This window comes from Chelonia mydas, chromosome 3 (genome assembly GCF_015237465.2).
Source record: "Chelonia mydas isolate rCheMyd1 chromosome 3, rCheMyd1.pri.v2, whole genome shotgun sequence".
Taxonomy (NCBI): Eukaryota; Metazoa; Chordata; order Testudines; family Cheloniidae; genus Chelonia; species Chelonia mydas.
In genome coordinates this window covers 201,487,115-201,545,421 of record NC_057851.1, presented here as the reverse complement: position 1 = coordinate 201,545,421, position 58,307 = coordinate 201,487,115, and the positions used below count along the sequence as shown (strand labels likewise).

General features: G+C 48.7%; 1 protein-coding gene across 1 annotated transcript; it reads left to right on the top strand.

The window, feature by feature from the left end:
* Positions 1–16,483: 16,483 nt before the first annotated feature.
* Positions 16,484–57,486, top strand: FBLN7 (fibulin 7). Its single transcript, XM_007058939.4, has 8 exons — positions 16,484–17,311; positions 28,398–28,557; positions 36,949–37,119; positions 41,820–41,945; positions 42,456–42,593; positions 44,645–44,782; positions 48,458–48,596; positions 49,988–57,486. The coding sequence occupies exons 1-8, from the start codon at positions 17,237–17,239 to the stop codon at positions 50,358–50,360; spliced, it is 1,320 nt and encodes a 439-aa protein (XP_007059001.1). The 5' UTR covers positions 16,484–17,236; the 3' UTR covers positions 50,361–57,486.
* The last annotated feature ends 821 nt before the right edge of the window (positions 57,487–58,307 follow it).

The window sequence follows — 58,307 nt, the reverse complement described above, 5'->3', positions numbered from 1 at the left end:
CATGCCGCCCGCCTGGACAAGGTGCCGACAGGAAACTGAAACCTCTGTGCGTCATCAGTATATCACAGGCCTGGGGGAGCTCCTGGGCAGGACACTCACTGGCTAGTGTGCTAGGGTCCTGTGTGCTCTTAAGCTCTCCTTGGTCTGGGTAGGGTCCAGCGTTGTCCTTTTCTTTGGCCTCTGTGGCACACTTCCTGGACACAGACTCTCCTTGTGTTCCCCCTCTCCCCCCGGCTTGTGTTCCCCCATGGGAGTGGGACCTCCTCATGGTCCAGCTGCCCTAGGCCCCCGGGGCCAGCGCTGACTCCCCAGTACAGCCCAGTAACCTCAGCACACCCTTTCCCAGGGCTCCACCCTTGTGGGCATTCTGGCTTAAAGTTTCCCCCTCCAGGTCCGGAGTCTTGAAAGCTGTACCACATTTACAAGCTGTCACTTTAAATGTGTAAGGGGATTCCTGGTCCTGCTTGCAGGCAAGGGAGCTGTGTAGAGAAATGTGCGAGCTGCGGCTTTTGCAGTTACTCTGCAGAAGCCATCCTAGACTGAGATGGGTGAGTTGTGCCTCTCTGCTTTACAGAGCAGCCTGCTTTGTCTTTCTGTGTTTTGGGTTATTGCGTGTTACCAATCTGAATTCAAAGCAATAGTGCCGTGTTGCATTGCAACTTTCCAGCAAGAGTATTTTGTGTTTTTATCTAACTTCTTTGCCATGAATATAACACCAGGGACTCGTGATAATTGAAGCACATAACACACTGGCTTGTGAAGGTTTCCAGCACAATCACTCTTTCTTTATTTTAGATAGCTGAAGAGAGAGACAGGTCCAGACAAATCAATGGAACACCTGTATGCATTTCCCTGCTAGGGTTTCCTCACTGCTCATGCGCATTCTCTGGGCTCAGGTCAGAGTCCTATCGGGTGTCCAGGGTCCCTCTCTAACACATGGCTTTTCCCCTCACACATGGCATCTCCTCTCCTTCCTTCGGCCAGCTTCCTTCTGCTCCTGGGCTCTTCTCCCTCTCTCTGAAATGGCCACCAAGAGACCCTGGCTTTTATAACCTCCAGTCCCTTTTGTCAGGTGACTCCATGAGCAGCCTCATAAAATAATCAAGGTCCCCCCACCAGGTGATCCATAGCTTAGTTACCAGCCCACCTGGGCAGACTGGTTCTTCTGGGCAGTAGCCAACTTTTTGTCCAAGGGGACTTCTCTGTGACTAGAGGGCCATCCAGGTTTAATGACCCTCCCCTGTTAGCCTGTCCCACCCCTTGTGACTTCCGTCCAACATGGAGGTAAAAAGACAGCACAGGAGACAGGTGAGGCCCATGTTTGCCTGTAGTTTGACAAAGATACAGATATACCGAGAGTTCATAATTGCAAACTGTCATTCTTAAGCTGTCCACGGACAGATTCCCCAGATCGTCACAGGCGATATATGAAACAGTGTATAAGAAACTGAAACCTATTTGGGTCACTATTGGTCAACGGTTCAGAAATCTGAGGCCTGTAGCTCTCCTGACCTGCTGTGTCAGCAGGGAAATAATGTACATCGAGCGTCACTGCTGGGAAGTGCAAAGTGGACCAGCTAGGAGAGGCCTTTTCTTCTGTGAGTAGAACATGTTTGTTTTCTGTAAACAGAGCCAGCGACTAGTCAGTCTTCTCGGCACACACTCGCTCTGCATCGGCCAGGAATGAAGTACCATTTACAAGGTCAGCATTAGCTTCTTCTGTTTGGTCGCTTCGTCACTGAGCCCAAAGCTGCAAAGGGAATAACAAAGCCTCTGGCTGGCTCTGAGATGCACTGAGCAAGCCAGGCCAGTCACTGACTGATTTATAGAAAACAGAAGCATAGTCCCCTCAATGCAAAGGGGAAAGTCCTTTCCCCAGCTTGTGTTTGCCAAGCAGTGTCCAGCAGTCAGGTTAGAGAGCTGCTCCTACAGTGGGCTGCTCTCAGTTGTGCTGGGAATGCTCTGCGGGTTGGGGTGAGCAGGGCTGTAAAGTCGGCTGTGCCATCTGCTGAGGAATCCTGGGCAGCTCGGAGTCCCCTTGGCTGGAGCAGCACAAGGGACAGTCAGTGACAGCCAAGGATCAGGCCAAGAGCGAGAGAGAACATAGCCTCTTCTGATTCTAGCTGTGTCCAGGGGCCGGTCTCTGAGCAGCCCCCTCCAGCATGGCCCATGGGGCAGGAGGCATAATCCTGTTCCTGAGCTGAGGACTCTGTTGTCTTGCTTTTCTGAGGAGAGATTTACTGAGTCTGCTTGTGCATTAAACCGGGTGTTGCCCACGCACCAGGGGCCGGGAAACAGATCGGGAGGGCAAATTCCTGAACTGTGACATGTTCCGAACTGCAAGTCAAAGTATTTGGCTCAGAAATGTCATTGCAAAAGGTATTTCCCCATTTATCTCACGTGGGCCCATGTCTGAGCAGACCCCAGTAACCCCAGGCAAATAGAAGACAGGGAAATATTAATTTTACTGGGCATGGCTGTGGGCAGTCAGCGGGAGCTCATGTCACTGCTCATAAGGAATCTGGACTCCAGGGTTTGCCTTCTGGTTAAATAAAATGCAAAAAAGCCCCAGGCGTGTAACGTGGAATGTGACCCTGTTCGTTCCCCATGCAGAGACATGCACTGGACCTCATCTATGCTAGCGCCAAGACCTTGGCTCCAAACCCCAGCCCCAGATGAAAACTCCAGCTCCTCATCATGAGCAGAACCCAGCTCCCAGATCTCAACACACCTGAAACACAGAATCATAGGACTGGAAGGGACCTCGAGAGGTCATCTGATCCAGTCCCCTGCACTCACAGCGGGACTAGGTATTATCTAGACCATCCCTGACAGGTGTTTGTCCAACCTGCTGTTAAAAATCCCCAATGATGGAGATTCCACCACCTCCCTGGGCAATTTATTCCAGTGCTTAACCACCCTGATAGTTAGGAAGTTTTCTCATGTCCAACCTAAACCACCCTTGCTGCAATTTAAACCTATTGCTTCTTGTGCTATGCTCAGAGGTTAAGGAGAATAATTTTTCTCCATCCTCCTTGTAACAACCTTTTATGTATTGTAAAACTGTTCTCATGTCCCCTCTCAGCCTTGTCTTCTCCAGACTAAACAAACCCACTTTTTTTGTTTTAAACTTGGCACCCAGAACTGGACACAATACTGCAGTTGAGGCCTAATCAGTGCGGAGTAGAGCGGAAGATTTCTCCTGTTTTGCTTACCGCACTCCCGCTAATACAGCCCAGAACTACGTTTGCTGCATTTCTTTCCCCCAGCAGTGTTACACTGTTAATACAGCATTCCTTGCTGAGACATGGCACTCAAGTGGCTGCAATGGACACTGGCTTCCGGGAGCTGAGTGGCACCGAGGGCTGTGCCCACAGGTGGGAGCATGCAGAGAGCAAACCTTTACTCTGGTCTGGGCAGTAAACGCTTGGCATGGACCGAGCTATGGAATCTCCCAGCTTGCGTCAAAGGGGCTGATAGCAACGGGTGCCACCAGGCTAATGACAAGTTAAAGATAAGGAGACAGAAGGGGTGCCCATTACCATCCATTTATTTTCTTTCAGATGCAAAGGAGCTGTGCACTCAGTTGTGAGAAACAGGCACCTCGACCTGAGCCTGGCAGGACAGGTTTGGCCCCAGTTTCCCCTCGTCAGTGGATTGTATCACAACTCTTGCACTTTGGTGTATCAGGCCCACGGTCAGGTCTGCTCGGGCCAGGTAGCTGAGGATCACTTTGAAAGAAGTGGTTCAATATACCAATAGGGTCCCAATGAACCAGCTCTCCTGTGTGTTGGTCCATCACCGTAGTTTGGTTAATAAGGCTGGGAAATGGAAGTTTCATGGCCTGGGCTATACAGGTCAGACTAGAATGATCCCAAGGTTCCCTTCTGGCCTTAGAATCCATGAATCTAAGCATTGGTGCCTAACTGTCTTGAGCAGGCTGGAGTCTCCTGGTCAGATCTAGACACATACTATGCTGCCATCCAGTTAGGGACCATGTTCCCTTGGAAATTGGGTTCTCCAGCCAGTCACTGGGTAGAAACAGAACATGGTTTGTGGGGGGTGGGAATTCTTCTGCAGCTTTACGGACTGACAAGCATAAGACTGTACCACGCTCCCCCCTACAATAGCCGTGACGCACACTTCACCAAAATGGGGATAGGTGCCAGATTTAAAGTGAGAAGTAGTTGATACCCCGTTACATTCATTGGGTCTCATACTTCCCTCATCACTTATGTGGAAGGGAAAAGATAATGGGAGCTGATGATAGACATACATTCCTCCTGTCCCTCACAGGGAGGGACACACATGGAACCTGCCAGCCTTTCTTCTGCTCCACTGTTCTCTGACGAGGTGTCTTCTCATTCAGCCTCAAGTTATGTTGTCAGGACTAGAGATCCCACTGGTGCAGAGCAAACCCTGTTTTGAAGTCAGCAAGCTCAGAACATTGTGGAAAGATTGTAGAGAGGAAATTTCTTGGTCGTCTTAGCCTGGCACAGAGAGTTAATGATTTAATGGGAAGAGCTATCACCTTCTGAGTTGGAGGGATGGAATTCCATAATGGCTTTCCCACGTGTTTGCCAGGGCTCCATGAGCCTGTTATGATGGCCGCATAAGAGCAGAGCACAGAAGTACCAGGCGCCAGGGAAAATGAGCAAGATGTCTAGTTCATAGATTCCAAGTCCAGAAGGGACCATTGTCATCATCTAGTCTGACCTCCTGTATCGCACAGGACAGAGACTGCCCCAAATAATTCCTGGAGCAGAGCTTTTAGAAGCACGTCCAATCTTGGTTTAAAAATTGTCAGTGATGGAGAATCCATCAGAACCCTTGGTAAGTTGTTCCAAAAGCTAGTTACTCTCACTGTTAAAAATTTACACCTCATTTCCACTCTGATTTTGTCTAGCTTCAACTTCCAGCCATTGGATGGTGTTAGACCTTTCTTTGCTACACTGAAGAACCCATTATTAAATATTCGTTATGTAATACTTATAGACTGTAATCAAGTCATCCCTTAACGTTCTCTTTGCTAGACTCAAGGAGCTCAATCTATGTACTTTATTACTCTAAGGCAGGTTTTCTAATCCTTTAATCATTCTCGTGGCTCTTCTCTGACCCTGCTGCAATTTATCAACATCCTCTTGTATTGTGAGCACCAGAACTGGACACAGTATTCCACCAGCGGTTGCACCAGTGCCAAACACAGAGGTAAAATAACCTCTCTGGTCCTACTCAGGATTCCCCTGTTCAGTTGTTGTTGTTGACAGATGTTAGAGGCACTTGGAACAGGAAACACAGTTTCATGTTATCCGGTCCTGCCCAAACTGGCTGCCTTACGGGTCACTTGTTCTGTATCACTTTCAAAAACATCACTGCCCTCCCCTCCAGAGTTGTCCAACTCAAGGGGTTTGATCTGGGAGCAACATGGCAAGGAGGAGTACTCAAGAGGAGTCGAGTGAGGGCGCTGCTCTCAATCCTCGAGGCATGTGCGAGCGTGACATCCTTTTTTCCCACGCTGGCAGAGGCCTGGGGATTATTAGAGGCGACAGCTATAAGAAACCAATATATTATTCAAGGGCCATCGGAAGCCGATGGTGAGCCCCGAGTGATTAGGCCCCACAGGGCTGATGGAGTCAGAGCCTTAGCAGGATTCTCGGCTCAGTCTCCAGGCACAGCCGCCGGTTCTCTAAGAATTCTGCCCTACGATATTTGCACTCTGCATTGCTGTCACTTTAGCAGTAAATCACGGGCTTGTTCTTAAAAGCTGCTGACTGCCAGATTCCCTGCCACGAGACATGCAAGGAAGTGTCTCTAACTTCCCATTCTGGAGATGGGCTAATCTGTGACAGTCCCATGTTGTTCTCTAACACCATGTACTCAAGGCTGTCCGTAATGGTGATCCGACAGCTCTGACACATATATTCCTCTTCTGCTTTGTGTCCCTTCCTTGTAATGTGGGAACGCGTCCTGTAGATATCGGGGAAGAGGGAAGCATGTTTATCAGATTTTGACACGTCTGAACAGGTCAGATTTTGTTCTCGGGGGTCCATGGGGACAGAGCTGCAGTTGGAGTAACTCAGCAATCGGTGACTCCATGGACTCCAGCACAGCGAAGTCCATTTGCACCCGCAGCGGGGAGATCAGCCTGTTCCCTTCCGAGGCACACAGCGTGTGCGGAAAGCAGAATCTGCCTCAGCCGTTTTGTACTTTTCTCCGTTCCTTCCTGGACTCTCCCTGTGCTGTTTCTGCTCTGTGCTGTTGCAAATGGGACTGAGCGGACGAAATCCCATAACTAAATAATAATTGGAAAAATATGATTTCCCAGAGATGAGGGGCCCAATTCCCCTTCTCCTGCTGCTGTGAGGAGTGCTGCCCACCTGGCAGCGGGGAAGGGGCTGTGCTGGATTTCTGGGCCTGGATTCCGGCAGTTAGCGAGACCGAACCTGCAGAGCGCCCCAATGGCAGATACGCAGATTGTGTTGCTGGGTTTGTGCCCTGAGAATGGTTCTTGCAGAAAGGACTAGATGTTTATACAGATACTGAGAATCTCCATGTCATTATAATGAACGGGAACAAAAATCCCAGAAGGGCTATTAAACCTTGGTAGGGCTTCAGCCAGGCTCTAATTATTAGAGCTCATGGAGACAATTAATGTGCGGGTAGAATATCAGCTTCCTCTGCAGCGCCTGGTGCTGGGCACGGTCTGAGACCGACATGGGAGCGGGTGGACCCCAGGTCTGATCCAGTCTGGCAGTTCTGATGGGAACAAAACACAGGCCTGGTAGTTTCCCTGGACACATCATTGCTGTGTTCTGAGAGAGAATGATAGAGGCTGAGCAGAGGATTCAGAAAGCAAGCACACTGGGGCTCTGGGAGCTTTGGGTGGGCTGCCCAGCGTGGGAAACGGGCAGGCACGGGGCAACATGCTGGGTCTATGTAAAGCCTCCGGAAGACGCTGCTCGCCCAAGGGCCAGCTCCCCAGCGGTAGACGGAGCCGTCAGGGCCAGCATTGGGATTCAGCGGGACGAGATTCCAGTTATGTCCACCCTCCCCAGGCCAGGGCTGACCGTGCGTCTTGCTTTCTGCATCTCCTGCCCTCTGCCCTCAGTGTGAGACTCCGTTTCTATGCGGGAAACCTGGGAAATGCCCGGCCGTGGCACGGGCCTGGGAGGTTGAGATCCAGATTTGCTGGTTCTCAGAACAGCAGCTGAGCGGCCCATGACAGAACACGGGGCTGGGGGGGGTTGCAATGGGGCTGTCCTTGGATGGGGTTAGTTACGTCCCGTGAGCACCACCTGCTGGATCAGATAATACAGTGCAGCAAGGTGGCTGGCTACCCTTCTTCCTCTCCTGTTTAGTGTGGGTGAAGTGTGGATGCTCCTGTCTCCTGCCGTTGATCTCACTGTGCTGCGGGGATACATATGGCTTTCCAAGAACCATCGGCGTGTTCCCGTGGTGTGGCATGCTCACTGCAATTCAGGTGGGCTCCACTCCGCTGCAGAAGGCCCCGGAGCCAGCCCTGGGCCGGGCAAGCAGCCGCAGCCCCGCTATGCGGCTTGTGCGGGCAGATGACGCTACCGAAACAGCTGCCCCCAGACCTACCCCTTCCCCTGCTGCCCCGTGAGGCCTGGAGCATGGAGAGGAGTCCCATGGGGTGCAGGCTGCCCAGGCCTGTATGGCCGCTCGGCATGCCAGCCCCCGGCATGATGCCACGCACACCTGGCTCTGGGAGTGCTAGAAACAGCTGCCTAAACAGATCCAATGAAGGAGAGAAGAGGGGCACCACGGAGCCGGGCAGACCCTAAGCTGTTGCCCGGCCTGCACACCAGGTCTGCTAGCAGGGTAACTGGGAACAGCCCCTTTGAGGCATGCGCAGCTGACGTGTGATCTTAGCAGCATGCCCTTTACACCAAGGTCTGGCAGCAACAGCCCCACCTGTGGCTCTAAGCACAGAAGAACGTGGGGGATGTGATCGGGTAGACAAACCCTGCCCTGGTCTGGCAGGTGTGGACATGCAGCCAGATGCTCTGTTAGTACCCCCCACCCCATCCCCGGTGCACCTGGACTGGCTGCTAGGCCTAGCTGCAGGACTCCAGAGTCCAGGACTGCAGAGTCCAGCAAAGGGCAACAAAAATGATTAGGGGGCTGGAGCACATGACTTACGAGGAGAGGCTGAGGGAAGTGGGCTGCTTTAGTATGCAGAAGAGAAGAATGAGGGGGGATTTGATAGCTGCTCTCAGCAACCTGAAAGAGGAAGAGCCAAAGAGGATGGCTCTAGATGGTTCTCAGTGGTAGCAGATGACAGAACAAGGAGCAATGGTCTCAAGTTGCAGTGGGGGAGGTTTAGGTTGAATATTAGGAAAACCTTTTTCACTAGGAGGATGGTGAAGCACGGGAATGCGTTACCTAGGGAGGTGTTGGAATCTCCTTCCTTTTGAAGTTTTTAAGGTCAGGCTTGACAAAGCCCTGGCTGGGATGATTTAGTTGGGGATTGGTCCTGCTTTGAGCAGGAGGTTGGACAAGGTGACCTCCTGAGGTCCCTTCCAACCCTGATATTCTATGATTCTATGACTTAAAAGGAAGGAAGCCCAGCATTTGAGGGAGCAAGGTGAGAAGGGCAGAGAGCCTCTCTGGAAACCTGACTGGAGGCAAGGGCCCTGGGGCACTGTGGTCTGCCTGAAGCCCCCCGGCAAGCTGAGCTGTGGGCTTCAAAAAGGCAAGCAGCCTGGGGTGAGCTGGGGGAATGTCATAGCGGAGGCTCTCCTGGAATGATGTTGCTGCCAGCTGAAGGTTTGGTTGTTTGTACATTTCTGATGGACTTTGGTAAATGACTCCGTGGTCCCAGTAGGGTCTGGACTCTGCACCGTGGTCTGGCTGCAAGGCCAGGACGCTCCTGTGGCTGGAGTAGGCCAAAGGATGGTAGGGGAAACTGAGGCAGGGTTGGTCCAGCACTACATCTGGTCACCAGGGGGTGTATTGCAGGAGCAACTTTGCTACAGGGGTAGGACAAAGCTTCCGGGCGACTCCTGCTTCCTGCCTGTTGGGGGAAAGGTGCCAAGGTGCCGTCACAGACGGAGGCAGCCCAGAGGGCACCGGGGGCTTTCTGCCGGAATGCTCACACAAAGAGAGAGGGAGCCACGCAGTTCGGGAGTAGCTGGGCTGGTCCCAAAGAGGGGTGCCCCTGACATGGCCAGTCGAGATGAGCCCATTTGAATTGCCGGGGGGGGGGGGGGTGCCCCTTGCAATGGTTGATTGGGATGGGCACTAATTGGTTGAAGTGGGCCCACTCCAGGCAGATGAATCAACGTTGGGGAACGAGGCCCTGAGCGAATGAGAGGCAGAGTAATTTTTAAAACTGCAAGCAGCTGGAAAAGGCCAGGTGGTGGTCATGCCTGGGCATGCTGCCAGGGGCAGTGGGCACAGGTACGGGTCTTTAAATCTGGAGCAGGACCAGGCTGGGGACATTTGTAGGCCAAATTTGTCCAGCCAAGGAAAAAAGGCGAGAGAGGGACGTTTTCGAGATAACACCCTTTCCCATGTTCTATAAAGCTCCTGGTCCGGTGTCCGAAGTGCATAAATGTAAGACGGGCTGCCTGGTGTTTCTCTCCTGCAAATCTCTCCCAGCTGGATGACACCTTCCAGAGAACCTAGCTGGGGTTAGCTCAGAGGATGCAGATGAAGCCGGCCCAAAGTGCTTTTCCCCTCCTGGAGGCAAGTTGCTCAAGATGACGCCCAGAGAGAAGATGAGAGTGGCTGTAAGGCAGTCACTGCACATAGCACTATCTGAGCCTGCTTCCCGTTGCGAGCAGAGAAGAGTTATGCATGGTCTATCGTCCGTGTTTTTGTTCACATTACCCTTAAGCACTGTCGCAGGGAGAAGCTTTTTGAAGATTGCAATTGTGTTATAGACAGGCCAGGCCCCCAGGATCATGACGGCGTGAACTGGACCTCAGTGGATATAAACCGCAAATTTCCAGCCGTGCATGTCTACCTATGTCCGGAAAGTTTATTAAATGCTGTTATTGCCTTAGATTGTTCTATGTGATGTCTGTGCTCAACTCAATTTAGCTCAGGGGGTGGCCTTGCGAAATGCTGTTCAAAGTGCTCAAGACCCTGACAGTGTGTTAAACAAAATTACCTAACCGAAGGCTAACTTGCTTAATGGTTTCTATTCCCGCCTGCCCCAGGCAAGAAATTACAAAACCCTATGGTGTAAAATAAAATAAAATAACATGGTATCTGTAAATAAAATATCTATCAGAAAGATGTTTGTGTCTATCTGTGTGTCTGTTACAAGGCCTTTGTGGGCCTTCGATGAAAGAGGAAGTTTGATGGGACCCCACTGTTGCTTACATGGGGCTGGATCACTTTTCAATAAAATAGCATGTGAAAAGCCTGTTGTGTGTTTAAGAAAAGAGCCGCGTCTTACCGCAAACAGCTGAAATGCTTGTAGTGGAATCCTTGTACCAGACACAAACGCCTTTTTGATAGATATTTTATTTACAGATACCAAGTTTTTATTCTATTTTACACCATAGGGTTGTCCCCTCATCACGCTCTAACTTAAGTCTTTTAGATTTTTTACAAACTGTCTTTTCCGTAAGCCGGGTTTAGTAACTGGATTGGAGCAGGTGGGCAACACACACCATTACCCGGTCAGCCTTCGGGCGGGTCACTTTGTTTGGCAAAGTTCGCGCAGCATTTCGCAAGGCCACCCCCTCAGCTAAATTGAGTTGAGCACAGACAGCGCATTGACTAATCTAAGGCAAGAACAGCATTTAATAAGCTTTCCAGACAAAGATCAACATAAAGGGCCAGAAATTCACGGTTTATAGCCACTGAGGTCCAGTTCACAGCCATGATGTCAGTGGCCTGGCGCATCTGTAACACACCCCTCACAATCTTCAAAAAGCTACTCCCTGTGACAGTGTTTACGGGTACTGTGACATGACACAGACTCAGACAGCTCTATTCCTAGTGAGCTCCTTATAGCTCCTTGAGGCAGTTGAACCAGGCCCTGAGGCCCCCTGCTAGAGGCCTCATGGCCCTGCCACACCAGCCCCAGAAAAGGGCAATGGAGAGGGTCCTCCAAGCTGCTTAGAGTGGCTCTGTGGGATGCAGCCAATCAGGGCCCAGCAGGCCCATATAAATGGAGCTGCAGTGCAGCGTTCAGTTCCTTGCGGGAGCTGGAGGAGTGTGGAGGGTGTGCCTGGCTGGCTGAGGAAGCTACAGGACCTTGGACAGAGCAGTGCTGGCAGAGACCAGTAGGAGCAAGAGGGAACTCCAGATTGGCTGCTGGGACTCAACCAGGACAAGGCCCTGAGGTAAGGGTGATGAACTTGCTGCTGCCACAGGGAAGTGGCCTAGGGATTCATAGCAGCAACACAGTTTAGTTAAAGGGACACAGCGGGTGGCTGCTATCTTTAGAGTCCCTGGGCTGGGATCCAGAGTAGAGGGTGGGCCCAGGTTTCCCCCCCCACCCCACCAGCCACTAGGAAAGTGGCCTGGACTTTTGTGCACCCCAGAAGGGGAACTGAACATTTAGTGGCCCAGCAGGAGAGCTGGGACCCAAAAGGCCCGGATAGGGTGACGGCATTGCCTCCAGGGAGGGAGCCCTGGAGTACGGCTCAATACCAGGGCTGAGACCATATTGAAGACTGCTGGACTAATTAAGGCCCTGAGCACAGGGAGGGCTACAGGGAAAGAAAGGCCAAATGAGGGCTACTTGGAGAGGCCCCCATGTCAGACTGTTTCCCCCGAAGGGGTTTTTATTTCACATACAGATAGTGTGTGACTTGACAGGAGGGCTGAGACACTGAAGACCCACCACAAATGGAGAGAGTGCAGGCACACGCACTCGGACAGGGGGTGCTCACGAGACGCGAGTGCAACCCCATTACACTATTCTCATCCTCGGCGTCCTCTCAAACAGCTTGTCTCGGGGAGGAGAAAAGCACTTCGGGCCTGTGTCATCTGCATCCTCTGCTCTAAGGCCGTCCAGGTTCTCCCGGTTCTCTAGAAGATGATGTACAGCTTTTGAGAGATTTTCCCTAAAGAATCACTGGTGAGCACCCGTTTTACATTTACACAGTCATGGTCAGTTCTTACACCCTAGCACTTCCAGCCCCTCGGAATTTTATGTCCTATTTACCTATGACTCAGCTCCATGGCTCAAATGTTTGAGGGAGACTCCCCAGCCTTGAATGAGGCGTCGTCCTTCATAGGTTCAGACAACAGGCGGGCATCATGTATGTCCGGTGGCCTCACAATCATTCAGGTCTCCTGGTCGGGTTCCAGAGTCCCCAGCAGCAGCTGGGTCAGAGAGACCCCCTCAGCCTCCCCATGCCCCCTTCATGACTGCCACTGTTGTAGAGCTTTCTCTGTGAGTGCCCGAGCATGGTTGGCGTCCAAACACATTTGTCATTCTCACGGGGGTTGGTGAAGGAGTCCAAGTTTCCTCTCCACGTTTCCACAATTTCTGAAAATGGGCTCTTTAAACAAGATACCCTCTTTCATACGTTGAGGGCTGGTGGGTTTCCAGACTGGTGCTATCAAACAGGCAATGGCTAAGTACTAATATGTCCAGCCTAGGTACCCTCTCTGGTTGGGCTGGGCCTCAGACACCCCACCGACCCCAAGGCCCCACTGATTGGCTCTCGCTCCCACTCAGGCCTACATGGAGGCCTAGATTGAGACTGACTGTTGGAGGGGAATGTGAGCAGGCTGCAGTCAGGGTTATGGGGGCTAACTCATCCCCCAGAAGCAAAGACAAACACTCATGTTACATGCCCTTTGGGTGTGGTCTGGGGAGACACAGAAGGATAGGATTTCCCAACCCATCTCTCCGCTGACTGGTTAAGAGCAGAGGAGGCATCATCACTGGAAGTCCTGTCTGTGCCTCACATCCCATGCTTCGATTTTTAAAAAAGGCTCCAGAGTCAATCCTCGCAATTATAGGCCAGTAAGCCTGACTTCAGTACAGGGCAAACTGCTTGAAACTATAGAAAAGAACAGAATTATCAGACACAGATGAACAGGATTTGTTGGGCAAGAGTCAACACAGCTTTTGTAAAGGGAAATCATGCCTCACCAGTCTACTAGAATTCTTTGAGGGGATCAGCCAACATGTGGTCAAGAGTGATCCAATGGACATAGTGTACTGGGACTTTCAGAAAGCCTTTAACAAGGTCCCTCATCAAAGGCTCTTAAGGAAAGTAAGCAGTCATGGGATAAGAGGGAAGGTCCCCTCAGAGATCAGTAACTGGTTAAAAGACAGGAAACAAAGGGTAGGAAGAAATGGTCAGTTTTCACCATGGAAAGTGATATATAATGGGGTCCTCCAAGGATTTGTCCTGAGGCCAGGACTGTTCAACATATTCATAAATGATCTGGGAAAGGCGATAAATAGTGAGGTGGCAAAGTTTGCAGAAGATAAAAAATTATTCAAGTTAGTTAAGTCCAAAGTTGACTGTGAACAGTTACAAAGGGATCTCACTAAACTAAACTCAGTGACTGGGCAACAAAATGGCAGATGAAATTCAATGTTGATAAATTCAAAGTAATGCACATTGGAAACCATAATCCCCACTATACAATGGGGTCTAAATTAGCTGTTATCACTCAAGAAAGAGATTTTGGAGTCACTGTGGATAGTTCTCTGAAAACATCCGCTCAATGTGCAGCGGCCATCAAGAAAGCTAATAGAATGTTGGAAACCATTAGGAATGGGATAGATAAGAAGACAGAAAATATCATAATGCCACTAAAAAATATCCAGGGTCTGCCCACACCTTGAATACTGCATGTAGTTGTGGTCACCCTATCTCAAAAAAGGTGCATTAGAATTGGAAAAAGTACAGCAAAGGGCAGCAGAAATGATTAGGGGTATGGAACAACTTCCGTGTGAAGAGAGATTAAAAAGTCTGGGACTGATGAGCTTGGAAAAGAGACAACTAAGGGGGAGGGGGGGAATGATGAAGGTCTATAAAATCATGACTGGGGTGGAGAAAGTGAATAGGGAAGTGCTCTTTACCTCTTCACCTAACACAAGAATCAGGGGTCACCCCATGAAATTAATATGCAGCAGGTTTAAAACAAACAAAAGGAAGTACTTCACGCAACACACAGACAACCTGCAGAACTTGTTGCAAGGCATGTTGTGCAGACCAAAAATAAGTTCCTGGTGGTCGGATAGGTCCATCAATGACTATTAGCTAAGATGGTCAGACACCTAATCCCATACACTGGGTGTCCCTAAACCTCTGACTGCCAGAAGCTGGGACTGGACGACAGGGGATGGATCACTCGATAATTGCCCTGTGCTGTTCATTCCTTCTGAAGCACCTGGCACTGGCCACTGTCGGAAGACAAGCTATTGGGCTAGATGGTCCAGGTCTGACCCAGTATGGCCATTTCTATGTTCTTTAGGTAATTCCAATGGGAGCGACCAGTTCATATCAAGGGGAGCCCACCACCCCATCAAGGTTTGCATCAGGACCAGCACAGTCTTTATTATTTAACATTTAGAGTGGGGTAGTGCCAAAAGACCTCCCTCAGGTGGCAGCCCATTGTGCTGGCCCTGTACAAGCTTATGATCAATGTCAGCTCTTGCCCCAAAGAGCTCGTGTTCCCAGGTTTGGGTCCCCACCAGTCTATGTAGGACTCTCACATTTCCATATTGTCCGGTAGATGGCAGCAGAGCTCAGCAGATGTCTAGCTGCTGTTTAGAATTCTGTTGGGGAAACACCTAGTCTGGAGAAATTTTTTACCGGGCCCCGGATTGTCTGGGACACAGGTGCTGGAGGAGCTGCCGCACCCCCTGGCTTGAAGTGGTTTCCATCAAACACAGGGTTTACAGTTTGGTTCAATGGCACTCAGGACCCCCATTATAAAAATTGTTCCAGCCCCCCTGGTCTGGGACCGCTGTTCTGATCATTCTGTCCATAAACGTACAACGATTGGATTGAGAGACGTGCATGGCATTACAGGAACATGGCCCTACAGTGCGAAGCACATGCAGGTAAACACTGCCGTCTTTAGAGCTGTCATCCCAAGGTCTAGTTCAGTAAAGTCTGGTTGTACTGCCTTGGGTAACAGACGTTCTGATAGTCCTTGTCCAAAAAGAAATCTTTGGGGCAGATTCTCCACTGCCCCCCCCACACACACACCCCCAGATCACTGGAGCGGGCAAGTCTAATGTTTCACCACGTACCAGTAGATTGTGCAGCTCACTTAGGGCATTTAAAATGGCTGTTGTTCAAATTGCCGGATCCCCGTACTGTATGAATGAACATATGAATGAACACGTTTGTAACATCGCAGCATGCGTGGAGCACAGAGAGGTGAGAAAGGCACGACTCCTACACTGAGGAGTGTACGATCGAGACATTAGACATGGAACATAAGGACAACCAGGGCAGGGTTCTTCAACCTTCTTTTTTTTTTATTTGCGGCCCCCTACAAGTTTTGAATGGCGGTGCAGACCACTCCAGAAATCTTAGCATGGTCTCCTGACCCCCAGGTGTCCATGGACCACACTGTTCTATGGTAACAACAACCTTTTGTGGACCCCTTAGACATAGTCTAAGCAGAGCCCCAGGCATCTGCGGGCCACCGGTTATAAACCTCTGGGCTAGGGGAAGGTGGTGGGGATAAAACAAATACAAATATCAGAATGTCTACGATTGGCTCACAATATGATAGGACGTATATGGTTTTTAATTAGCGTGAGTTTAGACACCAGCAGAGGAGCACAAGTAAATGCTGAGTGCAGACTACTGCTGTGGGATGTGGGTAAATACATATATCTTTGTCCTGTGACACAGCTCCCCCACCTACTTGGTCCACATTTCTGCTGCTGGCATTGTTTCCCGTGGTATATTTGACATTGCTTTGTCCCGTCTAGTCTCAATTGCGGGGCTTCCCCCACTTCCCAGGGGTGATCCCACCACACCCAACACAGCTCCACTTTCCTTTGCTTAATGTCCCCACATCACTCCTAGAGATGGAGAAGGGAGAGGGGACCAGCAGCCACCAGGGGAAGGGGTTGGATGGGGAGGGGGCTTTCAGAGCCATCCGCTCCATTACTCAGCCATCGGTGCAGCCCCACCTATTCACCCCAAATCAATCACGAAGCTATAGGATTTGTAAAGCATCAAGGTGGACGGGGAGAGTAAATGTTCCCCACTGTGTCTGTAAAGAGGCCTCCGGCTGGCTCGATCGAAGAGTCTGAAGACCGCTACATTCAAGTGGCTGTTTTTCAGCGTCAGACGCGGTGCACTGGCCATGGTGTGTCCAAGGTGGAGCTGTTGCTAGCAGGCTGCACAGTGAGGGAACCCCGACGGTGGCTTGCAGAGAAGCCTTTAGAGATCAGCTGCCGGGTATTGCATGACAAGACCCAATCTCTCTAGGAAGGGAGCTCTCCAGCTGAGTGCACCCTGACATTCTCACTGGCTCTGCCTTTGGATACACACCCATGTATGGGTCCACAGGCTTCAGTGGGAGCTGAAGGCAGAAGTGTGGTGACGTGCACCTGAACCCTGTGTTCCCAGGATAGCGCCCTAGAAGGCCGGGCAAGGGAGGGATGAACCTCCACCCAAATCCTCCTCTCTCCAGTTGCTTTGCAGCAGATCAGCGTTGCACATGGGGCCGTTCTTCTCCATCCGAGAGGGAAGCAAGGCTAATGGAAATCAATTCGATCCCAAAGGAGTGCTCCTTTCTCAGGGGCCTTCGGGGGAAATACAGTCCCAACCTCTCCTAGAAGACAAACGGGAAGAATCTCCCCCACTTTGGCCGCTGCCCAGCGTGCGGGCTACAAGGAGATATCCACTTGGCAAGTGTTTCTCCCCTGAGACCAACACCTACTGCTAGGACCCCGCTAGCCAGCCAGCCTTCCACTGCTACCTTGAGTGGGAGGGAGAAACCAAACCCCAGCCAGACCCACACAGCTTAGGTGTTGGATTGTAAGAGCTCACACAGGCAGCAGCAGTGGCCGATTGCAGCAGCAGCAGCAGCAGCTGCGAGGGCAGCCGGCAGATGAGGACTTGAAAACTGAGTGGTTTTCTTCAACCCTTCCGTGAGAGCAGCTGCCAGGTTGGTGCTGGCAAGCGGGAGTCAGATGTCCCTCGGCTGCATTCCAGGCATTCCCAGGGACTTCTAAGGCAGGTTGAGAAAACACTCAGGAGGGGAAAGCATTCGAAAATAATCCGAGAAGAGATTTTACCTTGAAACTAGGACCATGGTTTCTGGATTTCAGTACAGCCTCTTTCTGTTCCTGTGCTTCACAGCATGCCAGGGGTCTCCAGCTTCCCAGGTAAGCCTCCGTCTCTATCATATAATTACAGTATCTGCAGCATAGAAGGTGGCTGTCTCCTGTCTCTTACCCCCTATAGCCCCCACTGTCTCTTATGTTTTCCCATGGCATTTGGAGAGTTTTCCTATCCGCGGCCAGGTGTAAAAGACAAACAATGGATGTGTGGATTTTACAGGCAAATCCATGTAATGTAGGTGGGAGACTGCATGATCCCCAGTGCATAAGTAGCCTGTGAGTGCTAACCAGCTTTCTGTCACAGAACTAACTAAGCAACGACAGTTGTGCGTTTGCAGGAAATTGTGGTGCTAAAAATTGGTTTATGGAACAGAATAGTTTGCACAGAACAGGACTTTATTGCTCTTCAGCTTGTTCTTTTCATGGACTCGTGATATTCCTTTCTAGACCCATCCTGTGAATAAACTTACTGGAAAACGACCCATCGCAAGCCATTATTTCTGACTATCCTCTGTCATTGACACTTTTCTCTTTCAAAGGAAAGGTAATAGTTAAAAGTCACATTCATGAAAATACAGGTGCTGTAGTCTTCATAATTTCACCCTGCATCATTCTCAAACTCTTCTTCTTCACCACACACAGTCCAAGGTATTGGACATTTTGGACCTGTGTCCCCGGCGTAATGCTCTTCCCTTCAGCTTTTACTTGTAATATAACCTTTCTCACAGTAACACGCTGGCAGTGATTTTGGATCCTTGCATAGATGTCACATAAGTATCTGAACTCTGCAGTCCTGTGACAACCCAGTGACCGTAATGCAGTTTATAATTATCAGGGGAATCACAAAGGGTACGCACAAGCCTTTTCTCGTTAGACAATAGTATGGTTAATACTTAGGTCTTTCGGTCACATACTGAATACAATGGACATGCTTAATCACGTTGACAGACTGTGCTGGCCTGTTAGGGACAAAGACTAGAACCAATTTTCTGAGAGCAGTTCCATCGTGCTGTTTATTCTGGTTACCATAAGCTAGCTGCAGTATGTCTGGTGGTTCACATTAAAAATAGCCTTTTAACAAAGACCTTGTTATAAAAGTAAACTACGTGCCAGGAATCAACTCACTTTTCTTTTCTTTTTTCAGATTTCTGTTTACCACATCCAGCTGCTATAATTTTTTACGACAGTGTTGGACAACAAATGGTCGCTGGAATAGATATCTACAGAGATATTCCATACAAAGGAAAGAACATTGGGGTTGCAAAGTTAAGTGTTCAAAAGTTAGTTGCCTATGCAACTTCAGTTCAGTCCCTGGGCTCACGTGCCTTATGATGCAGCCTAGAATTACCTATTCCTCTTTCCACCTGACCCAGCCTCTCTCAGGACATAGGGTAGACAGGGCTTCAGTGAATGAGGCAGTTCAATAGCTGTTTTAGCCCCCTCGTTCACTGGGTGGCCTTGTCCCGTATTTACTGCCCACCAGCCTAAGCCTACTCATCTGAACCCATCCCAGAAGTTAATGAACTTACCCTTATAACACCCCAGCGAGGTAACTTCATGTTATTCCAGTTTTCCGGGTGGGAAACTGCAGCATGGAGGGATAAAAGGCAAAACTGGCAACTCTGGCCTCTGAAGCCTGTGATTTAAATACCTTGTCCAGCTTTACAAAAGAAGTCTGTAGCAGAAACAGGGATGCCTAGATCCCAAGGCCAGAAGGGACCATTGTGATCATCTAGTCTGACCTCCTGTATCACACAGGCCCAAGAACTGCCCCACAATAATTCCTGGAGCAGAGCTTTAGAAAAACATCCAATTTTAATTTTAAAATTGTCAGTGACGGAGAATCCACCACGATCCTTCGTTAATTGTTCCCCTGCTTAATTACTCGCTGTTAAAAGTTTGCACCTTATTTCCAGTCTGAATTTGTCTAACTTCAACTTCCAGCCACTGGATGGTGTTAGACCTGTCTCTGCTAGACTGAAGATCCCATTATTAAATATTTGTTCGATACTTATAGACTGTGATCAAGTCACCCCTTAACCGTCTTTATTTAAGCTAAGATAGGACCCAGTTCTCTTGAATGCTAGGCGAGTGCCTCAATCACAAGGCAATATTTCACTTTTTACACACTCCCGCTTCATTCACTGTCTACCCTGGGCAGCAGTCCTGTAGAACAAATAGGAGGGTGTCATGAAATTAAAGACTGTTTCATAACACAAGGAGGCCAAATTAGTCTCATAGGTAATCTGAATCTGGCTTTTCCTAACTTCTGAGTGCTTGAATTGCAACCTTAATGTTCTGTTAATATAGGTTGTTGTTTTTTTTTAATGGAATCACCTAGGTTTTAAAAAAAGATTTAAAAAAAAAAAGACATTATCTTATGTACCACTGTAGTGACCCTTCTCTTGGGTCGCTAGCAGGTTTTGAATGCTAGACCTTTAGATTTTCAGCGCAGACCTCTACCAATTGAGCTAAAGAAGTGAAGTGACTGGCAGCAGTAGAAAGCTGTTATCCTCCTTGCGGGGGTGGGGGGGGCAGCCCCTAGAGAGAGCTGTAAGATGCATTTTGCTAGTGGGTTACACCGCTATTTGCTGTCCAGCAGTGGAATGTAAGGAGTCAGGAGTCCTGGGTTCCATTTCTGGCTCTGGAAGAGGAGCGTGGTCTAAGGGTTAGAGCAGCGGCCTGCGGGTGAGGACTTGGTGTTCTCTGTTTATCAATGACGCTCTGCATTGGCCTGGTGCTCATTCACGCTCTGGGAAGGAGGGTCTGCAGGAATAGCTCTGTTTGACAGGTCCTGTAACAGGGTGGCCTGCTCCTATAAGGACCAGGAGGCCTGGGTTAGCCAGCCTCTGGTCAGTTAGCCCTGGCCTGCCACAGCTGCAAGGTGTGGGACTTAAAATGGGAGGAAGCCGAGCCGCTCAGCCCTAGGAGTGGAGCTAGTTCTGATGGCAGGCCGTGGGGCGAGGCCAGGCTCCAGGGGGGCTGTGCTGGGCCTGGTGTTGCTGAGGAGAAGCCCCAGAGGGACGGGAGGTCTGAGCTTGCAGCAGGGCTGCGGTGGTGGCGGGTTTGTAGTGCTGAGCTCTCCTGGAGAAGTCCAGGGCCCAGCGACTCCGAAAGGAAGAGCAGGATTAGTGCAAAAGGTGAGGTCGTGTGAGGAAAGACTGTTGCTGGCTCAGGTGGAGCAGGAGCAGGGGCCTTTGAAGAGGCCAGCTGGGGAAGCCAGCTTAGGGCCTGACCACATACCCTGCGAGGGGATTGAGCTTTTAAGTGTGACCTGGCCGGAGTCACTGATCCCGACCGCTGTAGGTCCCGCCGGCCGTCAGCCCTGCACCCAGCCACATGGGGGCGCTGACTGGTGAGTCGCTTTTCTGGGTGTGGGGCTTGCTGTGGGGCAGGACGCTCTGAGAGACACCAGGGGCAAAGCCCTCGGGCGTGGCAGGGCACAAGCGCAAGGTAACAAGTGCTGCGAAGGCCAGGGAACAGACGGCCCCTGGTCCTTCGCTAATAAGAGCATTGCTTCCTGGCTCCTGCCAAGTCCCAGGAGTAAGGGTGTGATGCTGTGCGGGCGTAAGCAGCTCCCCTCAGACACCCTCGCTATAGCCTGCCTCACAACTACAAACCAGGGGTGAACGTGCAATAGGGGACGGAGGGATGGGGGCAGGATTAAAGCTTCACTGGCCCCCCGAGTTCTTTCTTGTGTGAAGAGACATTTAAGAGACGACTGGAGCTTGGCCTGTCTGTACTTTCAGCAATGGTGGAAGTGGAAGGGGGCTAGCGCGCCCACAATGGAAATATTGGAGGGTGGGGGGCTAATGCATGTTCCCACCCCCGCAATGTTTCTGCCCCTGCACATGTGTGTGGGGAGCAGAGACGAGAGCGGGACCTGGAGGAGAGGCTGGAGCAGCCGCCGTGGTGCACCAGGTCGGGCCAGTCTCTGGGGAATAGGTAGGAAACCCCCAGCCCTGGGGAAGGGAAGAACTTTGGAGCAAGGGCACTGGCACGCTGAGCTGGGGGGCTCTGAATCTGAGTAGCCCCCCCATCTGTTCCCTGTACCCTTTCCTATTCACAGTGAGCTTTTCCTCCCTGCCCAGAGCACCTAGATGGGGAGAAGATTTCTCACAACGAACAGAGGGCTCTTTACTCTAGCAGATGAAGGCGCGGTGAGCTCTAATGGCAGGAAGTGGAAGCTAGACACATTCAGACTGAAAAGCAGGGGCAGATCGTTAAACGGGGAGAGGAATCGAGACTTGGAACAAAGTAATTTGGGATGTGATGGCGTCTCCATCACTTGGAATCTGTAAATCCAGGCTGGATGTCTTTCAAAGAGATTTACTGTCATTCAACCAAAAGGCAGGGACTCCAGGCAGGAATCCCTGCATGAAATTCTCTGCCCGGAGCTAGGCAGGAGGGGCAGAGAGGAGGTGATCACAATGGCTCCTTCTGGCCTTGGAGTCTCTGCAAACGTGGTGCTGAGCAGCGCCAAGGCAGTGTCAAAGAGACGTTTCCCGTCTGCTGGTCCCAGCTGCCTGTGTTTGTCGGAGAGCCCGGTGTGTGCCTGGAGGCAGGGGTTTGTGTTTGAACGCTGGCCCGTGCGAACTTTCCCACCATGGTGCGCAGCATTGCCCACATTCCTGGAACCCCTCTGTCAAATGGCTCCGGGCTGCGCCCTGGCGGGAAATCCCATGTCCGAGCAGCTTCTGTGGGTGGCCCCTGGCAGCCTCAGTGAGGTGTTGGAGCGGTAGATGTAGGGGAAAGACCTTCCTTCAGATATGTTCTGTCTGTTACCTGTGATTACAGGTAGTCAAAAAACAGGATAAAACTCCCCTTCCCCTTCACCCCCAAATAATCCCTCCTTTTTGGTCAAAATTAAAAATTTCTGCCAAAATTTGAGGGTTGAAATGTTGGGTTCTTAATTGTTCTGCCCTCCCCTGCCTGTGATCGAGCTGGGACACCTCATCTTCCGGACGTAGCCATCTATATTTTGTGCCTGAATTTTTGTTCCCCGCTTCTTTCAAAGAGGTGGGGGAACAGCACAGATCTTGCTGGTGCTGCTTGTCCATCTAGAAGGAAACGCCCGTGAGCTTTCTAAAGACTGAATGGCTAGGCGTGAGTCAGTCTACTCAGCAGCATGGTAGGAAATAGAATAGGTTCCCCCACCCACCCCTTACGCTTCATGGCCTCCCCAGACCTTGGGTCTTGACCCACAGGGAGGCACTGTATGCCCCATTCTCAACCCTACCCCAAGAGCAGATGGCCGGGGAGTGGAGGAATGGGCAGAGCCTTGGCACATAGACGTAGAAATTCCCTGCTAGTAAGGGCCAGTAGCAAATTCCTGTCCCCGCTGGGGCAAGGCGGGCACAGCTGCCCCACAAATAGCACTTGGGATAAATCCATAATCTAGGCCAAAAAGCAATACTCCATTGGGGGAAGAAAGGAACGTGGGTCACTTCCTACCATGCTGTGGCTCTGGGCATACAGCACTGCTCCAGAGCAGCTGGTTGGAGGGTTATCAGTCTCAAGTGTATTCACAGGAAGGAAAGGGGTGAGCAGACCTGGCGGCAAGGAAGGGTCTCTTATTAATCATAACAGTCATGAGCAGGTTATTTTAAACCACGAGTGGCTGCTTAGACAGTAAAAGGAACTGGAACTGCTTCACAAGGGGGCTAGGAAAAGACTGGTGGGCCTATGGTCGGACGTTTCCCAAATGGTCAGGTCAGTGTCGTCATGATCTATCATTTACTAGCCTTCTCTCAGGCTTACAGCTCTGCAAATGTGTAACGGGAATTTGTATGAAATGCTGGCAGGTTCCCACTCTGTGAGATACCCTAGCAAAACTGTACAGCGATTGAAGAGGGAGCGTGGCCTGGATGGGGGTGGGGGAAGGAGAGTCTACTGGTCAGCGCACAGGATGGGGAGCCAAGCGTTCTGGGTGTGACTCCCATCTGTCTGTCACTCACACCGCTGGGCAAACTGCTGAACTTCGCCATGCCTTCGTTGGTCCATCGTGGGACTAGGTATACGATGCACAGCTGCTAGTGACCATCTGGCCTGTACTGCAACCCTCTGTGGAAGGGGCTATCGATGTGCACAGGATTCTCTTGTTGTTTATTTAATGACTACTCAGATAGGCTCCATTTCCCCCCTTCCCCCTCCTCTTCCTGGGCATGAGAAAGAAGTCAGGCTAGGTGATTGCACTCCACTCGGCAGACAGGTCTCTGAGAGCTGGGCTCTGCATGGGTTCCAGCCATAGGGGCGCATGAGGGTAGGGATGGGTCCAGCCAAAGTTCCACATCTAGCTGACCCATCAGCGCATGCACATGCCCATCCTGCCTGTGTGGGAGGAGGCCCCATGACCACAGAGGCCCTAGAGCATGCCCGGAGTGGAAGGAGGATTCCAGCTCCTCCAGAGGGTTTGGCATGGTGCGCCCCTTACTCTGCTCTTCATTGAGGTTTCTCGGGATGATTGCAGCACCGGTTGTTTATCCGGATGATCTCGCTCCCTTTGATGAAGAAGCCTCTTGAATGAATGAAACAGAATTTCCAGGCTGGATTCAATGGCACGCTGGAATGATGCCCACCACTGTTCGTTGTGCTCTTCAGTGACTAACGAATGTGCCCTTGGCAGTGATGAGTCTGCAGTTGCTAACCATGTGCTGATTATAAAATCTCCCTGAAGTCAGGGGATCTTGTTGAACAGTTCCTTGAAGATTTCAGAAACCTTCCCTGGGTTTTCCCTGTTTAAACTGAAATTAAGTTGGGCTATTTCCCACTTATCTGCTTCAAAGTAACCATGTGTTGGCAGCAGGACTAGTTACCTAGCAAGAATGACCATCATAGATAAACCAGCAAATGCAGCTGCTGTCCAGAGAAGTCTATGGAACAGGCTACAAGTACTGGCAGCTTTGCACAATCCTCATGATACAGCGACAGGAGACGGAGGTGCGCGGCTTCTACCGTGCTAGAGCAGGGCTGAAGGGGAGTTTCCACCCACCATCTGCTGGGCTCTTCACCCAGAGACCTGGAAAAGGAAGAGGATGCCTGTTCTGAGTCTCCAAGCTGTCTCTGCTCCTTTGCCCAAGGCCATTCCTGTTGGTTCTCTCCCGGGTACTCTGCTCAGCCCCTTGGCTTCATCCTTGTCTTAGTGCCTCCACGTGCCTGTGTCTGGATCTCCAGCCAGACTAAACCACCCCTCCGCAGGGTACCTTCCCATGGCACAATTATCCACTTAGGCAGGGTCGTTCACTCCTCTCTCTGACTCCACAGGGTTTATAGCAAAATCAGAAAGCTCCTTTCCCATTCTCTCCCAGCATAGCGAGCTCTCTGCCGCAGTCCTGGCTCACAGATGCCCGACCAAGGCACCCTTTCTCAGCCATCTGCCTGCCTCACAGAGGTGCCAGCAAAGAAGTCTAGGACAGTTCCTGCCCCTTCCCAGGCTTGGGCCGGGGGCCTCTTTGCTCTGTGGACCCTGCAAACAGGGAGAAGTGAAGTTGCCATGCAAATCACCCTTTGGCCCAGCAGTAGATCTGGAGCCTTGCAGGCTGGGTTTCCTGTTGCAGGAGAAATCAGTGACATGGATCTGGGGATGTTCTTGATGTAACTTGTTCCTTTCATCCACCAGTCCCTGAACAGAGCTGGTCCCAAATGGCATGCGGGCAAGGCCCTTTTCCAGGGAGCTCGGCCCAAACACCAGTGCCTGGCTCCCAGCAAGGGACTCTGCCCCAAGAACTGCCTCTAATTAGTGAAATTAACGCAGAGAGCAAATTCTCTTGTTGATTGTATCAGCTTCCCCAAGGAATCTGCACCACACTACAGCGCCATCCGGTGACCCCTCCATAACACTAGCTGGACAGGGCCTTTGGAACCCCCAGTAATAGCTCGGGGTCTAACATTGTTCCTCAGAGAGAGAGCCATGGAGAGGGTGCAGCTTACTTCCTTGCTCTCACCTAGCCAGTTACAGAGAAATTGTAGTAGAACCAGGCTTAGAGCCCATTTCTTCCGAGCTAATGCCTTAAGCACCCAAGACTATCATTCTCTTCCTTCGCTGTTTGGTCTGTGTACTGACTGAAGCAGAGGCCAAGTTGAGCAAATACTGTGTGAGCAGGTAGCTAAAGACTGTAGGACAATCCCTATGCGCCCAGTGGTCCTTCTGAAACGCTCTTGACAAGAGGCAGGAACCATATCTTCTCTCTGTTCCCATTGACAAGGAGCATTTCCCAATAGAACAGAAGTTGCTTATTTATGGGGGAAACTGAGTTTTGGTGAGCTACAGAATTGCCTGTTTGGTTCAGGCTTGCTTTTTGGTTTTAAGTTAGTTCTGCTGCATGCTGTCACAAAGATGCATGCCTCCCGGGTGAATCAGTCCCTCCGGCTTCAAACCAGAACTGTTAGCTTCCAGACATAAATCTCACAAGTGTTCCTGGCACTCTAAGAAAGCACAAGACATCTGTTTTCCTATTATTTTGTAAAACTGAAGTGGAATATAGCTCTGGTTCCAAAAGGACTTAACATGAGCTATGGAATCCCTCCCAGGATTTCCAAAGTAATCACAGCCCTTGCTTGTCATACTCCGCATTGAATTATTCTCTTACAAGTAGTTCACAGAAAGCCGTCCTTGAAGTTAGAATTTCTTTATTAGGATGAAGGACTCAAGAGTCTGGTCACATGAAAAGCAAAATCTGCAGAAAGTCTTGATCTGCACTGGACAGATCTTACAAAGAATGTTCCACCAAAGCCACTGGGAGGTTTGTCTGGAAGCAGCATCAAGGCTCAAATCTGGAGCCAGATTCAACCCGTAAGCCCAATGCTGGGCTAAGCAGGAACACATTCAATCAGCGTGAATCCCAGTAAAACTCATTTCTTTAAGTTCATGAAGATTTTTATCAAGAACTGGAAGTGCAGTGTAGCTAGTAGGGTTGATTTTTAGTGTCTGCCCATTGTAATTAGAGGGCGATGCTAACCAATGAGGACTAAAATATTGGAAAAGGAAGAAAACATGAGTGACTTCCAGCTACAACAGGAAGACTTCTTGTTCAGCTTTGTGTGAGCATGGAAAATAACTCTCCTACGACCAAGATTCCTGATCAGCAGAACAGGATCTCCAGTCTGTCCCCCGAAACACTCTCTCTGAGGAGATATTTTTTTCCACAGTAATAACCCAACCAGGAGAGACAGTTTAACAAATCAAAGGCAATCGGAACGGATTTGGGTCTGGCAGAATGAAACATCATAACAAGTGATTGCGCAATACTCTGCAAAATACAGAATGGCTCCTTTTGGAGAGGTTTGTGTCTTCTACGCCAACATGTGTTTACTGGAAAGGAGTTCTATGAGACAAGAAATTTCCACTTTGAACTCCTCTCGCACACTTAACAGGTAGATTTATTGATCACTATTGTACAGAGCATCTCCATGGAATGGTACTGGCAGGTTTGAGATCTACTGATGAAAAGTGCTAAAGGTGGTATTACCCAGGCGCCGTTGCCTGTGATGAGATGATAGCTAGTACCTGTAGCTGGATTCCCAGATAGAGCAGTGTTTAATGAGCATTGCCGTGGGTCAGTATTCTGGTTGTCATTGCCTTGTCAAGGCCTCATCCAGTGCACTAAATGCCCCCATAACAACTATGTCTGGTGTCACCCACAATCACTATGTGCTCAAATGAAGTGACACAAACATGATAAAAGATAAAAACACCCTATCACCTCTGGAAACTGAATATAGTTGAGAAACCATCTTGAACAACATCTGTACCTTGCTAGATTGTTGTAGACTTTTAGATGCGCATTTTCACACTTATTTGCTTGCCACCCTTTCCAACTTTATTCCTTTTGTTTGGCATCCTTTAACCTGTGCCCTATTGTTACTACAGTTGTTTTATCTTTACTATAAACCAGCTCAGTGCTGTGTTTAAATAGAAGGGTGTATTTACCCCAGTTAAGTTAGTAAGCTGTGATGTGCTTTTGTGTCTTTAGAGGAACAAACAAACCTTTTTAGTTCTCTGAGTTGTCCAGGAGAAGACTGGACATTGCAACGCATGTGGTTTTGGGAAAATTTGGGATGGAGAGTGTGTTGGGGTCACCTTTCTTGTTATAACCCAGGCTGGTGGAAGCCACTGTAGGATTGTGGGGCTGTACGCAGGTAGCTGGGGTCAGAATTGCAAGACCAGGGCTGTGGCTATACACAGACACCCAGGATGTGACCTGCAGGAGCCCAGGCTGGGAGCTACAGAAGCAAAGCATTGTGAGGCCCCCAGGGGTGCATGACAAGTGGTGACGTAATACGTCACAGGTCAGGGCATGGCTTTTCTGCCATTTCTTTCTATAAGTTGAATTTGATACCTCCTGGGCCACCTCACAAATCCACCTGGCAATTGTCTTTGCTTAGGAAAGGCTCCAGCAATGGGGTGACTGCTGGCCTAGTGCTAGATTGGCAGCGTGACGTAGCACTGGCACTTAGCCATGCGACAATGTGCCTGGAACCTGCTGGTGATGCCACATTGACTCGGTCTTTCTGAGGGACTAAACTTCACCGGATCCCCCTTGTGTGTAAATAAAACAGGGTTACAAAATGCTGGGGACACGGGGGGATGAGGGTGGGTGAAGGGGTTGCTGATTTTGGCTGGACTTATTCCTGGAGGTTTAGTCACATGACATAATATTTAATTAATTATTAATATCTAATTCCTGGAGACTCCAGGATAGTCCTGGAGGGTTGGCAAGGAAGGGGGCACTAGGTGCATCGCTGAGCTGGGGCTGCAGGGAGGAATTGCAGAATGGGACGATGCTGGAGGGGTTGAACTTCTGTTGCTACAGTTAAAAATATGAGTGGATTTTCACAAGCTCATTGAGATTAGTGCGGCACCTCTGGCTGCTCACTCTGGTTACCGTGTTGCAGTTATTTGACAGTGTATGCCTGAAAAGGCCTGGGTGTGCCAACGAAACTGCTCAGAACCGCCCTGAACATACATAGACCATGTACATAGGAGGGGAAGTGGGCTCTGGAGTAATTGCTCGCTAATTGTGCTTAATGAGTGGTCCCTCCGTTGCTGGCAGCTGCAGATAAAGGGAGCTAACGTACCGTTGCGTGACGTTCATGCTCAGCGCTGAAACAGCTGTCTCTTTCTTTTTCACAGAACTGTCTCAACAAACAGCAGCTCCTGGCTGCCATCCGCCAAATGCAGCAGTTCTTAAAGGGGCAGGAAACGCGGTTTGCAGAGGGAGTGCGCATCATGAAGAACCGGCTGATAACTCTGCAGAACTCGGTGACAAAAGCTGCCCCAGACCCACAATCCGGTAAAAACCCACAGCTGGCCTTTCAACAACAAGAGCAGCCATAGAGCATCTGGCTGCGGTGTACACTAGTACCGACAGGCTGCTTGCCCCCCACCCCCAGGCCCTGGCAGGGAGAGCGAGGGCCTGGCAAGCTAGCTCTTGGCACATCCCGCTGCCCACCATGTCACACTGCACTATGGACTGCCAAGACCTAGGGGCGCGCTGCCCCTCTCTCTCCCCCCCTCATTTTTGGAAGAGAAGGGGAACACGTGTCCCACCCAAATGGCTCCATACATTGTGGGACAGCCCCAATATGCCTTTTCTCCCCATACCAGTCCATCAGTCTCATCCCATGGTTGTACACGGCACTTTGCACACAGATCGGTAGATCAGGAATCTGCCCCAAAGTAACTACAGTAGATCATATTCAGTGCGACATGCTCTTCCCACACGACCAGCTCAAGCCTTATGACCGTATAGTAGCCCATGATCTTAATTTTAGATCTTAAAATTAGGTCAGGATATTTATAGTGCTCTCTTGCTAAATCCTCTTTCCTGTTTCTCTCTCGGGGGGATGCTTGGTCTTCATATACAGTGGAGACACATGTAGTAATAAATATGTCTCTCCATGGTCTAGAATGATACTCAGTTTTCTCAGCACATGATAAGCAGAAATCATATTTTATGTGGAAAACAATGGCGACTCAAAGCTTTACTTCTCATGCATGGTTTGCAGTGTCACAACACTGTAGAAACTGAAGACTTGTCTGCACTGGCACTGTACAGCACTGCAACTTTCTTGCTCAGTGGTGTGAAAAAAACCCCTCTGAGCACTGCAAGTTTCAGCGCTGTAAAGTGCCAGTGTAGACAGTGCAGACAGTGCTGGTAGCTACGCCCCTCATGGAGGTGATTTTTTAAGAGCGCTGGGAGACTTCTCTCCCAGCGCTCTGCCATGACTACACAAGCCATGTTAAGCACTGCCACGGCCGTGCTTTAACATTGCCAGTGTAGACAAGCCCTGAGAGATGTCAGGTGATATTTATAGAAGCATCTTAGGAAAACAAGTCCCATTGAAATTTAAGTCACTTAGGGTCTTTTGAGCCCCCATCATTCTTACTTAATTCTTTTACGTCTATTGAAAGGAAGGTAATTTACATATTGACTCTCAAGTTTCCAGGCCTTTTCACTGAGACACTGTGTATCATTTTACATTGCTGGCATCTAAAATTAAAAAAGTCATAGAGGAGCTTTTAAACTAAGGGCTGGGGGGAAAGCTGACAGGTACAGAGGAGAACGCAGTTTGGCCGGAGACATCCCTTAGGGGAGGAGTTATTAAAAGGGATACTCAATATCCTAGTGAAGAGGAGAGGATAGAAGTTGATTAAGTACGGGTCGGAATTGAAGAGAAACAATCAAATGAAAAAGAGTCCCATTCAATTACATCACAAGAAGGCAGACAACCAAACACTGACAAATTTTATAAGTCCTTATATACAAATGCTAGAAGTCTAAATATAAAGATGGTGAATTTGAGTGCCTCGTATTAAATGAGGATAGTGATATAATAGGTATCACAGAAATTTGGTGGAACAATTGATAATCAATGGGACACAGTAATATCAGGGTATTGCACTGGAATGCACTGGAATGACAGAATAGGTCATGCTGGTGTGGGAGAGGCCCTACATGTGAAAGAGAGCATCTTAAGTGAATCAAACTGTACCACAGAATCTCTATGGAGAGAAATTCCATGCTTGAACAATAAGAGTATAGCAGCAGGAATATACTACCAACCATCTGACCAGTATGATAACAGTGATTGTGAAATGCTCAGGGAGACTAGAGAGGCTACAAAACCAGAAAACCCAATAATAATGGGGGATTTCAACTATCCCGATATTGATTGGGACCATGTCGCCTCAGGACGGATGCAGAGAAAATTTCTAGACACCATTAAATGACTGCTTCTTGGAGCATTTTGTCCTGCTACTCACAAGGGGAGAGGCAATTCTTGATTTAGTTCTAACTGATGCATAGGATCGTGTCCAAGAGATGAATACAGAAACCCACTGCGATAGCATTTAACTTCAAAAAGGAGAACAACACAAAAATGAGGAAATGAGTTAAACAGAAATTAAAAGAAGAGTCACAAGAGTGAAATGCCTGCAAGCGTCATGGAAACTACTAAAAAAACACCATAATAGAGGCTCAAACTACAGATATACCCCAAATAAAAAAAAAGTACGATAAAAAAGGCCACCATAGCTAAACAGGTTTCAGAAGGGTAGCCATGTTAGTCTGTATCCGTAAAAACAATGAGGAGTCCTTGTGGCACCTTAAAGACTAACAAATTTATTTGGGCATAAGCTTTTGTGGCATATAGCCCATTTCATCAGATGCATGGAGTGGAACATACAGTAAGCAGGTATAAATATTCAGCACATGAAAAGATGGGAGTTGCCTTACCAAGTGGGGGGTCAGTGCTAATGAGGCCAATTCAGTTAGGGTTGATGTGGCCCATTCTCAACAGTTGACAAGAAGGGGTGAATATCAACAGAGGGAAAATTACTTATTGTAGTGCTAACGAGGCCAATTCAATCAAAGTGGATGTGGCCCATTCCCAGCAGTTGACAAGAAGATGTGAGTATCAACAGAGGGAAAATTATTTTTTGTCGTGACCCAGCCACTTACAGTCTTTATTCAGGCCTAATTTGATGGTGTCAAGTTTGCAAATTATTTCCAGTTCTGCAGTTTCTCATTGGAGTCTGTTGATAGCTAAACAGCAGAGGAGACTCAGAGGCAAAAAGACATCCCCTAGAAATTGGAAGTCAAATCCTACTGAGGAAAATAGAAAGAGGCATAAACTCTAGCAAGTTGACTATAAAAGTATAGTTAGGCAGGCCAAAAGAGAATTTGAAGAGCAACTAATTTTTGTGTCTTTTGTAAACAACAAAATTGTCTATAAGTACATCAGAAGCAAGAAGCCTGCCCAGTAGTCAGTGGAGCCACCGGAGTGTCAAGGTGCTAAGGGCACACTCATAGAAGACAAGGCTGCTGTGGAGAAGCTGAATGAATTCTTTGCATTGCTCTTCATTGCAGAAGATGTGCGGGAGATTCCCACACCTGAGCCATTCTTTTTAGGTGACAAATGTGAGGAACTGTCCCAGATTGAAGTGTCAGTAAAGGAAGTTTGGAACAAATTGATATATTAAATGGTAATAAGTCACCAGGATCAGATGCGATTCACCCAAGAATTCTAATGGGACTCAGATATGAAATTGCAGAAAAACTAACTGTGGTATGTAACGTATTACTTAAATCAGTCTCTGTATCAGATAACTGGAGGATACCTAATGTACTGGCGAGTTTAAAAAAAAAAAGTTCCCAAAGTAATCCCGGCAATTACAGCTCGGTAAGCCTAACTTCAGTACCAGGCAAATTAGTTGATACTATAGTAAGGAATAGAATTATAAGACACATAGATGAACACAATATGTTGGGGAAGAGTCAACACAGCCGCACCAATCTATTAGAATTCTTTGAGGGTGTCAGAAAGCACGTGGACAAGGGTGATTCAGTTGATATAATGTACTGAACTTTCAGAAAGCCTTTGACAAGGTCCCTCACCAAAGGCTCTTCAGCAAAGTAAGCTGTCATGGGATAAGAGGGAAAGTCCTACCATGGATCAGTAACTGTTTGAAAGTTAGGAAACAAAGGGTAGAAATAAATGATCAGTTTTCACAATGGAAAGTGGTAAATAGCAGGATCCCCCCGGGATCAGTACTGGGACCAGGGCTGTTCAACATATTCATAGATGATCTGGAAAAAGGGTGAACAGTGAGGTGACAAAATTTGCAGATACAAAATTATTCAAGTTAAATCCAAAGCTGACTACAAAGAATTACAAAGGGCTCTCACTAAACTGGTGACTAGGCAACAAAATGGCAGATGAAATTCAATGTGGATAAATGCAAAGTAATGCACATTGGAAAACATAATCCCCACTATACATAGAAAATGATGGGGTCTAAATTAGCTGTTCCCAGTCAAGAAAGAGATCTTGGAGACATTATGAATAGTTCTCTGAAAACATCCAGTCAATGTGCAGTGGCAGTCAAAAATGCTGATTAGGAAAGGGATAGATAATAAAACAAAAAATATCAAACATCACTTGATATATCCATGGTATGCCCACACTTGAATACTGCATATAGCTTTGGTCACCCCATTGCAAAATTAAGAAGCTATACCTGAATTAGAAAAAGTACACAGAAGTGCAGCAAAAATGATGAGGGGCATGGAAGAGCTGCCATATAAGGAGCGATTAATAAGACTGGGACTGTTCACCTTAGAAAAGAGAGGACTAAGGGGGGATAGGATAGAGGTGTATTAAAATCATGAACCGGGTGGCACAAGTAATATAGGAGTGTTATTTTCCTCTTCACATAAGACCCAAACGTGGGCTCACCCAATGGAATTAGTAGATAGCAGGTTTAAAACAAACATATGGAAATACTTCTTCACACAGCACACAGTCAACCTGTGGAAGGAACTCGTTGTTGTGAAGGCCAAAAGGATAATTGAGTTAAAAGAGAATTAGATAAGTTCATGGAGGATAGGTCCATCAATGGCTATTAGCCAAGATGATCAGGTGATCAGGGACGGAAGGTCATGCTCTGGGTGTCCCTAAACCTTTGACTGCAAGAAGCTGGGACTGGATGACAGGTGATGGATCACTCACTAATTGCCCTGTTCAGTTCGTTCCTTCTGAGCATCTGGCACTGGCCACTGTTGGAAGATGGGATACTGGGCTAGATGGACCATTGGTCTGACCCAGCATGTCTGTTCTTTTGTTCACATTCTTTTGTTATTACTTGATCTTCATGGTTGTGACTTACATCCATCCAACAAGACCCAATGGCTGGAGCTCAAGCTAAATTAAATGCGGCTAGAGATAAGGTACACATTTTTAACACAGAATGGGAATTAACCACAGGAACAACTTACGTCACCTGCAGTATGTAAATCAAGCCTGGATGTCTGTCTAAAAAAATCACTGTAGCTCAGACTCAAGTTATTGGGCTGGATGCAGGAGTCACTGGGCAAACTTCTCTGGCCTGGGCGATGCTGGAGGTCAGAGTAGATTATCATAATGGACCTTCCTGCCTTGAAATCTATTAGCTGCCTTGCACCTCATTTGCACAGTGCAAATGTCTCCCCAAGGAGCTAGGGAGTGGAGAATCAGGCTCTTCCAATGCAATCTCATATGATTAAACTTTCTAGGGAAGCGTGTACAACAATTGTTCTGAGCCAGGAGCCTTAGGTTCTTTTCCTAACTCACGACAATGAGTATGCATCCGATGAAGTGAGCTGTAGCTCACGAAAGCTTATGCTCAAATAAATTGGTTAGTCTCTAAGGTGCCACAAGTACTCCTTTTCTTTTTGACAATGAGATGGAATTGGATGCTACCCTGCTACCGGATGAATAGCCTGTACCTTTTGAGTCAAAGTCTCTTTCACCTACAGAGCAGCAGTATGCACAGAATGAAAGTCTCTCACAACGGCATTTCCATGAGAGACGTGATCTGTACATGTATGGTCAAAATGTGGTCATTTTATTAACTCAGCCAACAAGCTGCTTTCAGAAGCCCTTATGGTGAGCTCTGAAACAACTCCAACATAGCACTAATTCTGATCTCCCAGACATCCATGGAAAGTCTCACATTAGGTTCAATCCAGCTCCCACTGAAATTAAACTGCCAAAGGATGTTCCTGGCAAATGTTACCCCTCCGTTCTAACTTTTGCCAGTCACTGTCCATCTCTCTTCCACTGCAGGGTTCTTTTCTGGGTGTTGTTTGGCCCAGGCACGAGCAGACAGGCATGTCATCTGTTGTAAGTAGAATGCACATCCAAATGGCAAGGTGTAAATGAAAAGCCCTGTGGTTTCCTTTTCAGTTTCATGGTATCGTTTGGATGTTCTGATTCACTTTCTTATCTGACATTGCTGTAACGTAACAGAATTGATAGTGCACTAAATGGCATACCCAGAACCAAGAGCTTTGACTTAGCAGAAGTGCCTTTGGCCAAACACCTTCACAACGCAGGTGAAGATTCGGATAGCTGGCCTTATCTCCAAGAGCTGGCTGAGTGTTATCTGGGAGCCTTGCCACTGCGGGTGAAGAGTGTCTGAGAACATTTCTGAGAATGCCGAATACAATTCACTGCTGCCCTGTGATGCTCATAAAACAATGGAACAGTGAACGAAGTCAAACTGACAGGCTGGAACGCACACTCAGGAAATCCCAGCAGCCTTTCTCCAGAGCTGACTCGCCTCTGGGAGCCTGCAAACCCCGCCCCGCTCAGGTTCCCCCACCCTCCGCTCTGCTAATGGTACAACAATAGCCCTTTCATTCACAGACCTCTTTACATTCTGCGCTGCTGCCCCTCTGCCTGGAATGGCCTCCCAACGCCTGTCACCCGGCTGGGGTGGCGCCCTTGGAGAACCCCACTCCGCAGGTGCTGGGTGAGCCTTCGAAACCATCTCACCTTTTACCAGCTGTTTGAAACATTAACGGCGGTGACACAGACCAGCCCCTGCCACAGTCCCTCTTGCTGCTGCCCTGGACTTGCAACAGGGAGGCATTCAGTGGGGGGCACATTTACATACAGCACGGGAGCTAGGACACCGGAATATTGAGCCGCTCCGTGGGGGCTGGCGCTCTTGGCATCACCATGCATTCGGGTACGGCCGTTCATTATGGGCTCACACCCTGGATCCCTGCCTCGTTCAGTGGGCAGGGGTTGGACACACAAGGAGGCTGAATGAAGCTTGCATGGGCCTCCATAGATCTGACACTTGTGACTGTTGATTGCTTGACATGGCAACCTAAACTTTTCACACAGTTTGTGCAGGTGTGAGATCCCCTGCCTATTGGAGTCCGTGGCAGGAAGCATTACACCCTGTAGCGCTGGCAGGATCGGGTCCTCAAAAGTATAGGCCGCAGAGCCAGAGGGGCCTCTCAGGCCATGGGCCAGCCGCTTTTTGGGCAGGCCGCATCTGAGTGGTGCTGCGACCTGGCGCTGTCATGGCAGCGGTGCCGGCAGGCCAAGTTTAAGAGAGTGAGGCTGCGACCTGGTACGCAGGGCTGCAGCACCACGCGGATTTGGAGGGGGTGGGTGTAGGGACTCATGGGCCGGGGGAGTCAGACCGCTGGGGGAGAGGCACGTGAAACAGCAAGGGGAGGGTTGGGGGGAATCTATGCCCCACCACGCTACGTGGCGCTCTACAGCCCCTGCTTAAGAGGCGCTTTTTTGGCATCTAGCAAGGGGGCGTTTTACTCGCCGCACAGACGCGTTTCTCGCTCTGGGGAAAGTGAAGCAGCTTCATGTAAAACAGAAAGATGGCCAGATGTGCTGCTGCTCTAAACTGACTTCAAGGGCGCGGCACCGGTTTACTCCAGCAGAAGATTTGGCCCAGAGCGTGTAACCATAAGGCAATTTTTACAATTGCGTGTTATCAACTGCTTCATCCAGCCAATGGCTACTCAGAGCAGGGACCTCCGAGACAGTACAAGTAGGGATGTCATAGAGTCTTCCATTGCGAGGTATCAGCTCATTCTTTCTTTCCTTTCCTACATGACTAACCGTCGGGGCACTAAGATAATTCTGTCATGAAATAGGCCAGCGGGCTCTGAACGCCAACCTATTATTGATGTGCTGATTTTCTTTGCTGAGGACAGAGCATTCTTTAATGGTACAGCTATTTCACTCTCCTCGTGTGGTTTGTGGATTTTCTGTAAATGTCAATACTTCACTTTTCTTTCTTGCTTTCAGTCAGAAGACAGCATCTGGAGGAGTGGGCTCTGCCAGCTGATGTTTCATACACTTTTTCTCTGCTGATTATTTCATACCTAATGTAAAATAAACTGTGTATTTTGAGGGCAGATTCTGAGGGCCTTTGTCTAGTTGAATAATGCCTTACTCTGAGAGTAACCCTACTGAAGTCAATGGAATCACTTCCAGCCTCAAATATCGCTCGCTATGAATAAAGGTCTTAGTATCTGGCCTGTTCTTCATAAAATTCTCCTTTGTGAGGATCCATGTCAGATTCTAGGTCTTTCACTATTTAAACACAGGAGGCACGGCATGGCTTGACCAACACCCCAGGGTAACAACTACCTCAGTGATATCTCTGTTGATCCTGAAAAAGGCATCTTGCCTAACTAACCTAGAAACTATGCTGTAGGTTTCCACAATTGCTCAGGCTGTCCGAGGTGGTGGCTTTGTTACTCCATGGGAACAATACTGAGCTGAGAGGCAGAAGACTGTAAGCCAGCTGGCTGTCCGAGTACTCCAGGGGTAGTTAGCATACTGAGTATTTAACGTCAGCATTTCCCACTGTGCTTTTGCAGTGTCCTGCCCTGCACTGGATGCCCCCGTGGATGGCAGAAGATTTGGTACCAAGTACTTCGTGGACCATGAAGTCCATTTCACCTGCGAACCTGGTTTTCAGCTCACTGGTTCCAGCACCCGAGTGTGTCAGGCAAATGGCAGCTGGACTGGAGAAGCACCGCGGTGCAAAGGTACTTTGCCTTTTCATGCCCTTGGTTTGAGTGTGTGAGCCCATCTTCATGTCACTGCACAGGCCCATGCATGCCATGGTTAGAGAACAAAACCTGTGTAGCTACCCTACTGTAAAGTGTCATAACTCGTTAGTGCGGATGGTTGGTGTGCAGGAAAGACTAATGCATAGCCTGGCTTCTCTTTGATGCTATTGCTTCCCCTTGGCTTGTCAGTTATCTCCCCAACTTCAGCTTCTTGCATAGTAAGTGTGGTAATGAGGGGGGAGGGGTTGTTTTATCCATTAAGGATTCTTCTCCTGAATCTTAGCAACCTTCCGCTCTTTACGGGCTGGTCCTGTGACCTCGGCATTTAGCTTAGTGATGTTCTGTTCTTTACAAATACCAACTCCCCAGGGATCCGAGATGTGGAGATGCCACAGCTGGTCCTCTCCTGCCTGCAGAACTCACAGCTGGCCCTTTGCAGGTCTCAGCAAGCCCATGCATTTGGAGCTGTGCTTGGACAGTCTCCACTGAACTGGAAAAGTCATTCAGTGTGTCCCCCTCTTCAGCATTGAATAATAACGGTTGGGTACGTTGCGTTGTGTACCAGTAGTGTGGCTGGTTTCCAGCTCTGCGTAACAGGGGTCCTGGGCTCTAACAGTGAACCTCGCATCTGTTCCACTTTTCTCGTCCTGAGTCCATGTGAGTTTCATTTATTGTGCTCAGGGCTGAAGCTCTGAGCACAAAACCAATTCCTTAATAGACAGTTTATTTCATAACAATAAATATCAGGGTCTGAAGCAGCTGGCGCATCACATTCATAATAATTCCCCTCAGATGCTTATTTGGACGGCTGCCTTTCTGTCCAACATGTGATTGATCCGAATTGGCAAACAAGAAAATTATATCTAATTACCTCTATTAAAAATAATTTCCTGGGCAGAAATATGTTTCGTGGTGGTTAGCAGGCATTTGGCTTAATGCGGTTGCACAAAAAAGGATTTTTTGTTTTTTTTCAAAGTATGTTTTCCAAAACCACAAGGCTGATTGAAACTGGTATTCAAAGCCTACAGAGCCCACTGTGGCGCTCTGACCACTGAAGTAACTCAGCAGAAATACAATCCCCACCAATTGCCATGCAGCACAAAGAAAGACTTTGCCCCGATGCAGCACTCCTGCGCTCAGGGGCACTGTTCTCGGTGTGGGGTCGCAGGTTCTGTTCCCAGCTCTCTGCCACTCAGTCATTTTGTGACTCTGTGCAGCTCGTTTAACGTCCCTATGGCTCTGTTCCCTCCTCTATATAACGGGGAGATGACACACCCACAGGGAGATCCTCAGCTGAAAGACCCTCCCTACGTGCAACGGCTGGAGAATACATTTACTTTGAAACTGTTGCTCTCCCAGGTATTTCTAATTCACAGATACGTTATTGTAACGACATCTGAGCTTTCTACCAGCAGGATCCATGCTCTCGTCTTCCTTTTGAGCCAAATTCTGATCCAATTTACACCCGTTTAAAATTGGCATAACGCATTGTCATGTAACATGTCTCTCATTTCGAGGATACTGGTTATTCTTCCTGTTAAAACACTGTGTATTTCAGGGATGTGGCACAGGTGGGAGGCACTAGTTTGCAACTGTGGAAAAACTGGGTCAGGGGGTTGGGGGTAATAGGCGCCTATATAAGAAAAAGTCCCAAAAAACGGGACTGTCCCTATAAAAACGGAACATCTGGTCACCCTATCCCTTGCCCTTGTCATTCCCAGAGCTGCGCGGGGCTTCGTTCCCTTTGGAATGCAACATTTTGAATCATTCCAAAGAAACGCTGTTGAGCAGCATTTCTAGAAACTGTGCACGAGTCGATCACAAGACACTGACATCTGCTTTCACTTAATGCACATGGACCTGCCAAAGGTTCCCCCATTAAGAAACACCTATGGGAGAAGAATGATTTATGCTAGATAAACCTCCCACTGAACCACTCCTAACATGGATGCTTCAGCCAGGAAGCCAATGAACTTACATTGGCTGCTCTATATTCAGAGTTTTAACCTAGAATGGCAGAAACATGCTTGCCCTGATTTGGATATTTCCATCTTTATACAAGGCAGCATTGCCTAGTGGTTAGAGCACTGGGCTGTGACTTAGAAGACCTGCTGTTTTACTTCCAGCTCCGCCACTGACTGGCTGAGTCAATGTGGGCGAGTCACTGCATCGCCCTCTGCCTTGGTTTCCCCATCTGTAAAATGGGGATAATTATACTGATTTCCTTTGTAAAGTGTTTTGAAATCTACTGATGAAAAGTGCCAGAGAAGCACTAAGTATTACTAGTAATTATGCTCTTTTAGGCATGGGCTTAAGAGTTCTTAAAAAAAAAAAATGAAAACCCAAAACCCAAGCTCCCCAGGAGCCCCAAAGATAAGCTGAGAAAGAGAGCAGAGCCTCACAGGCCTGCTAAAACCAAACTCTTGGCCAAGCGTAAAGTAAATGATCCTGATAATAAACTATCTTTAAAGCAACATGAACTGTTTAAAGTTGGAGGGCTGTGAACATGGGCACCTGCTTTGCTTATAAAGTGTTCATTGGTTTTAAAACAATCCTACAAGGCTATACACAATCAGAACATGAATTATGGCCCAGCAACACCTATAAGCAAACACTTCAGAATCACAAAGTCACTGACTGCACTGCTTCCCCAGCTGATCTTTAGGGATCTTTGGTGCCTCCCACTGAGAAATCTGTGTTCTCCTTTTGCTAAGAGAGCGAGGCATCTCGTACCATATGGAGCCTTTGATTTTGTCATTAAGCTTATAAAGAGTTTGTCCACCTCAGAAACTTCCCACAGAACTCACCCCGGCTGGCATGTGGAGTGGCTCGCTGGGGGAGCTCAAGCTCAGAGCAGAGTCATGGGAGAGAGTTTGAAAAATAACCCCTGCCACCTGCTATGCGTGAGTCTTTTTAGTACCAGCCCTTCCATGCCTGGCAATTCGCAGGGAAGGATTGAATTCGAGTGTTAATTTAAAGTCAGGCGTGTATTTAGGTTTGATGCCACGTGAGACACATCATGTATTTGTTCTGGATAAAGCCTGTGTTTGTATCAGTCTTTTGGATCCTAAAACGGTCCCCTATGGCCAATATACTTTTTATAGCCTGGGTAGTTGACATTCACGCAGTGCGGCTCACAAGGTTTAAATAGCTTGGAGCTCTGCAGGTTGAAAGTGTTGTTTGTTTAAGGAAATTCCACCACATTGTCTAAAATGCTAATGGACTATTAAGCTCCCAACATATACCCCCTGCATTGCTGAAATCACAGAGCGCTGTAGCAGTCTATTATGAAGTGTCTAAAGAGATGAACTCAGCCATACTAGATAAGCTGACAGCCTGGACTGTCTGTAGAAAGAGAATAGAATGAGCTGGGGATAAGGACAGAGAGCCATTTAATCTTCCCAGGCTTGGTATGTAGATGAGAAATAAAGGAGGCTTTATGTAGCCTTCCTTGACATGAAAATGCTTGGCAACCAATGAAACCCTGCATTCCTTTGCTGAACACCTGTGCAGCGACTGTCGTGCATTCCACTTCGGGACATGTTGTCTCCCCTCGCAGCTTGTAGGCCAGGTGTTAGTGCGGCCCACTGCACACAATCACTGCAGAGAGCAAGCGAGATGAGAAATTTGGATCTCCGCTGGCAGCAAATTCAAGGAAGAGGACGGTTAATGCTCTCTCACGTCTTGGTCAATAACTTCATGCTCTAGCAGTCCTGAAATATTTAGAATATGCTATTGATGACCAAGCAAGCTCGGCTGTTGGCATGTGCTTAGGAATTGCTAGCCATGCGGCATTCATCGCCTGCTTCTTCACTGCCATTCCTTTGAACTAATGAGTTCGGAAGAGAATATGCCGGGCAGGGGTGAAAATATGGCTTAGGTGAACAGGACTTTGGGAGTATTCAGACCAAACTCAGCAAGTACTTCAGGCTGCATCTGTCCTGTTGAACTCTTTGTTGTTTCCAAAGCTGGGGGTTGTCCCAACTTAGGCCAACATGATCCTGGGGCGGAGGTGTGACTAACTGCGCTGGGTTCTGTGGTCTGTGTTGTTTGACTGTTTACGATAGCTTTTAGACTGAAGCTGCAAAAGATGGGGCCAGTCATAGCAAAGGGGTTGCTTGCTAATAAAAACGATTTGAAAAGATCCTTTGGGAGGTTTCTGACTTTGGAGATACAGTTAGACAAGCTGCACCGGCAGAAATACAACTCCTGACCTGAAACAGCCGAACAAACAGAATGGTCACGGCGCTAAAGCCATCAAGCTACTCTGTGGGTAGTCATATGGGGCACTCACAATGTGGCTTGGCAAGGAAAGGCGTGCTTAAAAATTAAGGCCAAGATTTTAAAAAATGGTGGGGGGAACCTCAACTTAAGCTCCTAAATCCCTATTCTAGGCTCCTAAATCCTTGATTTTCAAAAGCGCTTATCACCCAGCACCCCCCATTAACATTTATGGAGGTCTTCGGAGCCTAAATGTCAGCACCCATTTTTAAAATCCTGATTTAAATGTATTATTATTATATTTCATGCATTATTAAAATTACGGGCTTGATCGCGCAGTCCTTACTCAGGCAAAGCTCCCACTGACATCCATTGAAGGACAGCAAGGTCATGCCTTACATTAGGAAACATAGAGCCAGTGTAGTTTGTTTTTTAAAAATGTTTTTTCCCCTTAGTGATCAGCAAATGCTCGAGCAATCCCTGCCAGAATGGTGGAACTTGTGTGGATGGAATAAACCAGTACAAGTGCACTTGTCCTCAAGGGTGGACTGGTGAGAACTGCCAGTACCAGTCACAAACAGGTATGTAACCTGGTGAGGTGTGAAAGAGAAAGAGACTCGAGCAAGGCAGACAACGAATTACAAGGCAGAAGCCCCTGCCTATTCTCAGATATCAGCCTTCCATTGTGGTAGCACTGAGAGGCCCACTCCCATTGTGCAGAGCGCTGTACAAACACTGAACAAAAGGAGAGTCCTTGCCCCTGAGCTTCCAAAGACTATGCACTTTCAAAAATCTGACCCTATCTCATCAAGGAGGAGAAAAAATGTCAAAGTATAATTCCCAGTGATTTTCAGTAAGACTTAAGCTCCTCGGGGCGAGATTTTTAAAAGTATTTGGGTGCCAAAAGATGCATAGAGGCATCTAGTGGAATTTTCAAAAGGGCCTTTAAAGATCTAGGCCTAAGTGCTTAAGTTGCATTTGAAAATGGGACTGACTCCTAAGTGATTTAGGCACTTTTGAAAACGTTACCGCAGGCCTGTGAGCCAGGTGTCCAAGAAGCACTTTAAAGTTTCCTGTCTTCTCTCTTTTAGCCCCACCTGCATGGAGTGTTACAAACGACCCAGCTTTCAGTCGCAAGCCACGCTGTGCCAAAATCGACAGGACCCAACACTGCAGCTGCGAAGCCGGCTTCCACATGAGCGGCACGGCCGACAACAGCATATGTCAGGGTAGGAGATGAGCAGAAATATCCACCGTCAGCTTTCACCAATCTGCTGCCCAATGCACACACAGCACATCTAAGCAGCTGAATATTCATTAGCTGCAGCAGCTTTTACGGATGATTGCCATGGAGAGGGCTGCTTGGAGGAGGCTAAGGCTTTGTTTACGCTGGACTTTCGTCGGCAAAACGTTTGTCGTTTAGGAGTGTGAAAAAACACCCCCCCCAAACGACTAAAGTTTTGCCGACGAAAAGCGCCAGCGTGAACAGCGCTGTGTCAGCAGAAGGGCGCTCCTGCCGACAAAGCCACTGCCGCTCGTGGGGGTTTTTGTCGGCGGGAGAGCTCTCTCCTGCCGACAAAGCTACTGCCGCTCATGGGGGTTTTTGTCGGCGGGAGAGCTCTCTCCTGCCGACAAACAGCGGCTACCCTGCGTGCCTGTTAGCGGTACGGCTGTCGCAGCACAGCTGTGTCGCTAAAAGGTGCGTAGTGTCGACATGGCCTGACTGTGTTCTGTTTGCTGATGGCTGGTATCTAGCTGGTATTGAACTGGCCTTATTGATTGTAGTGGCTCAACAGAGCTGCCTTTTTCCTTTAACTGTATAGATTGCATCATGGCAAGAATATGGCACAAGACTCTGTACATTTCTATTCAGCACCTTATGGTAGGGGAGGAACCCATCCCCGGACCTCCTAGAAGCTCTAGAATGTCACTAGCCAGTATTCAGACGTGACTGGTGATTTGGGGTGCCTCCCTGGGGGGGTGCTGCACTCGAGACACCTTTGAGGGCCCTGGTGTGCGGAGGGCGGGTGCTCCAGTGTGTTCTGCACGTCAGGCTCCTTTAAGGTGTCTCAAGATGGGAACCCAAAAATCCCTAGTCACTTCTGAAATCCTCCAATCCCTAGTCACTTCTGAAAGTCCTGGGTGATCTGGCTTAACAACATGTGGGCTGGATGGGCACCATTCCCCAGTGCCTCCAGATATCCCAGCGGTGCTCTTTCACACGGCGGGAACATTTTCCCTCCTTTCTTTTTGCTCGGAGACATCTCTTTTGCCTTATTTCTATTTTTTTTTTTAAACATTGCACTGAGCTATGTGCTGAAGCTATGATCTCCACCTAGGTCTGTGCTCTGGTCTCATTTCATAAATGAAGGTGCTTGGAGACAGTACTTGGACAGGAGACTGCTGAGGAGAATCCAGGCGCTTCAGGAGATGACAATTTCCCTCTGAGTCAGTATGGGACCAGTGTCCCAACATGTTGTTCAGAGATTCTGTGCTTCTGGAGGTGCCATCTTTTGGCTCAGACACACAATCAAGGTCTTTGTAGCCATTTAAGATCTCCTGGCATTTTTTTGCAAGCAGAGTGGAAATTACAGTGCATTCTACCTACTGTAAATCACTGCATTGCCATTTCAATTGGCTAAGGCATGGACACCCAAATTGGCGACAGCCAGAACCTCCTGGAAACTCACCAGGAACCCAAAATACATTTTTGAGATCAAAAATAAATTACCATCGCCCTACTATTTGCTTAGAATCTGTAAATCAGTGCGCTGTGGTCTGTGGATAAAAGGGACTGGATAAATGCCAAGCATTTTAAACCCAGCTAATCTAGTTATGACTATTGCAATTGGGGGCATCCCAAGAACTCCATAACTTGCAAAACCCAGCACACTGGCCCTTTTGTTAAGGAAATACTAGTCCAGTTTGCGTGCACATTTTGCATGGCCCGTGGCCTGCGTACTGCTCGCTCGTATTGTCGTATAGCATGGGCTAGAATCAAGCCAGCCGGCCCCAAAGCAGGGGTGAGTCAGATTTCATCCCACACACCACTAAGCACAGAAATATCTTTGCTTGGTAACATTGTGCCTTTGCAGTTTCACTAGGTTCTCCATGGTGGTCCACTCCTGGCCACTCTTGGGAGGAAACAAGCAGTTTGCTGCTATTCCCGGGTGCTCTTGTCCTGGCAAAGAGCAAAATGATTGTCAGCAGGAATTCTTTGCTGGGATGGACCCTTTTGTTCAGGGTCTGCGTTGTATGGGACAGTGTGTTTCCTCTGCAGATGTAAATGAGTGTGAGGTTTACAAGCTGGAGGGAGCCCCTCGTCTGTGCATGCACGCCTGTGTCAACGTTCCTGGCTCTTACCGCTGCTCCTGCCCCAGTGGATACAAGCTCCTCGGAGACGGGAAAAGCTGTGAAGGTGAGCCAGCGCTCTCGGATAGCTAGGCATGGCAGTCCATGGCCTGCTGCAGGAAACAAAAGTACGTTTGCAGAAGCTGTATTATTTTCTGATTTCATGTGTAACTTCCTGTCTCAAAGACCTGCTGGGTCCAGCCGAACGTGTGCAGAGATTTTATAGATAGGAAGACTCCCATTGACTTCACTGGGCTGAAGTCTTCACATGGTGTAGTTGACTCCAGGATTTTACCCTGCCTGTATCCATTGTTAGAGCTGGGTGGAGAGTGGTAATTCCAGGCTGCCAAGGATCAGTGAGCCTGGGAGCTGGGGCTTCAGCCTCCAAGGCCGACTGGTGAGGAGCCAGCAGGTGAGCTGCCAGGAAACCAGGTGGAATTTCGTCAAAATGGACGCATTCCTGAATCCTGTGGAAGGTGTGTCTTTAATAAAGCTGGTCAAAAACATCCTTTTTGCTTCCATTTTTTACCTTTTTCTACCCTTTCCCAATGGAAAAAAAGTGGGGGAGAGAGGTAAAAGGGAGTGGCAGTGGGATTTTCCCCACTCAAACTGTGCTTTGTTGAGTCAAGGCCTCGGTGCTTCCAGCTCTCCCGATTTTATCATGAGTCTTGCAATATTAGGCGTTTTTCTGAAAGCCCCAGCTCCAGGCATCAGGTGGCTTGGTGAGAATCCCCGCTGCTCTTTACACAGAAGTCAGGGTCTGGCCCTCCTTGCTGTGGAGAAAAGCGAGGGAAGCGTGATTCTAATAGCTCAAAACCCAGGAGGGTCATAAAAAGAAACCAAGCTCAAAGGAGTATTTTTGTGGTCTGGCTCATGATTTTTCAGTGCTCCGGGGCCTAAGCACCGACTCTGTGGGTGCTCCAGGGCCAGAGCATCCATGGAAAAAGACAAGTGGGTGCTTAGCACCCACCGGCAGCCAAGCTGCCCTCCTCCCCCACCAGCGCCTCCCATCTGCCGGTAGCTCCCCCGGTTAACTCCTGCCCCTCCCTCCCAGCGCCTGCCAGGACCAGCTGTTCTGCGGTGTACAGGAGGTGCTGGGAGGGAGGGGGAGGAGCGGGAACCGGGCGCGTTCGGGGAAGGGGGCGGGAAGAGGCAGGGTGAGGCAGGACGAGGCGTGGCAGGGGTGGGACTTTGGGGGAAAGGGTGAAGTGGGGGCAGGCCTGGGGCGGAGTGGGGGGTCGAGCACCCCGCAGGTCGAGAGGAAGTCAGCGCCTATGCTCAGGGGTCAGCAATAGTGGTGAATGGTCACTGCTGGATTCTGTGCCCTGACAAAGGGCTTGTCTTCATTATGGTGCTGCTGCAATTGATGCCAGGGGACTGGGGGTCGATTTAGCGGGTCTAATGAAGAAGACCCGTGAAATCGACGGCAGAGCGCTCTCCGGTCGACTCCAGGACTCCATCAGAATGAGAGGAGTAAGGGAAATCGTGGGGAGAGCGTCTCCCTTCGATGCAGCGCAGTGAAGATGCCGCTGTGAGCTGACCTAAGCCACGTTGACTCCAGTTACGTTATTCACGTACCTGGAGTAAAAAGAATAGGAGTACTTGTGGCCCCTTAGAGACTAACAAATTTATTTGAGCATAAGCTTTCGTGAGCTACAGCTCACTTCATCGGATGCATGCAGTGGAAAAGCTTAGGCTCAAATAAATTTGTTAGTCTCTAAGGGGCCACAAGTACTCCTGTTTTTTTGCAGATACCGACTAACACGGCTGCTATTCTGGTAGCTGGAGTAGCGTAACTTACGTCGAGAGGCCGGTAGGGTAGACACAGCCAAAGAGCTATCCAGTGCGGCAGGGAAGGGAAGGAAGGAACCATTAGGCTGGGCTCCAGCAACACCTTCCTCCCACTGTCATCCCTCTTCCAGGGCTCCAGGGCAGTGGCCCAGCAGCTGACTGTTGGCTGGCTCTTCTCCAGCTGGGGACTCTCCCACATGGGAGTTGAGGGCCGTGTCGACTCCCTTTGTGTGAATGGAATGGCGCAGAGTTGAGAGCTGGGCCAGTATGCTTTTTAGGAAGCACATTATTTAGCCTCTGGCTGTTAATGTATCTGTGTGGCCCCGTCTTCACTGGGACAAAAGGTGTGTCACTCGCTGGAGTTCACTAGCTAGCGAAGGAAGGCAGCCTCCGGTTTTCACAGCCGTTGGCAGGTCAAGTGAAAGGGCTTCGCTCCACTTGAAACCCTGTAGTGTAGACGCTGCTGGTGCCGACGGGAAGGGTTCCCCCCTCAGCATAGTTAACCCACCTGCCCGAGAGGAGGTAGCTAGGTTGAAAGAAGGATTCTTCAATCAACCTAGCACTGTCTACACTGGGCTATAAACCCTCCTTCCAATTTCCAGCCTATATTTGTTCATGGCCAGTTTATCCCCATTTGTTCTTGTGCCAACATTTTCCTTTAGCTTAAATTGCTCCTCACCCTCCCTGGTATTTACCCCCGGGATGTGCTTATAGCGAGAGTGATCAGATCCCCTCTCAGATTCCATTTTGCTTGGCTACGTTCTTCCTGCCTCCTCTCATAAAATAGGCCCTCCATTCCCCTGATCATCCACGTAGCCCTTCTCTGCACCTGTTCCAGTTTGAATTCACAGGAGAAAAACATGGCTGGTTATTTTAAAAGATTTGACTCGACCTGGTTGAAATTGTTTGGGTGAACAGAGTTTCCTCAAAGAATAGCCTTTTTTCAAAAATTCATTCTGAAAAAGCATCAGTTTCGTCAAAACGTGGTGGTTTATTGTGAAAAATTTAGTGCCTTTTAATTTTTTTTTGGGGGGGGGGGGAGGAGCAGTTACTGAAAACATACAATTTTTCATACTGCTTTGGTAAGATTTTCAATTAAAATATTCTATCCATATTTTTTTAAAAAAAAACAAAAATAGGTCAGTTTCAAACCACTCTGTAATTTTGAAATTTGTCGCAAAAATAGATTTTCATTTTTCTGCTCTAGTTTAGACCTTTCTTTGATTTTCCTGGGCTAGCAAGGCTTAACCTATCTACGGACAGAGGTTATAGTACAAAAAGCATCCCATGATGTGCCAGAAGGACAGAAGAAAGGAAGAGATGGAGAATGCTAGTGTTTCCATCAAGTCTGAACGATTTTCATTAGATTTTCTTTTTAAACTCACTTTGCTGGAGACGGGGGATGTGTATTTAGAAGGTGCTGACTGCAAGGTAAAGAGAGGAAGAGGGATCAGGTGAAAATTGCTACTATCACGTTTTCTTCCTTATATTTAACCATTTAACCACTTTAGAAGCTGTTCTGATGGTAATAGGCTAAAAGGAGACAAGAGCAGCCTCTGAGCCAAAAACTCAAATCTCCCCAGTAACGAGATGAAATGTAGGTGGACAAGAGTGAGTGATAATGGAGTAAATCAGTGTTAACCCTTCCAGCTCAGTAAAACAACATTTAACGTTCGTTACAATTGTTTCTAATGAGGCAGATCTAACGAGGGGAGTTGGAATGTCTCTGACCACGCAAACAAGGCGGAGTCGCGCGCTGCGGGAAGTCTTCCAAGGGCAAATCTACTCTAAAAAATGACCCCTTCTTTCTCTTCGTAAAAGGGAGCGTGTTTTATAGGAGTCGCTGAAGGTCGGCGGCCATGTCAGGCCCTCAGTGCCAACCGATGGTCACTTTTCTGCACTTCGAGTGGTTTCCTCTGGCGCTTTCTGTTCGAATCTCGCTGTTTTGCAGATATAGACGAGTGCAGCCTGTCCCAGCACAACTGCACCAGGGGCATGACGTGCATTAACACAGGAGGAGGCTTCCAGTGCGTCAGCGCCGAGTGCCCTCGGCCCAGCGGCAATGCCAGCTATGTGAAAACATCGCCATTGTGAGTAGTAGGGGACTGCAAGAGAATCGACCCCCTGGCAATGCCAGAGAAAACAGCCCATGGCTGAAAAGCTCGATGGGGTATTTACCTTTTTGAACGACAGTGTTAAAACAGGCCTGCTTTGGGGAGATCACTGTCACCACCGGGGACAGGGCTCCTCTGAGGAGAAAAACTCCCTTCCCAGGTTGTTGGGCTGGAAGTTAGTTCAATTCTTCGTTTGGCTAAATCCAAAATTGGGGAGCACCTTGCAGAGGGGTGCACTAGTTCAAACAGGAATTCATTCAGGGAGGTCCTATGGCCTGTGCTAGACAAGAAGACAACTAGATGGTCACTCACAATGGCCCCTTCGGGCCGTATCATTGATGAATATAGGGTTAAATACCATTCTCCAGGTGAAATCTTGGCCCTGCTGATGTCAATGGCAAAATTCCCATTGATTTCCCTGGATTCCACCCTCAGCTTCCAGATCTCAGCGGCAATACCCAGCCCTTCTTAACGCCTTGGTCTCCTCCAGGCGTGACTGAGAGATCTGTGTGTGACCCACTGGCCAACATGGGTTTCATGGCCCCTGCCGTGTCTGAGCCACACCGGATGGCTGCTACAGCCCCAGCTACAGAGCCTGGCGTTCTAGCTCCAGCTCTCTTCAGGTCTGTCTAAGCTGCAGCTGGGAAGGGGCCTCCCGCCTGGGGAGACAGACTCCTGCTAGCTCCGCTCAAGCTGGTGCACTCAGAATAGCAGCATGGCTATCGCGGCACTGGTGCAAGCCTTGGCTACTCCCTGGAGCTCAGACCCAGCAGGCAGGATGGGGGGGCCTAAGCGCAGGTCGCTAGCCTGAGCCTCTGCTGGTGCCGCAATGTCCACACAGCTAGCCCAAGCCCCACTAGTACAATCTGCCTCCCCAGGCTGGGAGGCTGGCTCCCGCCTCTCGTGTAGACATACCCGGAGAGGCTCGTGCTTCTAGGTTGGGGGGCCCTAGTTCAGTGGCTGGCGGGCCAGTTTCTGTCTGTTACAGAGGTATAAATCCAAACTCATTTCATTGACTTCAGTGGAGATCCCATATACTTACACTGGTGTAACTAAGAACAGAATTTGGCCCCTGGTCTGTTACTATTCAGGAATCCAAGCCATGAAGGTGCTGCCTCAGATCACTAGGGCCGTGAGTCTCCTGTGGCTTGGGGGGTTCGTATGTGAGCGCTGCTTTATCACCAGGCTACTTTGCGGAAGGTGCTTTAGGAAATGGGTGGGCAATAAACGTGACAGGTCTTCCCATGATCATTAATGGCGCATCAGAAACAGAACAGAACACAACGGCCCAATCGCAACAACGTAAGTGCACAGGCTCTTCCTGCTTCCAGGATTGCCTTAACCCTTGTCCTTTCTTTCATTGCTAGCCAATGTGAACGCAACCCCTGCCCAATGGACAGCAGATTGTGCCATCATGCCCCAAAGTCCATCTCCTTCCATTATCTCCCTCTGCCTTCCAACCTAATAACCCCCACCCCTCTCTTCCGCATGGCAACTGCCTCCGCCCCAGGCCGGCCTGGGCCTGACAGCCTGCGCTTCGGGATTATTGGGGGCAACAACCGAGGGCATTTCGTGATGCAGCGCTCCGACCGTCAGACAGGAGAACTGATCCTTGTGCAAAGCCTGAAAGGACCCCAGACCATCGAGGTGGAGGTGGACATGTCTGAATATCTGGATCGCACCTTCCAGGCGAAGCATGTCTCCAAGATCACAGTCTTCGTGTCTCCCTATGAGTTTTAAAGAGACACAATTTCTGCAAGTCAGCAAATAAACAGCCGCAAGGACTGTTCCTGTTCATCTCTCGCTTTCTTTCAGCACTGACTCGAACGAAATTCCTTCCTTTCGAAATGATGAAAGGCCACGGCACTGCAACAGTTCTACAAAACAGGACCTTAAAAGCCCAGTGCTGAGAGACAAGACAAACCACATTACTCTGGCAATGCCAGGATGGGGCTTGCAATAATCTCAGACTCACTTGTTCTTGGGAAGTTTTTACTCTGGACACTTCTGACTTTGCTTCTCAACATCTTCTGTAGCACATGCCTCCAGGAACCCTAATCACAGTAACAGAGATGTAGCAATGAAATCCAGATTATAGCCTATATAAACCTCCATAGAGTAAATATCCTTCCATCAGATTTCAGGTTGATTTGTCCGCTCCGTCTCCTGGCTGGTTTTACACTCACGGACATGGAAAGCAGCCAGTGAAGTGTGAATGACATCATATGCACTCCAGCAGCTGTGCCTGCCCAGAAAGCCGCCCTGCCCTGCCGTCAGACTAGCAGCCGGCCGCGCGCCCCGCAGCCATCAGTGACACCTCCCCACCAATTGAAAACCGGGCTAGTGTGACATCTTTGAACAAAGGGATGTTGCTTATAACTCCTTTGTCCTCATCCAGTCCCCTTAAAAAGGCCTCCCGAAGCATTTGCCCCAATAAAGGGTTGAAGTCTGTAGATGTCAATTAACTAAGGCCACGAACATTTTTTAGAAAAGTCAGTTGAATCAGTTTGCTGAATAGGAGCGTACACAAGCACAAAGAGACAACAGCACAGGCTGGGCTTGGTACCCAGCGCTGTAAGATTCTCTGCAAGACAGCTCCGGGCGAGTGGCTCCAGTTCTCCTGTCGGTCTAGTTCTGTGTGTTGCTACTGAGTGCAGTCTACCAAGGGCATGATCGTGCTCCCATTCAAATCAGGGTGGGAAGCTGCCGTCAGTGCAGCGGTGCGGGATGAAGTTCCTTGAGTTCTGAATTGCACAACAATGTGTGGGAGTTCTGGGGTGTGGCTGGACCTCCAGGGGAGTAGACTAAGACGGCCAATTGCTTTCACTGATAACATAACCAGAGTTAGAATCCAAGTCTCATGTTTGGCACAGTGTAACATGGCACCAAAATAATCCACATCAATAGCCCAACATGCTACAATTACAGATTACAGTCAGTAGGTAATAGTACCTTGACTCCCTCCCCGAAAGGGCTAAGGTATTTGTGGCTTTATTAACAGAAAACACCCAGCACAGATAGCATGGAGATACCATTTGTCCTTTAAAAAAAATATAAAAAGTCAAGGTCTGTTCTACTCTCTGTCATGAGCTATTTGCCTTCTTAAAGAAACATTTCAGAGTAAGAGTATTTGTTAAAATATATATTTATGAGAAACCAATTAAGGTTCAAATTCCTCTTATGAAAATACCCTTTGAATTGTAATAGATGCTAGGGTTTTTAAATTTTGATCTCTCCCATAGAGTTTGATGGAACCCCCAATCCCCACCCCCTTTTAATGGAGCCCTGCTATAGAATTCTCTTGGATGGTTCTAAAAACTATTGGAAGGAGATGATTCTGTATTAAATTCTACGGGCCAGATCCTGAGCTGGTGTGAATCAGCATAGTTCCATTGATTTCAGTGGAGTTACTCCAGATGTGTACTGAGCTCACAATTTAGACCCAAACCACCTCTTTTTAGACTTTTTTTTCCCCCTGCGCTCACATCAGACAATGAAAATGGCCGGTTTTGTGACATCACCCCACGTCTTGCATTTGGAATGCAGAATAGCGGGTGCTATCTTACAGTGCTTGGGACACATTCTGCTCCCAGTTTCACTCCTGCAGCCCTAGAGAAGCACATAGGTCAAATTCGCCCCGGGGGGTAAATCAATGGCGTTAATCCTGGGAAGAATTTGGCTCAGTGGGTTGATAAACAGTGGAGCTGGCAGCAGAATGTGGTGTGCATTCAGCTGCCATCCAGCTAAGGATTTGGGTTTTTTGTTGGTTTGTTCATTTTTTAAGCCTGCTCTCATCACCTGGGTACCTCAGCACGTTACTCCAATGGCTGCTTCTCAAGCTTCCTTCATCAACAAGACGAAATGTGTCTGTTTCTTTCCAGCACCCGCACCCTGTGGTGAGAGGTTCATACTCCTTCCTTTTATGCTACAGTATCATCAGACAGAGGAAGGAGACTAGAGGCCATGCTCACATGTCTACATAGGAGGGTCTGACACACACCACCTACTCGTGCTGACGGCAATTCCCCAAGGAAACCCCCTCTGCACATTCATGGGTGACTCGAACCCACAGACATTCCCCCAAGTGGGGCCTGAGCTAACACCACTGAGGGCAATGGGAATCTTGCCCTTGGGTTCAGTGGGCTTTGGATCAGATCCCTGGTGCACAGCCCCACAAATAACCCTGTAGGGGCGTGGTTAGTATTGGACCCTGGGCATTTCTTTTCCCTGGCAAGTGGTACCAATATTGGGCCAGATTCTTCACCAGTGTAGATGGGAGGTAGCTCCATTGAGACGCTCGCCTGCACCAGCTAAGGCTCTGGCCCATTATCTTTGCGTAATCCTGAAGCAATTTACATCTGGAGTTTGAAATCCACGTTGTTGTTTAATCTAAATACACATGCACTTGGGACGTTGCTTTGTAGGCTTTCTACCAGTCCGATAACATCTCTCAGGCTTAGCCCTGTGCAGCTGTGTTACAGCCGGATGCAACCACCCCGGAGACAGACGACAGGCTCTCTCCTGTCCGTTCAAGCACAGATATCTGCAGCCAATGGGGCAGACATGCACTTCCCCTGGGGGCTCCAGGAGCGCTCCAGCACAGAGAGGCCGGGAACCAGAGAACACACTGGTGCCCTGTTGCTGTGCAGGGGTATGAGGGAGCCCCTGGTGCCTCAGCCCCTGATTGACCTTTCACACCCCTTGAGCAGTAAAGCACAGCCTGGCCCTCTACAACGCCTTGTGGGCAATCATAATACCCAGTTTTCATAGTACTTTTCATCAGTGGATCTCAAAGTGCTTTACTCCCATTTTACAGATGGGGAAACTGAGTCATGGAGAGATGAAGGGGCTTCCCCAAGATCACCCAGCAGGCCAGTGGCTGATTATCTCCTGAGTCCCAATCCAGTGCTCTACGCACTTCCCCTTCAAGAACTGAGTTGTGTCACATCTTCAAACCAATTCTGTGGCATTAGAGGGAGTTCATTGACTTGTCAAGTAAATGAAACTGCAGAGACAAAACAACGCTGCTTCCCCTCCCCCCCCCCCCCCCCCCCCCCCCCCGGCAATCAGCGTTGCTGGATATGGAGGTCACAGATGAGCTCTCCGAAATGTTCTTAATTTACTGTACGTGTCCCATCCTGGTTCCCACTGGTGGTCAGAAGGCCCCTGTCTCTCAGCTCTGTGCTGGGCAATGAATGAGGGAGAAAGAAGAAGATAAACATGTTTCCTATCAGCGCTCAGTGTGACCCTGCTGGCCAGGGCATGTGAGCTTAACCAATCAAATGCAGCCGAACCCCTCGCCCGCCTTTCAGTAAAAGACCAGTTCCCCAGAGCTACTCAGTTGTAAGTACTGTCGGCCGGACGGGGCGAACAAATGCCCTGTGGCTAAATTGGATTTCATAAACATGCTGCTTCTTTTGGCTGCTTCCCCTCAATATCCTGGCACAGCTTTTCCAGTCACTCAAAGGAAATAAAACCAAGAGGCGCTCAGATTGCTGGGTGCCAATAGGAGAACCTGCATATAGAGAGATCCCTCCTGGCTAAGCAGCAGTCCATACAGCTCTGGGTTTGAGAGTGGCCTTGGGCTTGATTTTGAGACCTAGTCCATGACAGAAGTGACCTGGTTGGCCCTCCCTTGGGGGACTGGGAGATTTAAACTGTGCACCCACGTGAGCAGCCTAGAGCAGCTCTAGGACAGGGATGGCCAATGCCCGCAGCCATAGCTGGAGCACTAGGATGGCCATCAGAAGCTAGGTGGGGGGAGGAGAAACAAGTGACAGCTTCAGAAAAAAACTGGGGAGGAGAATTGAGGTCAATGTTTCAACCAGAATTTGGATCAGGGTCAGGCCGGGGCAGAGACGCCCATGCGCAGAGGCCCATGGGCTGCTACTGCCAGGAACATGAAAATGAATGAAACGAGCAAGCCAGAAGGTGCTGGAATGGAATGGGATCAGCAGCACAAGCATCTCCCGCATAGCAATACATAAGGGGGCTGCATCAGAGCAACGGGCCAGTCTTCACACTGTAAAAAGATTCAGGCAGACAAGGGAACCACAGGACAGAATGAAAAGGCTCCCCAGAAACCCTGAAGCCCAGTGCCAGTCTGCAGCATCTGATCTCCTTCCTGCTGATCCAGGGCGGGGTCTGGAGCGTCTTTAGCATTCTCAGCTCTGGGACAATAAGGAAGAGAATGCAGCCTAGAGCAGATGGTCGTAAGTTATACAGGACGGCAGCGTCAGATCCAGACTTCAGTGGCTCAGAGTCAGTCCTTTGTAGCTCAGCCACTGGGAAATTGAATTCCTGAGCTTTATAAAGTGACAACATTCAAATCATTATTGTTCTGAGGTTGTTTATCCTAGGGCCAGAGAGAGACTGGGCAGGGGAAACAGTTCTGACTGTTTAGAGTGTGTGCGTTAATTAAAATGGTTTCTAGTAAGAATGGCTAGTGACAGTTGTTGTCATCATCTTGTCCCGCAATGATCATATCAGGCCGTGAAGTTTGAGAATGAATTGGGAGACTCACACGGGGTCCTCTGGAAGGGTGTTTGATCTGAAAAGCTTCACTTTCCTTGCAATATTACATCGAACAGTGTGGGAAAGTGTTAAAGCATGCTCCGGACACAGCTTGCACAGCGGATATATCTTGGTCCCTTCTCTGTTGATTTTCATTCCTGCAGTATGACCTATTTGCAATCTCACAAGAGCGGATGTTATTTCCCGAGTTGCTTTGTCACAAATGAGGCGATCCTGGCAAGTTGCAGCCTTGCACCAGCAAAGAACAAGATGACTGCAATGGTGAGGTCATGTCCAATGTGCAGAAGAAGGTACCCTTCTGCAGAAGGTTTAAAGAGCTGAGGTTGAAGGATGTAGAGCATGAGGTTAGCCACAAATGAGCTTGGAAGATGCCATTTATGAGGGATTTAAGAAGCCTAAATCCTCCCATACTGACTTGTCTTCTTTCAGCTGATATAGCAACATTTACAAGTTAATACAAAGATTAGAAATCCATTCGAGGGCTTCAGGAGATGCAGAGTGCACCTTTGCTAGACCTCCTGGGAATGAAAAGACGGGGCACTTCTTCTCAATATGTTTGATGCTTTGGAGGTTTCCACATTCACACTGTGGTGAATCGTTGATTCTCCATTTGTGCACCAGGTGCACGTATCTTCCATGTGACATCCTCATATGGTTGATGGTCATCCACTGTCTTCGATGGAGAAGGAACCAGGCGGTTCAATGGCGGGGTCATCTATGAGGAGCTTGTTGTTTACATCAGAGCCTGTATCCACCAGGTGTCTTCTGGGTTGAAGCTGGATGACAGAAAAGCTTCTCCAGCTGCCCTGAATGGACAGCAAGACTTACAGTGAGTGTGAGGTGTGTGAACCAGGTTGTCATGGAGTGGGAGCTTTTGGTTAGTGAGAGCTTTCTTGTACTTGTGCAACATTGCCATCTCTTGCCAGATGGCTGGAGGAAGGATGTTTGCGAAGACTGGAAGCCAGCACAGTGGAATGGATTTCAGGGTGCCTGTTATATGTCTTCTAACCACATTTAGTTGGATATTGGTGAGGTCCATGTGTGAGCTCCTTCCCCAAACAGGTGCGCATTACTTGGCCACGGAATAAACTCAAGCCGGCGTCCTCATTTGTCACATTCGAGCATCACAACCCCAGCTAGAACCTGCTAGCTTTTGGATGATATTGATGCAAATCTTCATTTTATGGCTTATCTGCTTCACATGTTGTTGATAGGTAAATCTGAGACTGACTCCTAGGTAAGGGGGGTTATGATCGTCAGCAATTGCCTTGCCACAGAAGTTTACCTTCAGCATCCTCTTAGCTTCAGAATTGCTGAGATGGAAAGTTGATGACAGACTTAATCTTGCTGAAGGAAGAAGACTTGCAAGGAACCATTTGAGATGGAAGTTCATTCCACACAACACCATGGGTACATAATGTATAGCCATGTGAATCAGCTGTTGCTTTGATATCGATCGTAGGATCTTTCATTTTTTGACCATTTCAGCTAATATTTCCCTTGATAGGGAATCAATATTCTCAATTGTTGTCACTCCAACCTGACTTTCCAGTCTTCCAGTTTGGGGCCAGATCATCAGCCACCTCACTCCCGTATGAACCAAATGGGTGATGGAATTCATTGAAAAGTCAATGTATGCCTCGCTTTCTGATCCTCCAAGTCGCCTTCTGAATTGCATTGTTGATAGCATTCTGATTTCTTAAGGAATCAAAGATCTCCACCAGTGCGTCAACAATAGTGACCGTTTCCCTTGACACCCATTACACTAGTTGACCATTTAGCAAAGACACAAAACAATTCAACCATAGCTTGTTTTAATCTACACCATATACATTTCCTACCACTGCATCATTTAGGTCATTTTTTTAAAATGCATTAACTGCTCTTTTTATCCTAACAGGTGAGTCCTAAAGAAAAACTCCATGAGACTATTAGAACAAAAATACTTTGTAGTCACTATGAATTTTATCCATAATTGGGAAAATATATCTTGATAGTGTTTAGGGCTTGAGCTAAGGGAACGTGAGATGTGAATATTTTATTTTTGATAAACCACTGCCTAGGCTCTTAGTTCTGTTTATGCAGTTGTAGAAGGCAGCAATTCTGATTCCAAAATGTCTGCATTGTTTGCATATGTAGATATGATACTTACACATACACAGGGCAGTTACAAGTTATCACCGCTTCCATTGTTAGGCACCTGTTTCTCAATTTCAGTGTGTCCAGATGTTCGCCACAAAACACTATATTGTGCATGCTTCTTTAATACACCTGCTTAGTGTGGTTAAACAATCACGTAGTCTTTGGCTGCAAGAAAAGAATAAAACACTTCACCCCTTTTGGAAATTTTGGTTGAGATTTATTCCCCAAAAGGGCACGTGTGGCAGCATGAACGAGAATATTAAATCTCTTTGGGGAGTTGTGAAAGGTTGCAGTGATTGGCATTCAGACCCTGGGCCAGATCATCCAACGAGTAAAACTGTGCAAACAGGACCGAATAACCAAGCTATATCCAAGGTGTCACTCACTCTGATTGGCTTCTTCTTTAGCATGGGCCCCTCTGTGTTTCCATCGGCCTGTTTATTTGCCTGAGGAACAAGGCTGAAGCTGAAAACTGGATATATTTATGTAAATGAGGGGCATGACCAAGGCTCCCAGGAAACACCAGGCCCTGCGTCCAAACCCAGAGCAATTTGCAGAGTAAGTCAGCCAGTAATGCCAGGCATCTCTGAGCTGCCTTAAGACTAGTCTCCACTACAGACCTAGGTCAGTATAACTACGTCACTCAGGGGTGGAAAATCCGCCCCCTACGCGATGTGGTTATACCGAGCTAACCCCCAGTGTAGACAGCGCTGTGTCGAGGGGAGGGCTTCTCCCATCACCATAGCTACCGCCTCTTGGGGAGGCGGAGACCCTATGCTGAGAGAAGTTCTCCTGTCGGCGTAGGGAGCAAGCTCACGAAGGGAGCATGCTCAGCGCTGTAAGTGTAGACAAGCCCTTAGCCTCACAGCGAGGGGAGCTCTGCAAGCAGCACCCAAAACAACCTGTTACTGCAGCTTCTGCCCTGCTGTGCCCTGCTTCTGCTTTGACCTTGCTGATACAAATGTCCTTATCCTTGGGAGGGGTTCAAGCAAACCCACCAACATTTGCGAA

Coding starts and splice junctions, on each gene's coding strand:
- FBLN7 (XM_007058939.4), top strand. CDS start 17,237: ATGGTTTCTGGATTTCAGTACAGCCTCTTTCTGTTCCTGTGCTTCACA. Junction 28,558..36,948: donor TGCCCCAGACCCACAATCCG/GTAAAAACCCAC, acceptor GTGCTTTTGCAG/TGTCCTGCCCTGCACTGGAT. Junction 42,594..44,644: donor CGACAACAGCATATGTCAGG/GTAGGAGATGAG, acceptor TTTCCTCTGCAG/ATGTAAATGAGTGTGAGGTT.